At 41.8% G+C, this 72,089-nt stretch overlaps 1 protein-coding gene and 1 long non-coding RNA gene across 3 annotated transcripts; one reads left to right on the forward strand and one right to left on the reverse strand.

The window, feature by feature from the left end:
- Window positions 1-1,259: 1,259 nt before the first annotated feature.
- Window positions 1,260-50,155, reverse strand: Palmd (palmdelphin). Its single transcript, XM_028890154.2, is given in 10 exon segments — window positions 1,260-1,627; window positions 6,152-6,913; window positions 6,916-7,137; window positions 7,140-7,247; window positions 9,565-9,678; window positions 9,796-9,829; window positions 9,963-10,077; window positions 30,554-30,678; window positions 35,072-35,152; window positions 49,582-50,155. Coding segments are annotated over 10 exon segments (1,650 nt in total). The 5' UTR covers window positions 49,627-50,155; the 3' UTR covers window positions 1,260-1,583.
- Window positions 40,375-51,799, forward strand: LOC119088215. 2 transcript variants are annotated; one of them, XR_005091835.1, is made up of 3 exons: window positions 40,375-40,510; window positions 41,246-41,489; window positions 51,386-51,799. It is a non-coding gene; the product is annotated as an uncharacterized LOC119088215 (long non-coding RNA). The 2 variants fall into 2 exon arrangements; XR_005091836.1 differs by lacking the exon at window positions 41,246-41,489.
- The last annotated feature ends 20,290 nt before the right edge of the window (window positions 51,800-72,089 follow it).

A 72,089-nucleotide genomic window follows, 5' to 3' on the forward strand; every position in this document is an offset into this window, starting at 1 on the left:
AGAAATATGTGTTTTCCAATGGTCACGATCCACAGGTTGAGCCTTACCATACAGCATTCCAGCAGGGAAAGTCAGTGTCTGTTCTGGGAGGAAACAGGCTAGTCACTCAACTTGGAGGACCTGGGTAATGTATACCTGTATGACAGTCTAGGGAAAGACATGTAGAAGCAATCTTTATTTTTTAAATGTATTTATTTTTATGTGCATGAGTACTTTTGCCTGCATTTATGTCTGTGTATCACACAAACAGTGCCTACTTTTGACCAGCTTTTGATCCCCTGGAACTGGAGTTACAGACCACTGCTAACCATCATGTGGAAGTGGGGAATTGAACCTGGGTCCTCTGGAAGAGCCAGTGCTCTTAACTGATGAGCTACCTCTCCAGTCCCAAGGGGGAGCAGTCTTGAGGATGTTAGATGGAGGACAGGATAATCACTGGAACAGAAATATTCTCTTTCAAATCAGGGTTGAACACCTTGGAAGAATACCTAGGAACGACATGCTGCTATACATGCTCCTTGTTTTTTTTTTTTTTTTTTTTTGTGTGTGTGTGTGTGTGAATTTGTAGCTACACATGCATGCATACATGGAGTGCCATCTAGAGTGCTGTTTTCAGGAACATTGTCTACCTCCTTTGAGAATGGTCTTTCATTGAACTGAAACTCACCAATTAAGCCAGACTGGCTGACCAATGAGCTCCAGGATTCTTCTGTCTGTGTCTCTCCCATGCTGGGATGGCAAGCACCTGCCACCCTGCTCAACACTCACATGGACTCTGGGGACTGAACTTGTGCTTACAAGTCGAACACTTTTACCAACTGAGTCATCTCCCTTCTTCCCCTCTTTCTAGTTTTAATTTGAAGATTCTAACTTGTGCACCTAGACCAGATTTGTGCCCTTTGAGACTATGGGGAGTTCTTTCCTAGTGCCCTTAAGCTACAATTGTTTATTGCACACTGAACTGAGTTAAAGAGAGGATGGTGATACCTGAAGAAGAATGAATGAGCCAGTTCTCTCCTAAAGGGTCATGTGTATTAGCAAAATGATCTAAGCACCACACTCTCAAAATGTAAGCATAATTGTTATCTATGCCTTTTGGAGGCATGCGATGGTTTGGAGTCTCAACTGAGCCAACTGAATTGATCTTTGGTGTGAGAATTCAGTTACCTGAAAGAGTTATTGACTTTTAGAGAGTCTGGGATGAGGTGCACCTATGTATGATCTTTGCGTTCGCAACATTACAACGCCAGTTAAGATAGTCAAGGTATTTTAAATAACTTTATTCTTAAATTTAACAAGCTCTTATTAGAAATGCTTTGGTATCAATACAATAAAAATATACTGGTTCCCCCGACCCACTGAGTCATGTCAAGTAACTGGAAAAGTTAGCATTTGTTTTCCCCAGCTTTTGGGGGTATTTTTCCACAAATAACAACTACTATTTATTTATGTAGCTTACTATAGGTATAATTATATATATATATATTTGGACTTTAGGAAAAAGAAATAAAAATATTCAGAAAAGAAATTTTCAGGCATTTCTTGGCTGCTTCTCCGAAGGTTTCTCAGGTGGGCACTACAGCTCAGATTACCTTTTTCCCCAGTTTCGCCATTCTTATCCTTAAAGCTGTAAATTAAAGTAAAAAAAAAAGCAAGTTATAAAAGAATCATAATTTTTTCTCTGAATGACCATTTCATAGAAGGCAGGAAAGGTGAGAACATACCTCAGATGGTTTTATCCAACAGCGTGAGCATTGTTTTAGTAGCATAAAAAGATAGTAGAAATAATGAGCTCTGGTTAACTTAGGGAAGGGGTAGGTTGAGAACTAGGAGGAACCTACGTCTACAAAGGTCACGAAAATGAGCAGAGCGAACACAGTACAGGTGGATGTTACATATTTTCACGATCAGCCTAGATACATATTCCTTTACATCAGTTTTGTGCATATCCTTAACTATGTACTATTGAACAAAAAAGATACTAATACTTAAACTATATTTAGTGATTAGATCTTTAAAAAAAATCTCATTAAGCTTGGTTGTCCAAAGGCTCTCCGACCTTTGGATATGCAATGACAAGAATAAGTTTATGTATGAAACAATGTGAACTAATAATTAAGCATTAATGTGTAATTATGTTTTCGAATGGCAGGTGTATCTTTGCATATGTTCTACTGCTGAAGAAGTGTTGACTGTAGAAAACATTTTAAAAAGTGTATGTGTGGAATTTATAATACTCCTTTGGTGTTCTGGTATCACGTCTTAATATTTAGGGCCTTTGAGCAGAGCTGTCTCAATCATGTTCCAAAAGTTGAAAGATGCTTTCAAGGCACTGAGCAAGTGATTATATTAATTATGTAATATTACATTCATGTGTAAAATGGCCCAAGAAGCAGCCATTTAACTAATTGCACAATTTTGTTTTAATGAAACAATAAAAGGGAAGACATGTTTTTTTTTTCTTCCCATCTCTGTGTCACACATTATTACCTAATAACCAAAGAAATGATCCTATCTCTAAGAGGCCTTTTACAAAAACCTAAGAAGAGATGGGGACCTGCTACTGTTTTGAGGTCATTTTCATATGTCTGTGACATAGTTTCATTTCAAGGAAGGTAAAAAGCATTGTTTTTCCCTTGGAAGAGAAGAGGAATGATCACTTCTAACAGCAAGACCAAGAATATTCCTTTGACTTCAGGATGTGTTGAGAGAATTTCCTTTGCTCAGTCAGCAGGATGGGCTCTGTTGCTGGGAGCTGCTGGGTGGTGACCTCTGAGGAGCTGCCCGGAGTCCCACAGCAGACCAGGCAGGAGGCAGGGCTTCAGGAAGGGCTGCTCTTGGGTTTTGTGGCCCCTTGCATTACCAGTGCCGGGAGAGAGCAGGGATAAGGGATTGTTTAAAGGTCTGTTTGAAGGCAGGGACAAAAATCCTCTTCCCTATAGTTACGCCTCATCTCGAGAGCCTGGAAATAGAGCCCACCCTGTGTCCCAGGACCTGCAGTGAAGTCAGCTAGCCTTAGCACTCCTTCTTCCAAGCCTGTGGCAATAGCCCTAATTGCAGCTGGAGGTGTGGGGATGGAGCATGCCCAGACAATGCAAGGAGCGGCTCCCCAAACACTGTACCTCTGGTTCTCTTGCCCCTCTTTTCTGCCCTTCTCTGAATCCCAGTCCTGTTTCCCTACAGCCACACAGACAGACACTTTTAGCTGTTTCATCTTGCTGGAAGAGAGATTTGTGGTTCACCCTCAGTCTTCTTCCTTGACCTCCCTCTACTGGCAGTTTCTGAATCAATGGTGTGTGAGTGCTCCAGAGCTAAGGTTTTTCTACCTCTTCATCTCAAGTGCCATTGACATCTCTAAGACCATAGAATATTGAGCTGGAACAAGACTAGGGCCACTGAAGCAAGATTAGCTGTCTAGTTGTTGTTGTTGGGTTAGTGGGATCTCACGGAAAGCTTTTGGAAGCCACACAATAGTGGGTGTGTCTGGACCATATCAAGCAGATAGGCATGAGATTACCTAAGTTTTTCTGTCATGTTTAACAGTGTTCAAATTTTTACTAAAATATACTGTCTTTACACTATCCACACTGGACGAGTTTTCGTCTTTCTTCCTTCTACATACAGTTTTTCCAGTTAAAAACCACATGTGTGTGGTGTGTGTGTGTGTGTGTGCGTGTGTGTGTGTGTGTGTGTGTGTGTGTGTGAGATGCATGCACTGGCATGCAGAAGAGGCCAAAGCAGGACCTCAGGTGGCTGCCTCTATCACTCCATGCCTTGTTGCCTTGGGACAGGGTCTCGCCCTGAATCAGAAACTCAGTTTTGGCTAGGCTGGGTGGCCGGCAGGGTCCCAGGATCTGCCTGTCTCTGCTGCAACGGTGGAGTTACAGGCATGCGCACCCATGACCGGCTTTTTCTGTGGGTGGATGGAACCAAACTCATGCCCTTATTTTATAGACCAAGGGCTCTTACCCACTGAGCTATCTTCCCCATCCCCACGAACTGCTTTTGAGACAAGATTTTGATAACTATATGTATAACAAGTGAAAAGATAATTCCTTATTATTGTATCTACCATAGCTATTAGCATTTAATAGGATATTTGTACTTTAATAAAGGAATTGACTTAAATTTAAGTACTGTATCATTTCTCTCTGTGTGTATGGGTGTGTGTGTGTAATGTTGAAATCACAATGTAAAATGTACTTGTGAAATTGAAGTACATAGGTAGCTATGTTCTTAATGTGTGTAGATGGTCCCTGAAAGCATAGATGATTTATTTATTTATTTTTTTGGTTTTTCAAGACAGGGTTTCTCTGTGTAGCTTTGCGCCTTTCCTAGGACTCACTTGGTAGCACAGGCTGGCCTCCAACTCACAGAGATCCGCCTGGCTCTGTCCTGAGTGCTGGGATTAATAGCGTGCGCCACCACCGCCCGGCTTTTTTTTTTTCTTTTTCTTTTCTTTCTTTTTTTTTGTGATTGATTTATTTTGTAAAACTCACCCATACTAAATACCTCCACTCTAATCCATGGGATGATTTGGAAGGCTGAGACGTAGAACAACGTCACAATAAAATGTAAGGAATCTGGAGCATTCTCTTTACGAGATATTTAGTTTGATAGTACAAGACTTTGTATTGTTACTTTGTCTGGCATAGGTTTTCCTGTTTTCCTAATTTTAGTTCAGTAGCATGGTTAGTGTTGTCTGGAAATGTTAGTCACTTCCTGTCATTTTTCTAGGGGTAAACGTTAATGTGTTTAGGGGAGAAGGAGTAAGGGTGTTTGGGAGGAGCTGGCTAATATCCAAGATCAAAAAGGGAGTTTTTGCTTTTGTTTTTTACAGTGGTTCAGGTCTATGTAACTGACCATAAAATAGGGTGTTCCTTGTCTCTGTGCCTTGTGCATTGTTTTAAGAATGAATTTCAAAGGAAACATTTGACTGTAAACAAAGCTCATTCTCCAAATGGAAAGGAACGTACTATCTGCAGCTTTCCATTGTGGGGAACATTACTCCAGAGTCTGAGGAAGATATACAAGTGGACATTTCTCAGGAGGGGAGGAATTCTTCAGATGATTAAACTCACAATGGGTTCACCTAATTCAAGGACTTACAAGAATGGAAGAATGTCCCTAATATTGTGTTATTAGCAACACAAGATTGGGCTTATGGTTTGATGAGGAAGAAACATCTTGAATTTCTGCCACACTTCTATAAAACTATCAAGTTATACTAACTGGGCTGTCTGCTACTGAGTAGTTATTGCTTTTTAATGGTCATACTTCAATTAGCAATATTTAAAATTACTTTCCATTTTTAACATTTAGAACCTGTGTATTTGTGCAATTTGACTTAGATTTTTAGCTAGGGTTTGCTCAGTTATTCTAATTGTTTTTTGTCATTTGCTATATTCAAGCTATAACAAGGAATTTAAAATTGAGGAGCTGTTGTTTTGTAGAAAAAGTGTTAGTTACTTTTCATTCAATATTGAGCTAGCTAAAGAGATACAAAGGTATAAAAACTTCATAGAGAATGAGAAATGTAGCTATATAGAAAATAGAAAAAATAAATCTGCTAAGTTGGAGAAAACTATGAAAAGTTGAGTCATAGATAATACAAGATAAAATGTCATTCTATGTTTAAAGTGTAGAAAATTAAAGAACCAAAGCTAATAAAATAAAAGTATAGAGAAAGGAGATATAGCTGAGTAATAAAATGAGAAGAAAATAGTACATGTTTTCTATTTCTTTGCAAAATTAAGGCTACTTGTTAACTTATTAGTAAAGTGTAAGTCACAGGAGGCACAGGCAAGTAGTCATCATTGGATTCTGCTGGGGAAAAGTATGCTTCTGATGATCAGGATGTTAATTAGCGTCCCCAGTTATTCACATACGGTATTGCTCCCTCACAGAAGACACATTTCCAGTAACTAAGGGCGGTCAATGCAATATTAAAACAAAGCAAGACACAGTTTTCACTTTCATTATTTTTTGAAGTGACTTACTTTGCTTTGATGATAATTCAGCGTTATTAAAAGCTGTCAGCGCGTATTAGTTTATGAGGCGGTCATAGAAGCTGAAAGTCAGAACGCTCATTACCACAGAGAAGACTGTCACATGAGTAAACAGCAGTGGCATGCCTTGTCATTTTTATTACCTGTTAAGGATGGATCCTCAGTCCCATCTCCAGCCATTGGAACACCCAGGGGAGAGTGGCGGGCAGGGCTGCCTAAGTGTTCCTCTTGCTCTTTCAGAGATATGGAATTTTTGTGGGGAGATTTATGGTTTGTGTTTTCATGAGGACTAACTTCCGATCTCTTTCTAGGAAGTGGGGTTGGTTTGGTTGGCTGGTAAACCTGACTACAGGGAGCTACGGGATGGTAGGATGGCTTCTCAGCTTGTCCGTCCTCCTCCTCCCCCTCGTCATCAATCACGACCAGCTCAGCATGGATGACCCCGTCATATCCTGTCAAAAGCTTCTTTTCCTCTTCATTATCATCTGCCTGCTGGTACCCCATGAAAATCATCGTTACGGGTTCTGTGTTGTCCACATCAGAAGGCAGAGAATGAACGATGTTATATCTTACATCTTCAGCCTCCTCCTGGCAAGTGGGTGAAGAACCCTGGGGTCCTGACTTCCCAGGGCTTGCTCGGCGGGGGCTCAGTCCCGTCCTCGGAGAAACCTCATGTTCGTTCTGCTCCATGTTCGATTCTTCCCAAGGAGCCACCATCCTCTTTTGCCGGGTGTGGACCATCTCTTCTGCTGGCTGAAGGGATGCTCGCGGCTGAGGTGTTGGCCGAGTCGGGCTGGTGTGAGGGGCGCCATTGCTTCTCCCCTCTGAAAGCGCATCGTTAGTGTTGTGCATGGGTTCATTTGCATGGTTACCCAGTCCGTTAGCTTTCATCATAATCCTTTCTTGAAGTTTGGTCCAGGGCTTACTCTCTCTCTTTGCGGGGTCATAGGCCTGCAAAAGGGATTGGCGTACACGGGTTCATGGTACTCCGTGGGTGACTTTGAGTTCCTCTCTGAGGCTTGTCTGAGGAGATCCTCCACTTCCACAGGTGCGAGGCCGTCAGTGCCATTGTAGCTTGGGTTCTGATTGGAGCTGACTGCGTAGACTGACTTCTGCCCATCATCGTAACCTTTATGCCTGTACTTTTAAAGTCATCTGATGGGAGGGGGATTGAAGATAGAACAACGCTTTCTCCAGTCTTCAAGTCTTTTTCAACTTTAATTTCCATGGCATACAAAGCTGTTAAAAGACGAGTTTAATACAAATGTAACTACTGGCTTTCTCTTATAAACCAGTCTGTTTGCTTTTACACCCTTTGGAGGTCTTTTATGTGACATTTAGAAACTTCTAACCCTGCAGTGGTGGCGCACGCCTTTAATCCCAGCATATCTGGAAAGGCAGAGGCAGGTGAATCTCGGTGAGTTAGAGGCCAGTCTGGCCTACAGAGAGAGTTCCGGGACAGCCAGGGCTACACAGAGAAACCCTGTCTCCAACAAAACAAAGCAAAATAACTCCCCCCAAACCCCTTCTGATTTGGATGCTGGAGAGATGGCTCTACAAGAAGGCCAGAGGTACATTCCCAGTGCCCAGGCTAGGAGGCTCACAACCTCCTATAATTCCATCTCCAAGGGATCTGATGCCCTCTGGCCCCCAGCGGACCTGCAGGCACACATGCATATATGCATAACAATACACACATAATTTCCTCCCTGGTTAGTTCTATAACAACCAACCATGTAGCCACATGGTGTCTTAGGAAGTGTAGAATTTTGGAAAAATGATTTGGAGGAGTGAGGAAGAGAGTAGACCCACATAGCTGGTGTTTTCCCGGAGAACCAAAGTGACCAGCCAGACTTAGACTCTTTGGTTTCCTTATTAATCTGCCTTCTTTGCTTTGGGAGGACAGTCACACTGTGGGCTGCAGCAGGTAAAACACCTAGCAGGGTAATTCGTTGTCACTTCCCTGGGGCAAGCTCAGCTGTCTACTGAAATTAAAGTGCTCTGAGGTCGTCACAGTATAGGGAATGCTTAGATGTGCCACTGTACCCGAAGAATGTGGAAGCCTAGAGTCCCATTTCTCTCTCTCTTTTAAAATTAAAAAAAAAATGTTTTATTTTAGGTGTATGGGTGTTTTGTCTGCACGTATGTCTGTGCACCATGTGTATGTCTGGTGCCCGAGGACACCAGAAAAGGGCACCAGACCACCTGGAACGGGAGTTATAGACGTTTGTGAGCTGCCATGTGGCTGCTGGGAATTGAACCTGGGTCCGCTGCAAGAGCAGCAGGTGCTCTTAATGGCCGGGTCGTCTCTCTAGCCGCCTCCCTTTTATCCTCCTAATTTAAGACCACGTTCAAGCAGATGAAGGGCTTACAGTAGAGCAGTCACAACTGTGCTGAGACAACTGGAGGTGACCAGTGAGTGTGTGTGTGTGGGAGCCAACGTCTGTCTCGTGAGCCAGGCAGGAGCCCTGCGGATGGAATTTTAACAGCGGAAAGGGACAGCATTCTTTGTAGAACTCGGGTGTGTCAGTCTTTGCTCTTGGTATGTCTTCCTATTTTCCTTCAGCTCATCTTACACTTCTTGTGTCCTGACGTGCCGTGGCTCTCCCTGGGTACCCAATTAAACCTGCAAGATCTCCACCCATCTTCTCCCTGCCTCACATCTCTACCTCCTTCTTCAGCATTGTACTCCCTGAACGTTTGATTTAGTGAATACCGACCGTGTGCCTAAGTGAGCTTGGTGTGGAGCAGTTATTCATGAAATATCTGTTGCGTGAATAAGTGACTGCTACCTGCAGACAGAGAGTAGCTTCCCTTTCAATTCTAAAATTCCAAGTTCTCCTCTTTGGCTGAACCTTCATTTCTCAGGGACTTTAAAATATGAAAATCGTTATCCCATGAAGATAAATAAGGCCCAACCTTTCCAAGGGGACATTTTCACTTAAAAATGTTTTTAGTAACTCAACATCTACTGGATGAAAATTTTGAGCAGAGAGGTTTTGAAGCATTTCTTGCCTGTTTTAGACCCTATCTTACTTCTTCCTGCCTATGTTGGTAGGGAATAAATACTTCACCTCCTTTTCCCTAACTGTGCAAGTCCTGGAACTGTCCCGTAGCCCTGGGAACTTTGTAAAATGGACCTTAAATTGCCTAAACTGGAAACACAAGCAAGCTGTGAAGACAATATAAAATCTGAAATTGAGGGGTCAGGGCCAGGGCTCAGTGGGAAGAAATTTGCTACTCAATGACTTTAGTTCAATACCTGGAACCCAACATAAAAAAAAAAAAAAGGCAGGTGTGATGCTATGCACCTGTCCATAGGTGAGGTGGGATGTAGAGACAGGAGAATTGGCTTGAAACTCATGTGTCAGCTAGCCTGCAGTGTGCTGAGCATTGGCAAACACAAGAGAAATCCTGCCTCAGACAAGGGAGGAGGAGAGAACTGACTCCTGAGAATTGTCCTCTGACCTCTATGTGAATGCCGTGGCACGTGCGCATCCACACTCAGCACACACTGAAATTGAGAACGTGGCATTGAATGCAGGTTCACAAATACCTTTTCTATTCTGTTCATCATCATCTTGTCCTTCGTTTCTTTCCTTTCTTAATCTGGAAGGTACGTAGGAACTTGGAAGGTCAGGGATGTTAGCATAGATGTCCTCAATTGACTCTGTAAAGTTGATATGAATTCGAAATACATGTGAGATATCTCTACTAGTGAAACAAGGCCAGTGATCTTATGAAAATTACCTTGCTTTGACATGGAACAGGTTGCTTAAAGACATACCTTCTGGGATTTCTTCCTTTTCCACCTTCACAGACTGTAAGATAAAAGATTTCCATCATGAACTTAGTTTAAAAAAAATAAAATCTAAATCTAGAAATGCTTGGAAGACATGGCTTTTGTGGGTTCTTTTGAGAGGGCATCATTGTTTAAAACTGAGTCTCACTCACTCTTAGTATGTCTTCGGTCGTCCTCTCGATCGATTTTAGCTTCTTTAGAATTGCCTCTTCGTTGGCTGAGATTTGCAGTTCAGCCCTTTCAAGGTCTTGGATCTCTTTCTCAAGCCTGGAAGTAAAAAGGAGACATTTCTTAATGCTTAACGTGGTATACATGCAGGGGTCTCAGATGCATCTTCCTCACGAGCATATTTAGGAGCCAGACATCTTCCAAACATGTAGCAGCATCCTGTGGAACATCATGGCTTTACACCAAGTATCACATCTAACACATTCAAAGTTCCAGACACTTGAACAACTTCCAGTCCAAGGCTGCTTACTTTTATTTTGTTATTTTTAACATAAGGACTTTTCAGGTAGAAAGGTTAGTTTTGGTTGTAAATAGGATTGGAGAGTCCCAGGGCATTAACGGCGTATACCTTTGGGCATGTCTGTGAGGGGTTTTCCAGGGAGACTTAACTGAGATGAGGAGACCCACTGTACGAAAGACTGAGGACCCAGACTGAACAGAGATGGAAAAAGGAAAGCTAACGTGGCATCAACATTCCCCTCTCTCTCTGCAATGTGATCAGCTGCTCCATGTTGCTCCTGGTGCCATGCCCTTCCTGTCATGATGGACTGTATCTCCTCAAACCACGGGTCCCAACGCAGATGGAGTTTTCCTGTCCCAACCACCCAGTCCCAAATAACTGATTCAGAAGCTGAATAGGAATTATAAATGCTCAGCTGATAGCTCAGGCCTGTTACTAGCTAACTCTTACATTTTAAGTTAGCCCATATTACTTATTTATACGCTGCCATGTGGCAGTACCTTTATTAGTACATTCATCTCCTGCTCTTTCTGCATCTGTCTGGTGACTCCTGACCCTGCCCTTCTCCTTCCCAACATCCTTAGTTTGGTCACCCCAACTATACTTCCTGCCTGGCTACTGGCCAATAAGCATTTTATTAAACCAATTTGAGTGACAAATCTTTACAGTGTACAAGAGGACTATTCCACAACATCTGAATATATCTTCCCTGTTTTAAGTTGCTTCTTTGTCCCGGTGATGAGAAAACTAACTAGCACAATAGTGAAGCATTCGGCTTTGGCTTTATTTTCTATGCTGCAATGAGTAATGTTGCTTCCATATAAACCAGAATAATTTATTTTGTAGAGAGACTTTTTTTCCCCTAAAGATTTATTTATTTCTTATGTATATAGTGTTCTGTCTTCAGGCCAGAAGAGGGCACCAGATCTCATTACAGATGGTTGTGAGCCACCATGTGGGTGATGGGAATTAAACTCAGGACCCCTGGAAGAGCAGTCAGTGCTCTTAACCTCTGAGCCACCTCTCCAGCCCCGTAAAGAGACTTTTTAAGCCGAATGTGGCAGCACAGAGGTGGTTATAGCACTCAGGAGGCTGAGGCAGGAAGAATGAGGGTTTGAGGTTAGCCTGAGCTACAAACAACATTGTTTCAAAATGAGAGATAGAGAGATAGAGATAGAGATAGAGAGATAGAGGAGGGAGGGAGGGACGGAGAGAGAGATTAACTCAAAGAAATGGTACATTTGTAGTCGCATAGTCATTAAAATTTTTTTTACTCAAGTTTCCATATATTTAAAAAAATAGCTATTATTATTAAATTTGACTTAATAATCATAGATATTTAATGAATAAACTCCTTGCCTTTTTTTTTTCTTTTTTAAGACAGGGTCTCATTATGTAGCTGTCACTGTACTGCTGTACTGGAATTCACTGTGTAGACCAAGCTGGCCTAGGACTTACAGAGATCCTCCTGTCTCAGCCTCCTGAGTGCTGGGATTAAAGGAGTGTCCCACCACTCCTGACCTTAACATATTCTAACATCAAAAATGACATTGTTTTAAGCTCCTTGAGCACTGTGCTATTTTCCAAGTAGAGTGAAGAGATGGAAAAACGATCCCATTTCTGTTATAGAGACTACATATTCTGTGGTGTGATAGTGGATGGGGGGGACCAGGGGGATGGCAGGGAGTAGATATGGATAGCCCGATGATGCATAAGGGAATTAGAAAGACAAAGAGACATGTAAGTGGAGGCTTTTCTCTGTCCCACACCAACCTGGAGAATTCCTACAACAGAGACACATTTTAAAATGGACTGTTACACATACACTGGATTCATAGCCAGCATTCAGACAAACCCCAGGATGCACCATCATGACCTCTGTGTGGTGCCATGGACCCTGGCAGCTGCAGTTACTAAGGCTGGCCCTTAAGCCATGAGACACGTGTAGTCTTAGCCAGACACTCTGAACTTGAAAGTCAGCTGCCTCAGAGGATGGCTGATTTGATGTAGCAGCTGGTCCAAGAGATGACAGCTGTGGATATTCATGTCAGCTAACATAACTGTCAGTTTTCTTGGTGTTCTTCTTAAAGACGGCCATGGGCCTGGCTGCTCCAGAATCTTGGGCTATTGTCACACCAATAAAAATCCCAGGATGTGATTGTCTTGGCCTTTCTATTCATTGCTTTAACTCTAGGTTCTGATATTGATGCTGCCTCTGGGCATCTGTAGGCCATTTATAGCTGAGAAGGTTTTCCTGCACATCATAGAACTTTAAGTGAATTATAGTACCCCTGGTTTCTTAGGAGTTGCCAGGAGATTCCCGCCATTTAAAAAATTCCTCCAGGTCTCTGATAGCATTTTCCCATCAGCGGAATTATAAAATGTGTGCTGAATTATGAAATGTGTCTTGGTCCAGTCTGGTAGAGTGGAAAACTAAAAGTGATAGCTTTTGCTACACATTGGAGTCAATTTCTTAAACCTTTTCACAGCTCAGTTTTTCAATGTGCGTAATGAGAATAACGATGCTTGCCGTGTTTTGTTCCCATGCTAGGTGGTAGGGGAGAGGATGAGAATGCACGCCAGTTGAACATGGCAGGTGGCAGGCATAAGCTTATTCAGGAGCGAATTCTCAAGGCTTTCCACAACACAGTCTACCTTTGTCTCCTTTCTTCACCCACCAAAGAGTTGTCTTCCTAACATATGTGTTAGACATGGTGTATAAAGGGGAACCTGGGTAGAAATGAAGGAGGTTCAAATGACTGCGGCTCCTGAGTTTCAGGACTCAGCTGTGGAATGAAAGAAATTTAGGCTTGAATTCTGCCGCATCTGCCAACTTCCTGTGTGACCTGAGACTGATGACTGAGACTAATCATTGCTGTCATTCACTTACGCACCCACATAGAAATGTTTATTGAGCATCTTCATTGTACCAGGAACTCTTCTAGGATGGCGATATTCTAGTGATATGATAGCGAAGAATGGAGAAGTTGACATTCTAGCAGGGAACAATACATTAGTACACAGGCTGGCAGGGTTGTTCTGTGAAAGACCTGACGCAAATGTCAACATACAGTTTATGTTAGTCCTTCATTCATTTCCCCGTTGTTTCTGCTGTATAACCCTTTAATTTTATAAGTGTGTGTGTGTGTGTGTGTGTGTGTGTGTGTGTGTGTGTGTGTATGTGTGTGGTATGTACCTATTTTTGTGTTCATAAAAATACATGTCAGAGTTAGATGGATTCTAGGCCATAGTTTGCCAGCCCCTGCGTTAACAAGTGTATGCATGCGTGCATGTATGTGTGTTTGTGTATGGGTACACACACCTACTTTCTTATATACATATATGTATATTTATTATATGTGTATAATAAGTATATGTGCATACAAGCACATATATTTATGTGTGAAGAAAAATATTTCTGTGAAAAAAGAACAGGATAATCGATTACTGGGATTCAAGGCCCACATCGTCCAGGGAAGTCTCTTTAAACAAATATTATTTGTGAAAGTAAGTGGGGGTGGGGCATAAAAATATGTTCCCCAGAGAGCAGGGTTCCTGAAAATCTTGAGGTAAGAGCTGAAAGAGTAAAGAAGAAAGAGCTGATAAATGAGGGGGAGATTACAGGTAGTAATATAGAACCTTGGACATAGGTAGGTTTGTGGATGGAGGGTCAATTGCCATATCACTCTCAAAAGCTGAGCACGTTCAGGCCTGTTTACTACTTGGCTGGACGACCACACTGGAGAGTCAAACATGGAGATCAGTTGGTAATCGTCCGGAGGAAGATGACCTAATCTAAGGTGGTTGCTGCTAGAAGGGCAAGAAATGGAGGGGTTCTGGAAATATTTAAAAGAGAGAGATTCCAGAGTTTGTTGATGATTATAGAGTACAGGTGTGTGTGTGGGGAGATGAGGCGAAGGATGCCGTTGTTAGGACCCGAGTAACTGGGAAACCACAAATGTAACTGGGAGATGAAGGCAGGAGGCAGGTGGCCTTGGTTAAATCTCAGACAGTCAAGTGTGGTGTGGAAGTGATAGAGTCTGGGCTTGAAGACATGAATTTGGAAGGAGTAAGTATGCAGAGCCGTATGCATGGGTCAGATTTCCTGGAAAGTAAAAGTGATAGATAAAATCTCCAAGCTTGAGACCTGCAGTATGGTATAAAGGTGCTTGCTGCCAAGCCCTGTCAACTGAGTTCAATCCTTAGGGCCCCTATGGTGGAAGGAGAGAACTGACTCCTGCAGGCTGTCCTCTGACCTCCACAGGCATACTGTGGCACACGTAGATCCCTATCACTCCCTCACAAGTAAATAAGGATGTATTTTTTTTTGAATGTCAAGATTGATAGAGGCCTGGCCAATGTTAACTACTCCTCAGGGCCTAACTAAGAAACAAAAGACGTGGAGTGCACAGCAGGTCCTGCTTCCTTTCTGTCTCTGCCCCTTTCTGATTTAGCTCTTCGTCTGCCTGGCCAGCATCTTCTTGGTGAATTGTGATGTGCACTGGTATCGGGTATTGTTTCCCTCTGAAGAAGGACACTGGAGAAGGGAACGCTGTATGAGTCACATGAATGGTTTCAGAATAATATGGTAAGAGTATGAGGCTGGAGTCTTGCTAACCCCGTCAAAGTATTTGTTAATAAATGTTTGTGAAGCTTTGCAAGTCTCAGGTGAAAGCCGCATTACTAGGAGGCGTCAGTTTAATGACACGTTATGACGAGTGTGAAAATTAAACAAAAACAAATGCTCCCTCCCAGTCCTCATCCAGGACGGTAAGAAAATGTCTTAGTGGGAATTACTTAGAAGCCTCTGGCAGGAGGAGCTTATTGATGGAGAATTTCTTCTGAAGTTTCCACTGAGTGCAAAGCTCAGCTTTTTATTACTGTATCTTGATTTCTCACTCATTTCTCTTATTTATGGATGTTACCATGAAGAGATAAATGGTTGAGATTTGCTTTTTCTCTGAAAGCTTCCCCAAAATACAGGATGGTTGCTTTGTTGTGGAAGCTAAAGGACAGTGACCGAGAATAAAGCACTAGAAATTCTCAGAGTCGCCGGGCGGTGGTGGCGCACGCCTTTAATCCCAGCACTCGGGAGGCAGAGCCAGGCGGATCTCTGTGAGTTCGAGGCCAGCCTGGGCTACCAAGTGAGCTCCAGGAAAGGCGCAAACCAAAAAAAAAAAAAGAAATTCTCAGAGTCCCTCCACTTGCTTAGGACTCAGCAGTCTCCAAGAACTCAGGCCCCCTATGTAGGAGGGATGGCTGAGAGCAGGCTGAGGGAAGACACTCAGTCCCTGCTCCACCTCTGGCCACCTGGAGGTCAAAGACAGCTTGACTGCTGCGACACACATTACCACGAGCCCCACTCTATACCAAGAAGAGTGTCCCTTGTCATGCAGCCTAAGTCTGGTTCGACCAGCTTCCTTACCTCAGTCCTGGATGCATACATCACATATTAACTAACCCTGCTTCTTCTTGGTGAAAGACCTTCTCTTCCCTTGAAAACCTTTGAGACTAGCCATGTTACTTTGTCTGGTGGGACTGAAACCTCTTGCTTTAGACATCTGTCAAATTGCTTGCTTTGTTGTTAAGATAGCATTCACCTGAAAGACAGCTTGACTCAGCATCTCCTTCTCTTGACCTCCACTCTGTCTCCCTAAAAGCCTAACAAGAGAAGGCCGACAATAGAAAGGAGGCAGACACAAGGGAACCCACAGAGACAACTAACTGGGCTCGAAGGAACTCACAGACACTGGACCGACAGCTAAGGAACTCCCATGGGACTGACTTAGGCCCTCTACATATGTGTGGCAGTTGTGTAGCTTGGTCGACTTGTGGGACTCCTAGCAGTGGGAGCGGGGCCTGTCCCTGATGCTTTGGCTGGCTTTTGGAGACCTATTCCTCATGCTGGGTTGCCTTACCGAGCCTTAATATGAGTGAAGGGGCTTAGTCCTACTTCAACTTGATACGCCATGCTTTGTTGACACCCATGGGAACCTGCCACCTTTCTGAACAGAAACAGAGGGTGGATTCAGGGTGGAGGGGCAGAAGGGAGGTGGGGAGAGGGAATGGGAGTAGAGGGGGGAAAGGGAAACTGCAGTTGGGATGTAAAATAAAAGAATAAATTTAATTAATTAAAAAAAGAATGGGAGGTAGTCTGTTAATTCTTACATTTGATAACACATCAGGAGTTTGATAACCATTAAGGTGTATAATAGTACTACAACCAGAAGGCAAGAACTGTTTTTGAATATCCCCGGTAGAGTGGTTTTCAGGACTCCCAGGGATGTTTGCCAAGTCTGGAGATGCTTTTTGGTTGTCATGGTTGGGTGCTAGAGTGCTGCTGGAATCTAGTAAGCAGAGAGGGTGTTGATAAATTTTCCACAATGCACAGAAACAGTTCTCTCCTAAGACAAGGCCTGGTGGAGTGTAGTCTTCCTGCTACATGTCTTATGAAAGTTGCATTTCTCATCTTGCTTGATGTTTTATAATTTTCATCATTGCCTCTTCCTTCTCTATTTTTTTTCTCTTTCCAATATACATATGTGTGGATCTGTCTCCCCACTTCCCAATTAATGGCCATATATATTTTCCCCCTTCCGATATACATATGAGTGCATCTGTCTGCACCACTCCCCAATTCAATGGCCATAAAAGAACATATTTATTTCTGCTTTAAAGATTAACTATGTAGTACTTACCTCAGGGACTCAGGCCAAACCTCTTCCAAATATGTATTTTGGAAAGAGAAAGAAATTAGTTATTATAAATGAGGTATTGAGGGACCAGAGAGATGGCTTGGTGGTTAAGAGCACTTATTGCTCTTGCAGAGAACTTGGGTTAGCTTCCCTAACCCACATGGTGGTTCACAACCATCTATAATTCTAGTTCTAGAGAATCTGATGACCTTTTCTGACCTCTGTTGAGTACTAGGCATGTACTTGGCACACATCTATGCATGCTAAACACTCATATACATAAAATAATGTAAATAAATCTAAAACAATAACTGAGATACTGAGAAGCTATATACATGTGCATATGCATACATTTACAAGCACATACATGTATATATAGCTATATATTCTATATCTGTACATGTGTATGTACATAACTGATATATATGCACAATACATGTAAGAGTTAATTTTTTTTTTTTTTTTTACAAGAAAATGATATAGGGATGCTGCTGAGGCTAAGTTTAACCTTCCCCTGACTACATTTCAGTGGATGGCTTAGAATTTCCTTAAGTGCTGTCCTCTGGTCTTTAGAGGGTATAACCTTTCAGAATGGGAACTAAGCTTTTTGAATTGCTGATTTGATTTAGAGAGAGGCAGGCAGCCTAGGAAAAACCCTCTCCTTTCAGGTGCTTCTGGACTGTGAGGTGGGGCCTGATGGATGAGTCAGTATCTCTCTTAACTTCTGAGAGACGGTGGGCAGGCATCATGCGCCAATTTAGATAAGTGGAGTCCACGAGAGAGCATTCTCAACGCTATCCATTATTGGGATCTTTCTTCTCCTTGCCCATTTGCTCAGGAGAGAAAGAGGGCTATTTCCAAGAGCTCCCTATGTGAAAACAGGTGGCTTTCATTTTGTGCTCTGTGGTGGTAATAACCTCCCTTAATGATTGGGAGATAATGTCTTCAATCCAATTCCAACAAGAAAACTTTTTTTTTTTCTCTTAGAGAAAAAGACTGCTGCACCTAAATTCTGTATATGTCAAGAAGAGGTAATTTCAGAAGGCAATTTTTCTGCAGCTAAGGGTCCATTTATCTCGTTTAGTTTTTGGTGGCATTAACAAGGACTAACAGTCTGATGAAGTTCACCATTAGGGACCAAACAGACTGGAATTCATGGGGAAAAATAACCACCAATCCAATTCATAGGTTTACAGCTGAGACCTTTCAGTACTGGACTTGTTAGTGATTAGAAAACTGTTCAACAAGGGCTCCATATTGACACTGCACTAACGGTGGCATAATTTGTTCTCACTGCCACCTATGAGTGGCTTCTTAGTTCCATTGGACATATGAGCAAGCAGGTCACCTAAAAAGGCAACGGATCCTGAGCTTCATAGGCAGCCTGAGGCTGGAGGGAATTTCAAAGCAGATCTCCGCTTAGTCTTTCTCAGTTAGCCACTGTGGAGATAAGTCTTAAAATTGAAAATTTATTTCTGTGAGCTCAGATATAACCTTCATGTTGACTGGCAGTATAAAAGGGTTGTGTTATTGTTCATGGTAACAAAGTGAAGGTACCTCCAGCTGCCCACACTGTTTCACTCCCTGGGATTGTCCTAGATGGCCCACCCTGTCTCAGCAGTCAGAGGAAGAGAAAAGGGTAACTCGTACTTATTATGGAACCCCTCCATCCCAAGCTTTGTCCTTAAGAAGCTATAACACTTCTCCAGCATCAGCTTTGCCGTAGTATTTGTTTGTGATGGAGTCTTTTAATACATTTTTGGCAGATAGAAAATCCTACTCTAAGTTTTCCTTTTTATTTTTCTGAGACAGAGTCTTGCTATGTATCTCTGCCTGGCCTGAACTTGCACGTAGACCAAGCTGGACTTCAACTTTCTACAATCCTCCTGTTCCATTTTCCAGTACTGGGATTATAGATTCATACCACTATATCTGATTTGACTCAATTTTGAAAACCTTATTCCCTCTGCTCCCAAATCCATTCCTCTTTTCTTTTTTAGTAATATATTTCACTGAGTTTCATCTGCCTCAATGGATATCTGGAGGTAGACTAGATGTTCCATTCTCTTGTGTATTTAGATGGTGTAGGATACTAGCAGATATCCATAGCTTTCAGATCATATCCTTAAAATAGAGCAGCTTGCCCTTCATCCATCTCTCCTGCTTAATTTGGAATGCCATGGTGAGCTGTTTTGAGCATATAAAAAGGAACAAATGAAAAGGAACAGGCTCTCTCTGAACTCTGAAAACACTGGCATCATCTCCTCTTGAACACTTACCAGTTAAGATTTTTCTGTGTGAAATAAATGAGACTTGTAATCTGATAGGAAAAGGCATTTAGGTAGACTCCTTTAAATCAACAGAACTAATGTACTAACAATTGTATAACTTCACAGGGGAGAAGTCAATATGTGACAGATTTTGAGTTTCTTTCATTGAGCTGAAGAATTCTTCAGTAGTATTTTGCATTTTAGGTAATGAACTAGCAGAAAAAGAAAAACAAGTCTTTCCTCCTAGTGATGAAAAGACTTATTATATAGTGATTATATGATGTGTGATTAATGATATATGAAATCTGACATGGTTTATATTGATAGCTCATATACTTTCACTTAGCTATTTTTTAATTAGAATAAAACAACAGTTCAATATTGAATGGCTAAAACTTCTGATGAAAAACAACAATCTTGGTCGGGCGTTGGTGGCACACGCCTTTAATCCCAGCACTCGGGAGGCAGAGTCAGGTGGATCTCTGTGAGTTCGAGGCCAGCCTGGGCTACCAAGTGAGCTCCAGGAAAGGTGCAAAGCTACACAGAGAAACCATGTCTCGAAAAAAAAAAAAAAAAAAAAAAAAAAAAAAAAAAGAAAAGAAAAGAAAACCAACATTTTTTTAATTTATTTTTCTTAAATCATATGAGTGAATCCCTCTGGAAACTCAGTGGATGTTATTGATTATACAAAATTGATAACCCTAGTCAGATGATCTTCACTGGGAACATTAATTACTACTAGTGGGGCAATAGTTAAAGATATTGTGATGCCAGCCAAACTAGATTTTCCCAATAAAATTGAGAATATGATCTGGTACACTGGCTCATGCTGGTAATCCTAGCACCCAGGAGGAGAGGCAGGAATATTATTATGAATTTAAGGCCAGCTTGGGCTATAATGTGAGACCCCATCCCCAAAAGAAGCAAACAAAAAAAAATTGAAGGTATGTAATCCAACCGAGGAGGAGATTTAAAAATTTATTTTATTTAAAAAATTTAAGCACTAATAACACCTTTACTAAGAATGTGATTACATGTCAAATTTATTTGTTTTGCTCACCTGACATGAAGGCATATCAAAAAGACGATGTACATTGCATAGACATGTAGTTACAGCTATGAACTGCTGTTCATTGTAAAAAGGCATGTGTATAATACAGAATAATAAAGAAGATCCATCCACTAGGAGTCCCCAAGTCAGAAAGAAAGGGCACTCATAATAGCAGACATGCAGTTTGCCCTGAGCTAGATCTATTGACACGTTTAATCCTGAACGTTTAAGAACAGGGCAAAGAACACAATGCAGCTTTCAGATGACTACAAGCTGAGAGTCAACACAATGGTGTGGGAACAAATATCAGTCTGAGGACTGGAAACAGCAGGTGTTTTAGAGAGCTAAATAATTTATGATCATATGCAGACAGCCTGCTCTCCTAATATGCTGAACTCTGTAATGAGTCCTAACTATTGGAGAGGCTAATCAGAACACCATGATTTGTTACAGTTGCACAGACAAGCGACATCGAAACAGAGTGAGTTCATGGAGAAGCCTACTTGGTCAATCAGAGTAAGGTTTTGTATATTAAGAGTGCCAATTATCATAGAATATAAGAAACAAAACTGGCTTTTAGAGAATCACCCACACCAGGTACAAGTTATTAGAAAAGTCATTTTCAAATGGATGCCAATAAACACACACTGGAAGCTGGTATGGCAAAAGGGAATTGGTTAGGTTGGGGCTCCTCAAATGATCTGGTAGGACAGAAGTGGACTGTGTAGATTTTAATTAGGGCATGTGGAGAATCCAGTAGTACTTGCCAAGCACTTAACAAGAGCAAAAATAATTGTAATAATAATTAGATTTGGTCTCTGCCTAGGTGTCTTGAGTTTCTCAAGTGACTTCCAAGTACTGTTGCAGCCAGCACACCATTAGCTAACTCAAGATGGCCCAGCCATGCTTCAGCTGCTGGCCCCTCTAATTGTTGTAAACTCAGGGAAGGGTCAGGCATGCAGGCCTTTCATCTCAGCACTAGGGAAAGAGAGGTGGGTGGCTCTGTGAGATTTCAAGGCCAGCATGGTTTACATAGTGAGTTCCAGCAACACCTGCTTAGTAAGGTCTTGTCTCAAGATCTTTTCTGAGGGGAGATGGAGGGGGAATGGATATGGGAGAAAGAGTAGATGGGGGAGGGGAAGCTTTGGTCAGGATGTAATATATGAGAGAATAATAATAATAGTAAAAATCTGAGGAGAAAGGATGCTGACGGTCGTCTGAGGACAGATCATCTGTGACTCAGTTTCCCTTCCTCCACTTTATCTGCTTTTCCTCTCTGTTTTGTCTCTTCCACAAGTTAAATTTAGCTAATGTTTGTGCCAATACCGAGGGAGGACTTTAGCACTCTGTTAAAGTTTTCTCAAAGGCATTTGTTTCTTTTAAAATTATCAATCATTCATTCATTCATTTCTGAGACAAAGTCTTATGTAGCCCTGGCTGGCTTTAAACTCCTTACGATAGATCAGGTCAGCCTGGAAAATCTCATTCTCCTGCCTCCATCTCCAGAGAATGGTGTTACAGGAGGGTATTACCTTGCTCAGAACTTTGCTCAAATTCTAAGGGCTGTGCTTCATTCTGTAAACCCTAAAAACATTTTTATTGGCAATATAAGTCCGTGTTTTCATATTATATGTCAAAATTATGTATTTTGTATAAGTAATAGCAATTTAACTACTTTTAAACATTTCAAATCAAATCTAGTAAACAAAGCATTTAAAACTATGGTGTGGAAAGGAATAGTCAGGGATCTACATGGCTATTGACTGCCTTCATTCAGAAATGGCCGCTGGCTTTGAGCCATGTAACCCTTAACATCTGTCTCTAATGGTGTCACAGAGTAGCTTCTATATTATCTGTGCACTTCAGTTTTACTTTGTTTCTTAGAGTTATTGTTCTTACTTGATTTTAAGGAGAGGGTTTTATTATTTGGAGACCAACAAGTATAAATTCCAATCCTAATATAACATCTAACAAACAACTTGGGGGCCAGTCCACTGCGGGTGGTCCAAACTGACTCAGCAATGGTTGTCCAATGGCAGACAAAGGATGCTGTTGCAAGGGGTAGCATGATCCATCTTCCAGTTGGTAAATACTCCCCAGAAATAGAAAAGCCTGGTACCATGGCAGCACAGATCCTTCCTCTGATGCAATGTCTCTGCTTTTGAAGATTTTTTTTTCTGTAACCAAGACTTAAGGATGAATCCTAGAAATCAATTCACTTCCTGCTTTTTTCCCCTGTATTTTCTTACATCATCAGAGCCCAAGATCTACACATCCTTGCAAGGCCCTTAAATTTGTGTTTTAAGACATGGAATGCCATTTGGAAAGAGAAAATAAATGTAAAAATACTTTGAAAAGTTATGGGGTCTAAATCTATGTGTTTTCTGGGGGAGTCTATGACTCTGAAGTCACCTTTAGAAGAGTGGAGGGAAAATTCAAGGAAATGACTGAAGAATACGTGGGTCCAAAATCAGCCTTCTCAAGGCCTGGCTGTTACTACATTCATAATGTTCTGTTCTTCCCTGCTTTATGTGTAAAACTCGGTTGGGACTGCCTTTGGAGGATGGCTTAGAACAGTGCTTGGGATGCTGGCATCACTGGGCTGAAGGCATCATGAAAGGACCTTCAGAGGTTGTTCTAATCTACCTCTCTAACTACCACGGTGGTGGGTATGTATCCTGGGTGAGTTATCATTCAAACTCTGTTTCTGATGACATGAGATGAGACTGTTAGGGATGAGCAAGAGAGAAGGCATGGGGATGGGCTGAAAAAGCAAAAGAGCGTGAAGCGAGGGAAAGGGAAAAGTGATGGTGAAATGTTAAAAACATGCCATCAACAACTCAAAACCCCGGGTACTGCTACCATATAACCTTCTCTTGACCCAATGATAATTGTGTGTTTATCATTTTTGTTTTTGAAAGAAGCTTGAGGAGGTTTTTTTTTTCCAGTTCAGTACTATACAAGTTATTTACTATTCTATTTCTAAGTCTAATCATTCCTTCATCTATCGACCCATCTATCCCCTACTTTTCTTCCTATAACCTATATATTCAGAGCTATTCTTAGTACACGGAGGACTGTGTGGGGTATGTGTATGTGTATTTGGTGGAACGGGCAGCCTTTGTTTCCTTCTTTGTTGGAAGTTGGGTTTTTACTTAGCTTATTTGGCTAAGTTAAAACCGAGGCTCCCGACTTAAAAATAATCGGTCTATCTGGGAAATTAAAAACAACAGCAGATGAACTATTACAAATCTGGTAAACCAATTAGTCAAAGATGGAGAGTGAAAAACATGCTTGGAATGATCCTGACTCATGTAATTGCCTCAGAATAACTTCTTAAGTGTTTCTAGGCAACAGAACTTTAATAGGAGACAAGTGGTGGGTTTCTCACCCCCCTTTCCCTTTCTCTTCTCTCTGATGTTGTCACAGAGAACAGCTTGACTATGTCCCTGGGATACAGTGTTAGATATACTTAGTTGGGTCAAAATAGGAAGGCAGAAACACTTAGAATGTGCTATTTTCATCCAACTCTCTCACTGATTTGGTGAGGCCCTAGTTTCATGAAGGTACAAGTGCCCTGCATTAGGTAAATAAGATCATTAAGCAGCAAAGAAGGACTGAACTTTATATTTTGGGTTTCCTTTTGTAATTGAATCTTGCCTACTATCCTCTGAGCTGACCAAGTGGATTCCTGTTCTATGATATTGGGCAGAATGTATTGTCTCATATTCTATCCCCCTTTGTGGAGGAGGGGTGTTTTTAGTGCTGTGGGACGTGGCTTCAGCTGTTGTCCCCACCCACTTCTTGGTCTTTCTTATACTGCAGAGTCACACAGAAACCCAATACTTCACACGTACCTTTGCCCAACTTTACTATATGGATAAAGCAGCTTCTCACTATCTGGGCACCAGTGAAAGCTTTATTAACAGAAGGCAAAAGGTCACAAGGGTCCTTGGGAATGTGAAAAAAAAAAAAAAAAGCTTAGAGAACATTTAATCATAAGTAGCTTAGCTTATCCTTCTCAAAGGGAATGTAGTGTGTTTGCATCATTCTCCTTGGCAGCTAACCTTTTACATTTTATGCTTATGACATTTCTGTCAGGCACTCGGCGTGTGCCAATTAAAGTCAGAGGTCTTTGGACACAGTTCAAGAAGTAGAAAGTGCCTGGAGAGGAGCTTGATTGAAGGCAATTTCGAGCATGGAGAGCCATAGGACAGGTGCAGGAAAGGACCCAGGACGGCAATAACAATTTGCTAGGAAACACAGCTCCTTTGCAGACTTCTTGAGTGTGTGTGTGTGTGTGTGTGTGTGTGTGTGTGTGTGTGTGTGTGTGTGCAGAAGAGCAGTGACGTGCCAGAGAAGGACACCTACACCACCACCTAGGTTGTGTGCAGGGCGGTCTGGACCAAGAGTTCAGAGGAGCTGTACCAGCAACCATAAAGTAAATGTTCAGAGGTCACAAGACAAGCAGGGATCCTTTAAGAGGCAAACCAAAGCTCTGAGTGAAGTAGTTTAGAAGATGTCTAATGTGGTTTTCTCCTGGGAACGTTGCCTCCTCAGGTATTAACCAGAGAACCAGGCAAAATACTTAGTAATATGTTCCTGGGCTATAGTTGTGATTCAGGGGCAGAAACCATGGAAACCCACTTAGTTTGTGAAATGTTTTTCTCTGGAAGGAAAAAAACCACAAGGATGAGTAAAAGACATGCTTTACTTAAAGGTTATATGTGAGTTTGGGGATCCTTGAGCGCCCCCCCCCCCTTCAGCTGTCTTAAATGCTCAGGTGAATGTCTAAATACTGAGACATGTAAGGGTGAAACTGCTGCTTGTAATGGAAATAAAAAAAATGCTGTCAGAGTGTTCAGGACTTAACTTTGGTAGAATATTTCCCCAGGATTGGAGGCACAGTCTGTTTCATGATTAGGAATTGGAATTCAGATTAAAACCTGAGCTGCTAACTTTTTAGCAGTGCAATGAGGGGCGAGTTAACCCTTAGTAATGTTAATTTTTCTATTTGTTAACTACCACACAGGTGAGTGTAAGATTTAATGACATGCATGTGTGGAGGAATTTTCTCCATCAGACTGATCTGTGGGGGATTTTCTTTACTGTTCATTGATGGAAAGGGTATTTGGGCTGTGTAAGAAAGGTGGCTGGGCAAGCTAGGGGAAGCAGGCCAGTAAGCATCTGCTTCAGTTCCTACCACTAGATTTCTGCCTTGGTTTCCCCAAATGACTGTAACTTTAAGCCAAATAGCCATTTTCTTCCTCAGGTTGCTTTTGGTCATGGAATTAACTAGAACACTTGCACAGCAATGGCTTTAGCCAGCTCCCTATCCCTTTGATGTATACTTTCAATGAACAATGGTATTATATATCTCTCAATATATTTATATTAATCACCTACTGAGTGTCAGGGAAATCACTGTATTCCCAAGAGTCCTGTGATGTGGCTCCAACTGTCCCAGCTTACAAGCGAGGAAACTGAGGCTGAGAGTGGTAAAAGCAGACCAGCCGAGCTCACAGACTGTGGGTAGAGGAAGAGATTAAGAAGCTGAAGGCAACTGCCACAAAAACCATGAACATAGAAGGAATGAACACTTCCCAGGCGGGATCTGGCCTTGTTGCGAACTCTGAGGTAATGGCATCATTTCTATTTTGATGTTCCTGTTTAACTCTTATCCTTTTGCTGAGGGGCCTGGCAGAGCGACAAATGTCACTCCTGGGCAGGCACCTAAGTGATAAATCACAGGCAGCACTTGGATTCTTTCTCTGCTCAGGGAAGGAGGCACAGCTTTGCTTCGTTTCACTGTATCAGTTGGCTACGGAGAACTAGCAGGAGCTTACTGATTTCATTGGTAATAAAAGATTCTTAAGCGTTGTGGTAATTATTTAGGCAGGAGATCGAATTGAGAAACATGCACCTGATTATTTAGCAGCTTTAGAAATATCTAAGAAAAAACCCCTGTCCAGCGGCTAGGTTAAGCTGCTTGGCAATGTGATTTAACAGTGCAGAGCACTTGCTGGGCTGCTGAAATACAGACAAGGCACACATATTATTCACATTCATGTTTTGTTTCAGAACATTCTGTTCTTGCACATATTAAAAAAAAAAAAAACCAAGATAAACACGCCTCTAAAAGATGTAGATTCTTTACGAACTTCTTGCAAATACATCTTTTTAGGATAGTTCCTTGAAAAGAGCTGTTTGTTGATTATTCAAGATACTTGCCCACATCAACTGTATCATTGCTTCCAAAACATTTCTACTTAAAGTTTTCTTTTCCTGTTCTAGCTGCAGAATTCTGACTTTAGAGCTTGGCCTGCTTTCTGTGGCCCCCGTGGCTGGGCACAAAGTCCCATACCTTCTTTGAGCCCATTTCCTCATCTATGGCATGGAGTTATTAGTGTTTTCTTTTTAGGATTACTGTGACTGTTAAAAGAGTTCATGTTTGGGCAAATACTTCATAAGTATTTTTTTTTTTTTTTTTTTTTTTTGTTTTTCAAGACAGGTTTACTCTGTGTAGCTTTGCACTTTTCCTGGATCTCACTCTATAGACCAGGCTGGCTTCAAACTCACAGAGATCCACCTGCCTCTGCCCAAGTGCTGGGATTAAAGGCGTGTGCCACCACCGCCCTGCTAGGATGCTCCTTTCAAAGAACTATTATTAATATTATTTCTATCAGTGTACTAAATTCATCTGGTGCTCAATAAGGAGCCGTGATGGCTTAACAGCATCCTGAAAGGCCAAAATTAAGTTACAGCGAGATGCTGGAAACAGGGCATGAGTGGCAATTTGATAAAGAGAATAGACGGAGGTGGGTGGGGGTTTTCTGGTAAGAACAAAGGGACAAATACTGCTAAAGTCTTCCTGTGAGAGAAAAAATACCTTTCTGTGAGAGACCTTTTGAGTCCCTAGAGGTTGTTGTGTGACATTTTGTAGTCACTGAGAGAGTTGGATGAGGGAATACCTGTCTGTCTGCTTTTTCTCAGATCTCTCTGCAAAAGGTGATGGATGTCTTTCTCTAAAGGTTATTAATACCGAATGGGGACAGCACATCCTCTATACCTCATTAAACATCTCCTCCCTCTTTAAAATTCTTGCTGAGAGAGGAGCTCTGTCTAGACAGCCACTATCAGTATGGCTAGAAGCTATGTGCTTCTTGGAGCATTCAGGCAAGGCTGAAAGGCAATCAGAGAATCCTAGTAAATACTCTAGGATTACAAAGAATTGCTACGTAGACCTGCCCCTGAACCCTGATTGTACATAGCCACTTCAATTATCATCAGGTGCAGGGAGAATTGTAGGTGTTCAATATGTGGAAAGACTGGAAAAGGAGGTTCTGAGGTGGTGTCAGCATGGCGGGGAGGTTTATGGGGATTAGCCTGGGAGTCATTAGAGATAAGAAGTCTGTGTTGGGGAATGGAGAAAGACATCACCAGCTTAAGCTGGATGGACTCTGGGTATGAAGCTTGAGCTAAAGGGAGGCTTCCAAGGGAAGGAGTGGTCAGCTGTAGAGGCAGTTGGTTCTTGCTGTTTCTTGGTTTTTAAGACAATGTTTATTATCTATTGTTTGGAAACATACGGAGCAAAGAACTAGTGTTAGGGGGTAATAGAATTAAAAAAATCTCAATTACATTACTGTTTAAGAGTTGTTCATTTAAAGACACCTAAGCAAGGCAGCGCAGCCAAAAGTCTAATCTACTAAACATAAAATGCATGTAAGTGATCAAGTGCAGTGGAAGTCATCAGAAAAAAATGGCTTTTCTCCTGAATTGTTCATTTTAGGACTAATGAGGTCTGTTTGTCTTCTCTGGTGAGCATGGAGAGAATGTGGTCACAGCAGGTCTGCTGAAGACTCTCACACCACACCTCCTGCTCAGCCCTTCCCCACTCTTCTTATTTTAGTGAGGTCCTGGGAGTTCCTTATATTTCAAAGAGCAGTAGACTTCAAATTATCGTCATAATTAAACCACAAGACATTCCATCTTTGGGGGTTGGGGAGAGGGCTTAGTGGATAAAGTGCTTGCTGCACAAGCATGAGGACCTGAGTTCAAGTCCCCCCAGCATCTATTTAAAAGCAGGGCATGATGGTACACACTTGTCATCCCAGCAGCTTAGTGCTCAGTAGCCTAGCTGATGCTGCGAGACATCCTGACTTACAAGTTCTGTGAAACATCCTGTCTCAAAAAATAAGGATGGACCAATGACCTTCTGATTGGATTTAAGACCTGTTCTACAGGGGGAAATTCATGCTTGGTACTGTAAATGTGGCCAAGAATCCATGGTTGGGGAGCTCACAGATCCCAGGGTTGAACTAATTACTATATTCTGTTAAAGTTGACAGTATCAAATTGTCTTCAAAATATGTGTCTCTCTACCCATAGATGAGGGCAGATCTCAGACTATGTCAGAGAAATTTCTTTGGGCAGCACATAGTGGTTAATGAGGACACTTAGAACTGGTCATAGTGCAGAGAATAAAGTGTCTATGGAGTGCTAAGCCACAAATAGCACATCTATACTACATCCTCTTCCCAAGGCTCAGGGGCCATGAAGGAAGAAAGTGTGCTGAATAGGCTTATGTCAACTTGACACAAGCTAAAATCATCTGAGAGAAGGGAACCACAATTAAGAAAATGCTTCCATAAGATTAGGCTGTCGGTAAACCTGTGCAACATTTTCTTAATTAGTGATTGATGCGGAAGGGCTCAGCCCCTGTGGGTGGTGCCATCCCTGGACTAGTGGTTCTAGGTTCTGTAAGAAAGCAGACTGAGCAAGCCATGGGGCAAGTCTGTAAGCAGCGCCCATCCATGGTCTCTGCATCAGCTCCTGCCTCTAAGATCCTGCCGTGTTTGAGTTCTTATCCTGACTTCCTTTGATAATGAATAATGTTGTGGAAGTGTAAGTCAATTAAACCCTTTCCTCTCCAGGTTGTTTTGGTCATGATGTTTTATCACAGCAATAGAAACACTGACCAAGAAGGAGGAGTTGGAAAGATTGCAAGAGCCAGATGTTGGGGAGGGTTGGAGTTAAACAGCATCTCTGGACATGACAGGATCATGTGTTCATGAGCACATGACAGCCTTTGGGGAGCTGAGGAAGCCCAGACTAAATATGTAAAGAGCAGATGAACGACACATCCTTGTCAAGGACCAATGCCTCAGACCCATGGAAAATTGGTAAAGCCTTGTCCATACAGGTCAGGCTTAGAATGGCAAAGCTTTCCTGTGGCACAAGCTGGAGTGTTTGCAAATGATAGACCAGTGTGTTCAAAAACTAGCAACTGTAGCTTCCTGCTGCTGGATGTGTACAGCCAGAGACTGCTCACCTCCAGACACCTCCAATCAAGACCTGCTAACTGCTCCCTCTGTGCAGCACATTATAGACATGCTGAGGTTCCAGGCTATTCTGGCAGTTGATGCAGCTCCTTCAGAACACACACAACCCTCCTGATCCCAGTCTTTCTGCATGTGTGTCGGTTCTTTCTTCATTTCCACACTGTCCCCAGTCAGGTTCCAAGGACCAAGACACGTTGAACACAGCAGTTGAGGCACAAGACTACACAAGGTCAAGCTGGCCAACATTCTAGCATGGAATGGGAAAGCATCTTTAAGCCCACAGCCCTAAGTGAGGAGCTGCGGGCCATTTGTGGTTTTTGTGAGGAGGTTCAGTTTTCCGTAAAGGTGTAGCTTCTGGCCATCTGACTACATTTTAGTGGAGGTCCCCACACCCAGGTTAGCACATGTTGGAGCCCCTGGCTTATTTAAAACAACAACAACAACAACAACAACAACAACAACAACAACAACAAAGAGGACATGAAGTCCTGGGGGTAGGGAGGAAGGGATTTATCTGGGAGGACTTGGGGGTGAGTATGATCAAAATACATTACATAAAACTCTCAAAAATTAATAAAATATTTAAAAATAATGGAAGAAGCAACAGAGAAAGGCATGCCAACATCAACCTTTGGCTTCTGTCACACATAGGATAGCTATGTGTGAGCATACCTGTGCACACACATATATACATGCACACACACACACACACACACATAAAAGGAAAACTTGCCATCTATCTTCTGTGTATAGGTTAGAAAATAACTTCTTCCATCCCCTGCATCTTTCTCCCATGATATCCGCATTTGTGGAATCACTAATAATCTCATCTAATACTTAAACTTTCCAGTTTTCTTCATGACTGCCAGCTCTCTTTTAGGGAGGGAGATTGGAGAAGTACCCGAGAGAGGGCATACCTGAGGATGCTTTGCTCTAGAACCTGGGTCTGGCGCTGGTCTTGCTGATTTTGTTTCTTCATCTCTTCCTGTTCTTTTCCACTGCTGATTCCATCCAGGAGCCATTTCTCCCTCAAGGCTTTTTTCTGATGTCAGGAAATATAAACGTATGTTCTTATATTTGCCAACAATTCCCCAAATCTCTTATTGCCTGCGAGTCTTATGAATGGCAACAGTGGACATATTAAAGAGGGATTATTTTTTTCCCACTGACTTAGCTCAATAAATCTGGCATCTTTCCATATTTGTAAACTCCTTGGCCCCTGTCTTCTTTAAAAAGAAACCAAATCAATATTACAATAACTACAGATAACCAGTATGATCACGTAAAAACCCGTTAGAGTAAGGAGGTCTGAAGACAGATGCCGCAGAACCTGGGTTACAGACCACTAGATGAAATAAGAGCCCTACATCATCACATGTTGTTGACTCTTTCAGAATTTGCAGTCATTTCATCAGGCTAACACACACCACAAGAGCAGTTTGTGTTACTGTTCTGGGGCCAGAGGGTCTCCCCAGTGAATCAAAATCTTCATAATCATAGCTGATTAGTTGTTTACAAAACTGGTCCCTCTCCAGACCCAGTGATCAATAATAATATAGGCCCATGTTTGAGACCTGGGGGTTAAGACACCAAGAAAACTGATCAGCATTGTAAGAATTTACCTGGATTTTAATTAATTTTTTTTAATTGATAGAATTTGAGGATAGTTAATGTGTAGTAAAGAAGACATTTATTTCCTTATATATGTCAACAGTTTCAAAATCTCTTGTTGCCTTCAAATGTCATGAATTGTAATAGTGGGCATGGGAAAGAGCACTCATTTTCTCCCGTTATCCTGCCTCCATGAATTTGGTGTTTTCCTTCTGTGAAACCCGTAGGCTCTTTTCTGAAGCTAGTTTTTAGACATTTAAATCTTGTGTGTGTGTGTGTGTGTGTGTGTGTGTGTGTGTGTGTGTGTGTGGTCTATGAGTGTATACAAGCTTGTGTGTGTATATACTTGTGCATGTGACTATACATGTGCACATTTGTTGGTACATGTGGAGGTCAGCGGTCACTGCTGGTGTCTTCCTCTCTCACTCTCCAACTTGGTATTTTTCAAATTGCATTTTACTTATTTTGTGTACACAGCTGGTGCCCATGCCTTGTGTGCTGATGCCCATGGAGGTTAGGGGACAACCGGCAGGAGCTGGTTTTCTCCTCCAACTATATGGGTCCCAGGATTGAATGTAGGTCACCAGCCTTGGCAGTAAGCAGCTTTCCTCAGTAAGTCATCTTGCTGGCTCTCTACCTTGGTTTTGAGGCAGGATTTGGCTCACTGATCTGACCAGACTGGTTGACAGCAAGCCCCTGCCTCCACCTCCTCAGAGCTAGGGTTAGACGTGTGCACTGGCGTGCTTGGATTCACATGTGTGTGCTGGGGATCCCAAGTTAGGTCTCTGTGCTTCTCTGGCAAGCACTCAACCGAGGGAGTCATCTTCTTTGCCCTTTAAATCTTATTTACTTGCAAATCCATGCTTACACATCAGCGAGTTCTAGTCTTGATGAATCACGCCTAAGGACAGTGCCATTTGCTTGCCTGTTGATCTAAGAAACACTCAGCTGGCGCAGTCCGGTGATGCTAAGCTAGATGAGCCAGGCAGTAATCTGTGATACCACCAGGTTAACCAGTTCATGACAATGAAGTTCAGAATCAAGAGCAGTATGGGCTGCTGATGTTGCTCACTGAAGACTGCTTGCCTAGTGTACACTAGGCCCTGGGTTTAATCACCATCACCACAAAGGCAGATAATAGAACCAAAGGCTCAAGTAACTAAATGAAAATAAAGTAATATAGTGACATACGAGTCTTATTTGTCCGTTTTTATAAAAAGGTCTCCTGAAGTGTTACTACATTATACTCAGCAATTATAGCAGACTTGGAATAATTTTTTTTAAACTGTGAGTTGAATGGACTTATAGAAAAGAAAAAAATCTATATCGACTGTAATTTGTTTTTCCTGATGAATGCTATTACAGGCAAAGAGGTCTGCAGTATACACATTTCAGAATCATTTGATTGTAATATAATGAATGCCCACGGAAATTTGCATGCATATTGTGGGTCCAAGCATCAGAAGATAATGATCACAGTGAGTATTCCAACCATTCTGGTGTGTGTGTGTGTGTGTGTGTGTGTGTGTGTGTGTGTGTGTGTGTGTTACAGGAGGAGAAGATTGCAAATGTCTCCGTGTACCATTGTGGTGTAATAAACTAGCTAGCAATTAGGGAAGCAGCGAAGGGTCATGGGAGCCTGGACAGCTGGATGGAAAAGAAAATAGGTAATAGAACTTTCAAGACTAGGCGAAATAGCATGGAATCGATTTTAAAAATACTTTTACACATTTTTGAGGCTGGTTTTGGAATTGGGCCTGGTTTCTGTTGGAATAGCCAGTAATTTCTGCAAACTTGGAAGAATGTTGAAATATCCACTCTTTGCCCTGTATTTCCTGTGCAGTCATTGCTTCCAGTATAGCGTTCATCACAGGACAAATGCCACTAGGAGTGGCATTTATCTTAAAAGGCACAGGGCAAGCGTTGTTATATTTTTAGGGTCTTGTATAGCACCTCAAAAGCAATAGGTGCTATGTTCACTGAAAGGCCCTATGTGTACCTCGGTAAATTCTACTTACCATCTAAGGCTTTCTACTTTAAACCCACATCTTTATAAAAATTTTCTTTGACCTCCTCATATTGCGCAGTTAATGTCTATTGTCTAAATAGGAACACCACCATTTAACATGTCTTCTTAAATTTAATCTTTAATTTCTCAAATTAGGACATGTTATTTCCCCCTCCCCCTCATCTCCTCCCTTTTGGGTCCTTGAAGGAGAGCAGAGAACATCTTGGAACAGAAAAAAGATGAAAATCTCTTGCTTCAGGTAGAGGCAGGCCCTGGGTAGAGGGCACAGCTGGCAAGGGGGCATGGGTGGGTCTTCAACGGCTCATTTGCAGGGTGCACTACACAATTTGCACAACGCTGGGCAGCCATCAAAGCTGGCACACACATTGACTGGGTTAGAAGATGCTCCTTGGTTTCAGAAAACATATGAATAGGAGAGGTTATGTATTCTTGTGGGACTGTTTTTGACACAGACTGCCACCAAGGCCACCTCAGAAATGAATCGTTGAGGGAGTCAGCCTTTTCCTGTGTGGAACTTCCTCAAAAGAGCTGAGGGAATGGTCAAACCCCTTTGGCTATTGTGAACTCGGCAGTTACATGACCTTCCATACTGCCCAAGTAGCAGTCCCCGAAAGCCAGAGATGTATTGTTTTCCTCTGGAGTAGCAAACTCTTCATAGCAGGACTCAAATTCGGCATGTGTGTCTGAGAGGGAAGGGGAGGGGAGCCAATAATTCTGAATCTATCTGGAACAGTTGAGAACTGACTGACTTCATTTGAATTGCTAAGCTTTGTTTTAAATCTCACCGATTTTTCTGGGCATACACGTTGTATCTCTTGAGGGTGTTTACTATTCAACGTGATATTTTGTAAGAATAGCAGGTTAACTATGACTTTCAGTCATCCTTCCAACAGAGGAAATACCACCTTCGATAGGAACACAGTAGTCAACAGAATCTTGAGGACAGAGGCTAACCAGAGTCCTGAATGATGCGCCTTTTCAGAGTTCAATAGTTTTTTCCATTAGAGAAGTGGATGTAGCTGAATCTGGCAAGTTTAAGTTGGGAGAGTTTTGACTGCGTGGCATTGTTCATTGAGAGAATTCATTCGATCTATTGATAGCAGCCCTGCCAGATAAGAACAGTTTCCTGCTTGGGTCTATTCACAAGGAGCTCCTGTTTGTCCTTTACTGGGATCCCCTGACCAAACTACGTAATACAATGTTGAAATCCTATGTGCTTTAATTACAGAATGACCACACCCTGTGGAAGATGTAAAGTCTGAGTTTTCAAATGGAGACTTATTTATAGTTATGATCTCATGTTTTGTCAAAACAAAATAAAATAGAAACCCAACCATATGCAAACAACATTGGACTCATTGCAGGGAGCTTTGGAACACAGGCATCCTTGACCAGGCGAGACAGTGTCTGCTCTGTAGCCCCTGGGGAAGGGCTGGCCTTTCATTGATTTTCAAAAGGCACTTCCTAGCTGGATCCACTCCCCAGGGATGTTAAGCAAGGCTGTACCAGGGCCAAATTCTCAAGGCTGACTTCTCAAGGTTGCTGAGGAAGATTTGGAAACTCTGCACCCCATCATAGACGCAATAAAACTGTGTTCCCAACTTTCCTGTGGTTTGCCAAAAGGTATTAATCTCAGATGCAATTATCGGTAGCTTACTGGCCTCTTCTCGGGTGATTGGAATGGTGATTGAGCTAACCTGGGAAGCCTTTCTCTCCTAAAGCATCTTTATGGTGGTGGGCTTGTCAGGCTGTTTGAACGCAAGACCGTCGAAAGGAGACGGAAGTCAGATGTTACCTTTAGATGTTGGTGTTTCGATTTTTCCTCCTCTATTTTCAGACGCTTCTGTGAGATTTCTTCCTGGATTTTTCTTTTATCCTGAAATTAAAGAAAAGTTCAAGCAGAGTTAATTTTAAAAGCTTACACAGGGGTGAGATCTGGAGGCTGTCATTGTCTGAAGGGATAGGCAGCGATACACTGTTGGCCGTGGGAAGAGGCCACCCTGGAAACTTGTGTGTTTCTCTCACCACCGAGAGAAAAGTCGGTGGTGTGTGTGTTAGGGGGAGGGGCAGTGACAAAAAATGTGTTTTAGTGGAGAGGAAAAGTTTCACTATCTTCTTTCTTTTCGCCCTGTTTCTCCCTTCACCATCAGGCTGGTGATATAGACTTAGGAGTCAAGTATGGAAAAAAGGTGAGTTTTAAGGAGGGAGTTTTGAGACAGGCGGGAGGAGACTGCTCCTGGCACAGGCTGAAGACCCTGCTGGGTGAAAGGCCCACACGTGTGGAAAACAGGAAAGATAGCCAGGGGCCGGATCCGCAGAGAGGGAGGAAGCTGGAAAGTGGGGCAGCTTCCTCCTGGTGTCACCCGCAAGACAAAGAAGAAAGGGAGCTTAGATGTTACTCTGTCACTCTCCGTCAGCTGAGGTGAACAAGAATAATGCGCGGCAAGATGTATTTTCCACCAAATTTGAACCCAGTACCTCAGTGAATGAGTCAATGAACCAAGCGATCAAACAACCTTACAATCGATCCCAGAACAGAAGAGCAGCGTCGTTACTGCTGATAGGTTCTGTTTTCTAGCGAACAGTAAACATGCTCAACAGGCAGCCTGGGTTTGGCTTCTGACTCTTCCATTTCTCTGCTCCATGTCATTAGAAAAAATTCATGGCACCTCAATGACCTAAACTGTGAAATGGGGAAACTGAAAGTCCCTACCTTGTAAGACGTGGACACAAGATAAACTAGTACCCGTGAAAGTTCTTAGGGCTCTAGAGGTGTCTGTTCAGTAAAATTCAATAAATAACTACGTAACATTAGTATTCATATAGAAAGCAACTGGCTCATGCTGACAGTGTTTCTATTTATTCAAAATGCCCTAGAGATACACTGGCTGGGATCGACATTTTGGCTATCCAAGTTAAAAGAAAAAAAAAGTCTTATTTTCTCATTAAAAACCAAAAAAAAAAAAAACCCAAAAAACAAAAAAACCAAACAAAAAACCACAAAAGCAGAAAACAAACACAACCAACCAACCAACCAACAACCAAACAAAATCCGAGGTGATATTATTCTCCATCTTATTCATGAGTTTGTCTTAAATCCACTTTCAAAACTGAAAATTCTCAGTGCATAAAATTTTGTTGCCAACAAAGGCACCTGGAAGAATCCGAGGCCAAGCCAGGAGCTGATGCAGAAGGGAGATTATGAAAGTATTTGGCCGCGCTATTGGAAGTACACAGCTTCCTGAGGTGATCCCTTTGAAGATTAAAAGTCTTCTTTTTTGATGTGTGAGTTCAGGTACATTGGTTGAAGAAAAACACGTTGTCCCAGCTGCTGTGCTGGGCTTTCCCTTTGTGCGTAGGAAGAACACATGACTTCACCAGCATTGCTATTGTAATTTTTATAAATAGTTCTTTTGGGAAAAAACAACCAGGCACCAAACAAGCTTGGGTCTTTAGAATCACTTTTTAAAATTTTAGGTTCTTTTTTTTTTTTTTTTTTTTTTTTTGCGGGAGTGTGTGTGTGTGTGTGTGTGTGTGTGTGTGTGTGTGTGTGTGTGTGATGCAATCTAGACATTGGTCACAAAATTCTGTAAACCTCTGTGAGCCAATTCTCTATTGCTTGTGCAAGTATTTTGTTCAGTGCCTCAGAGACACTATTTCACTTAATAAGATGCAATAACAAAGAACGTCTAGGGAGATGAACTATTCAAATTCTCCTAACTACTAAGTGATAGACAGGGCCAAGATTTGAACCCAGACAACTTGAGATTGACTTCTGCACTCTTAACCAAATCACTGTAGCCTCTTCTTAAGTAGGAAATTCCTTAAGCAAGCTTTGTTCTCTGCATTCTGAAGCCCTGAGGTTTGGAGGCAGCCTCAGGACAGCCAGCCAGAAGTGAGACCCATCATTAGTGTAGTTCCCCCAAGGGGTGATGCTCCCTACCCTTCTTCAGGAGTAGCTCACAGAGAGGTGCACAGGATGTGTGACTCAGTGTCGACCAAACCCAGCAATACCTCCCAGTTTGTGTTGATTTTCCCTTGGGGTTAGTAATCAAACAGTGGAAGCTATGGGTTGAGGCTGGACTTCTAAAGTGTGTTGACAACACAGGGATTATGCAAGTGTTGCCTAGGAATACCAGTGTTTTGTCACTTGGAGGCAATGTGATGCCTCGCTCCCATCAGTCAAGGCAGGTGGGAAGGCAATTTTATAATGTTATAGGCATGATCCTATTTTAAGATAGGAGTGGCTTTTTTTTCTTATAAGGCATCAATCAGCATTAGATTGTTATTCCTTTACTAATTTGATAGTAATATATAAGCATTACTGAAAAATACTCTGGGAATAATTTAATTTCCACATTGCCAAGCTTAAGTTTTACAGAGCTCTACGCTACTGTTCCAGAGGCTACCAGCCAGCTACCCTCTGCAACCTCGTGTGAAACAAACGGATGGGAAATGTTACCTGCTTCCCCCAGTTTCCCAAGCAGGAGACGTGGCACTCAGAGCATTTGTTATTGTGACTATTCTGAGTGATTTTTATTGCTGATGACTTCATCAATGTACAATTAGACTTCTTGATCTATTAGACTTTTGCTCAGTGATCAACTGCCTGGGTTTTTGACTGCTTTACTGAGCTTATTTCACCCGGTGAAAGCCACAAATTTCAACTCTATAAAAGACTACCTTTTATTTTGAAAATTAATCTGTTCACTTTGTGCAATTGAAAGTCATGATGACCATGTAGTATACAATGATATTGCCCCATCTCATACTTCACAAAAGTAAGCACTATACTTAAGAGTGTATTGTGGAGATGTTGATTAATTATTGATCAGCAATATTTATATATGATTGATTCTTCCAAGCAGGATTTATATTAAGTTATTTATTATTAATTTATCCAGTACTTAGATACTTAGGTACAAATGTGATATTCACATCAATAGTAGTTTTACAGTGTTTCAAAAATACTGAGGTTCTGGCAAGATGTTTCAGTGGATGAAAGTGTTTGGTGTATAACCTGATGACCTGAGTTTGATCTCCAGAACTCACATTTAAAAGAAACCTAGGCAGGATGCATGACTTTAATACCAGCACTCAGGATGCAGAGGCAGGCAGATCTCTGTGAGGCCAGCCTGTTCTACATAGTGAGTTCCAGGACAGCCAGGGCTACATAGAGAAACCATGTCTAAAAAAAAAAAAAGAAAGAAAAAGAAAAACAAAACAAAACAACAAACAAAAAACCTACAAAACCCCCCCTACCAGGCCAGATATAATGGCACATGTCATTAATCCTCATATTTGGGAGGCAGAGGCAGGCAGATCTCTGTGAGTTTAAGCACAGCTTGGTCAGCACAGGGCATTACTTGGTAGCCAGGGCTATAGAGTGAGACTCTGTCTTAAAAAATCAAAGCAAAACAAACCAAACAAACAAACAAAAAGCAAAAACAAAAAAGCAGGTGTGGTTGCACTCATTTGTAATTCCACCACTCCTCTGGTGAGATGGGGGACAGAGACAGGCAGAGACAGGGGAGACCCTCACCTTAACAAACTGGAAGGAGATAACTGACTTCTGAAAATAGTCCTCTGACCTCCACAAGTGCACGGTGGCACACATATTCACACATACACATCACACCCATATTATAATAAATAAATATATACTTCTGAAGTAGATACTATTTCTAAGATGCTTACATTCTCATGAAGAAGAAAAATAATTTCTTCGAGAAAGGACAGTCTGGGAAACATAGTGCCAGTCATTGCTTAGGCAAAAGAAAGTCCTGTGAGGTTGAGAAGAGACAGGCAGAGGTTGCTTCTAGCTGACATTATTAGGAGAGCTTCAGGACAGCATCTGAGTGGTGAGGTGGGTGATGGTTGGAGACTAGAGACCTGGGAGAAAGGGCACTCAAGTCAAAGGTTCAGTGTGACTCAGAGACTGAAACAGGAGCCCTGGACATTATTTGGAACAGCAAATATGGAATCTAAATTGTAAGATAGAGTAGCATGCAATAAACTAGGAATAACAGGAAAAGGACAGATTGCTAATGGAGACTCTGGAATTACCACGAGGAGGGACTTGGAATTTATTTACCTTTGAGATAGTAAACAATGAGAAGTTTTCAGAGAGAAAAGAACAGTTAAAATCCTGTTTTTAGAAGTTGAACATGGCCTCATTGTGTAATGAGAGAGAAGCTGAAGGAGAACCCTGGTTAGACTATTGCAGCAATACACAAGGCCGTGAGTGTTTGGTCTGAAGAAGCAGAATGAATGGGTTCTGAGAAGCATGGAGGAGGGGGAGGCAAAGATCACGTGGGATACAGTGCTAAGTAGCAGAGAAGAACATATCATTCACAGAAACAGGACATTCAGGAGAGGGCTAGAAGACTCGGGAACTCATACTGAGTTGGAGATGCCTTTGGGCCACTTGGTGGAGCCAGGTGTTAGATGCTTGGAATAAGGATGAAGGGAGATGAAAAGAAGATTCTGAGCTGGAGATAAAGATTGGGACATTTGGAAGGGATGGATGAGGCATGCTGGAGAACTTTTTTCTTGTTTTTTGTTTGTTTTTTAAATGAAAAGAGAAAAAAGGCTGAGGAAGATCCTTCACGAAGCTCTTAGGCCTCAGGAGTAGAAACTTTCACGTGGACGTTTATTTTAGATTCAGTCAGATATTATTTATAACGAGACTTGATGAATTGGGCCACATGACTAAAAGAAGCAACTGGAAGATAAACAGATTGCGAGAAGCAAGAGATCACAACAATAACTGTGCTATGGTATTATAAGATTGAAGAGATTTATTGCTCCCATGGTCCAAATGCTTCACATGTAAGAGTTTACCTTAAGGAGTAAAGCAACTTCCTTAGTAAGCTTTTCTTAGTAAGGAAGAAGATCTCAGGAATTCTCCATCCTGGGGTCCATTCACTTCTCCCCGAAAGAGGGGAGCACGCATGGGAGCACTGATAGTGAAAGTAAAGGAAATCGATCGCACTAGATCCTGCCTGGGCAGAAGGAGAGCATTGGTGGGGTTTTCCTAAAACCAACTGGAAGAGGCAGGCTGGAGCGAGGGGCGGGCTTGATGAGTCAAAAGGTTTCGGATCCATTGTGCGAGAAGCCGCGTAGCTTGTGACGTCATGACCGGTTCGCTGTTCCTTCCGGCCTTAGGATCTGAAGAGCAGCAGTAGAAGTCGCTCATTTAATAAACACTACCAACATGCAGAGCGGGCAGAAGGTATGTAAGGAGGGATAGCCCCGAGAGGGAGGCATGGGCGAACACACGGTTCTTAAAGACAAATTCTGACGCCGTGAAGAAGTTTGCTGGATTTTAGTGAAAGCAGACTTCAAGAATTCTTGGGAAAAGTTATTTAAGAAATTCTCGGGGCGGGTGGAGAAATTGGCACAGTGGCAGAGCCCTTGTCCGGCCCGCAGGAGGCCTTGATCTTGGCGTTGGAGGCCAATTCTTGAAAAAAGGAACAACTGTGTCAATGGGGGAGACAGATCACGAGACAAGGGTAGTTTGTGAATGGGAATGTCTAAACTCGATGAAAAACCCTCTCAGAAAGGAAGACAAGAAAGCCATGACACACATAAAACAAGGCAGATGAAGTAGTTTACTATCTGACTGGGACCTTCCCAATGACCTCACACAATCAAAGATAAAGATAAGATGGTGACAGCCATTTTTAATAGTATAAATACTGCAAAAATTCAGGATGACATGAGGATAGAAAACACAGAGCAAGTGTGTGTGTGTGTGTGCGCGCGCGTGCGCTGTGCGTGTGCGTGATTGTGTGTGTGTGTGTGTGTGTGTGAATGATGCATTAAGCTGATAACAAAATAATAGAGGTAGTGAGACGACTGAATATATGTGTGTGTGTGTGTGTGTGTGTGTGTATTAACATGTATTACAATGACAGATAAAATGAGACTGTTCTACTCATATTTTGTTTTCATCTTTTTAATGTAGGAGAAAAATCTTGATCCCAGAAAGGGCAGGACATGAGTACCTAAGGAGAAGTTGATGCTTGAGAGGAAGTGAAACCTGTAACAGCTGCACTAGGTTTCAGTCTCTGGTGGTTTTTCATTTAGGAGGAAAGAAAAATTTATAAACACGACTGTAAAAATTGTATGATGCAAACTCCTTGGAATCTTGGCCGAAGTGAAAGATATCAAAAGACATAAAATGGCAAATGTCCCAATTTTTGGAAGAGGTATAACTATGTATTATGAGTATTTGAAGACTGATAAATTTATTGACTGTTCCCTGGCAACATTGAAGAACCAGTTGTATTTAGACAAGGGATGTTGTATTTAGATAGGAATGTCTGGGAGCCAGGGCTTGGTTCTGAAGATTAAAGACAGGGTGAGGATGTAGCTTAATGTTACTATTTGCCTAGTATGTGTGTGGCCTCGGTTCATCCTCAGCACTCCAAAACAAAACAACGAACCCAAATATTTGGAGCTCACACCTCCCAGACCCTGTGTGGTTTAGTTATTTAGAGATCTAGAGATGAGGATTATGACAGTCCAAATAATGGCTAATACTGACGAAGACGAAGTGTTAGTGTCAGGAAGCACTTAATGCACACAAACACGCTAATTTATTTAGTCTTCCTCAGATCTCTGTGAGGTTGGGCCCATTTTATTTCTATCATGTGAAAGAACCCAGGAACCAAGACACCTGGATCACAGGGATGCAGTATTTTGTGGTTTCCCCATGGCCTTACACAAAGCCTCATTATTTAGTGTGAATATGAAATGTTCTTCACGGGTTCCTGTGGTGATTGCTTAGCTTTCAGCTGGTGGTGCTAATGTGGGAGGTGGCAGGAGCTTAAGGAGATGGGGACTAGCTAGAGGAAGCAGGCTGCTGGGGTAGGGCCTGGGAAGACTCTGTCTCCTCCTCAGTCCTTTCCTCTTTTTCTTCCACCACATACCTCTGCCGTCATGATGCTCTGCCCAAGGGCATAAGGCCAAGCAATAGAGGACTGCACCCCTGAAACTCTGAGCTGTCTTAAATCTTTCTTCCCTTCGTTGTCCTCTCAGGTATCACAACAATGAAAAGAAATCAAACATACTTGTGCTGGTTTGAAAGAAAATGGTCCCCTTAGGCTCATAGGGAGTGGCACTATTAGGAGGTGTAGCCTTGTTGGAGTAGATGTGGCTTTGTTGGAGGAAGTGTGTCACTAGGGGGCAGGCCTTGAGGTCTCAAATGTTCAAGCCAGTTCACTTCCTGCTGCCTGCCTATCGGGTGGCAGATAGATAGAACTCTCAGCTCCTCCTCCAGCACCGTGTCTGCCTGCAGGCTGCTATGCTTCCCGCCATGATGATAATGGATTAAATCTCCAAAATTGTATGTCACCCCAGTTAAATGTTTTTACAAGAGTTGCCATGGTCATGGTGTCTCCTTACAGCAATAAAACCTTAACTAAGACAATGCTGTGTCGTAAGTTCCTGCAAATGTCAATTGAAAGGTATATTCATTTGAAATTGACTGTTGTGCTCGTGTGCATGTACACGTGTGCGTGTGCCTGTGAAGGTCAGTGGCCAGCCTTGAGAATCATTCTCACATTTCACGCACCTTGCTTTTTGAGACATGATCTCTCATTGGCTTAGAGCTGACTGGTCATGAGACCCCAGGATCTGCCTGTTTCTACCTTCCCAAGCATACCCTGCCACAACAGAGCTATTATAATGTGGGTTCTGGGGGTTAAAATCAATAACGTCTACTCAGCAAGCACCAACTAACCTGAAATCAACTCCCTTGGTATTTTTAAAAGCAGTGCTCTGTAAGAAGACAGATAGAAATCCAAGACTAAATGCAATAGACACATAAAAGAAACCATCCAGATAACTTTCTGTATCAAGTTTTCAAGGATAAAGTAAGCGTGGACTGGGGTTTTATTACTGAAAATGTTTTCAGGAAACTTGAAAGCTCATTATGTGAAACTGTGTGGCCTCATTGGCTAGAGCCAAGATGGATGAATAGAAGAAACAAACCCAGAGAACCGTTCTCACATGGAAGAGCATCCAGAGCCACCACATACAAGAAGTTCTGGATATGCACCAACTGGAATGAATAAAGAGGATGAGAACATGGAGAAAGAAACCATTGATTTCTGGATCCTGTGATGATCTCTACATGTAATTAAGGACACCTTAATTTCTTTTTCTTTCTTTCTTTCTTTCTTTTTCTTTTTCTTTCTTTTTCTTTCTTTCTTTTTTTTTTTTTTTTTTTTTTGAGACAGGGTTTCTCTGTGTAGCTTTATGCCTTTCCTAGAACTCACTCTGTAGCCCAGGCTGGCCTTGAACTCACAGAAATCCACTTGCCTCTGTCTCCCAAGTGCTGGGATTAAAGGTGTGCGCCACCACCGCCCCGCAATTTCTTTTATTTTAAAAATAACATAGGTTGATTTTTATTTCATTTGTATTTATGTTTATTTTTGTATCTTTAAAAAATGTGTGTGGGTGTTTTGCTTCCATGTATGTCTGTGTATCATGTGTGTAGAGCCTGTAGGAGCTAGAAGAGGGCATTGGGTCCCCTGGAAAGGGGGTTAAAGATGGTTGTGAGTCACCATGTGGATGCTGGGAATCTAACCCAGCTCCTGTGGAAGATCAGCCAGTGCTCCTAACTGCTGAGCCTTCTCAGTACCCTGATTTTTAGGTCAGCCATGGCAGTAGGGCTTTGGATTGTCACTACTCTTTACAGATAAGTTCAAAAGCTCCACTTCAACATCATTTCACTCTGCAAATCTCTCCTCCTTTTCTAACCTTACAGGACACTAATAGTTCAGGCTCTGTTCTTTCACTTCTGTCTAACCTTGTTTATTCTAATGAAGAGTGACAACACAAATATGGACAATTAACAAGCACAAACAAGTCTCTGAATTATTAAGAGGCTATGGTAAAATTGGCTGGGTTTTCAGTTGAAAAAAAAAATCTATTAGTGGGCCACATGATCATCAGCTCGCTCCTTCTGCTTCACAGCCTGATTGTATTTGCTCACTCATTAACTTATTATTATTATTATTATTATTATTATTATTATTATTATTATTATTATTATTGTGTATCAGCTACTGCTGAGCTCATTGCCGGGGTAGCTGAAAGATGCAAAGATATCCTGGCTTTCAAAAGTCCCGGCAGGAGGGAGATGAGTGATGGCTGTGAGATGGGAGGAGGTAAAGGAGGCTGGAACTATGTGCACTCTGAGAGTTGACTTGGAGTCCTTCAAACCTGCGTAAAACAGTGCCAAGCGCTTCTGAAATGGCAGCAGAGTCTCTTGGCCCTCTTCTGGTCATAGCAGACTGAGGAAGGTGGGCGGAGACTACAGGGGTAGAGGAATAATCTGTGTTGGAAAATCGGGTCAGTAGAATCCACCAAGGATACTTCTTGCCCCATGGGGATGCACATGATGAGTATGCTTTGAGACTTAGAGATGGGAAAGTGGAAATTCTGTCTCAATATTAGCATTGAAGTAGGCAACATTTGTTTAGACTGTGGTTAAACATTGAGACTAGAGTTTGTTTGGATCATAGTTTTCTAAAGAAGCCTATTTTATTTTAGATCATCCAGTGAGGTCCAGAAAATTCTGTCAGTAGAGGATCTAGCAGAGCAGCTTTATCACTCGGCAGCACATTGGAAAAACCTTCCCACTATCAAAAAGAAGTTTCCTTAATGAGCTATCAAAATTATTGTACCTCATCACATGACCTCTTTTATGGGTGGGCTGTTATGTTTGGCAAAGAACGGTGGCCTGGCACATTTGTTTGGAGAAACCTCTCCTTCTCTGGAAGAAACATGTAATCTTGGTACAGCACGGTGGAAAACGGCAGAGCTTCATTGTTTGAACATTCTGGCACCCGGGCTCTTTAGGCCAGGTGACCTGTGAAGTCACAAGAGCCAGTGTGCCGAGAAAGGGCCAGCTCTGATTCTAATATTTTGGTGTTATTACCTTGACATCTCAAATATTGGGTCCTTCTTGCATTTTGGTTGTGTGCTGGGACCCTCGCATTTCAACAGGACGTCCTGCTTCTGGGTGATCAGTGACTTTACTGACTGTTAGATGATCTCAAATATTGACAGAGGCAGAGCACACGGCGAGTGGGAGTGCCCAGGGACAGGGACTGTGAACTGAAGAGCTATCGAGAATTAGTATTATGTTATGATTTTAATATGCTTTCTTAAAACGGGGAGATTTCCTCTGCTCTATCCAAGAACTTCTTGCCTCCTAAATTCCTTTAAGTCAAGAAAATATTCACGGGGAGTGGAAAGAAATAGGGAGTGGACCCAGGAAAATGTGAGAGAGCCATAGTATTTTGCGTCATGGGCAGCTTTGGCCTGCAAATCTGGCTCTGTTGCTCAGATTGCAATGTCAGGACTTTCTGTGGGCCCTTGCCAAACAGAGGGAGGCCTAGGCAGGTGCTGTGGCTTCGGATTCCTACTGTGGCTTAACTTTTGAGGCTCTCTCCTTCACGTCTGTGCCCAGCTGTTAACTCTTTTGGGAGGCCCGCCCTCCCAAATCACTCCACTCCATCACTCCACTCACCACTGCAGCCCTTTCCCATCTTCACACCTGATGCCCCCAATTTCTCCTCAGAAAACTTCAAATTAAATGCAAAGGACTCAATGGATGATCAGCCTTTGACTAAAGGTGTGAATGAGTTGATAGGCACATCCTTAACCATCAAAGTTAAGCCTTTTAGTGAGAATAAATGTACCAGCTAACTCATTACCTCCCCTCTCCTAATTGGGTCTGTTCTCTGCAAATTGACATTAGTTCTCAGAATTCATCATTCTGATGATGAATTCTGGATATTGTCCAGAAATACCCTGTGTTCCCAAGTCTATAATCTCCAGATGTGTAAGATCCAGTATTTCCATTTGAGTAGGGCAATGTTAGGTGCTGTGTTTTCTAACATTCCCAGAGGAAATAAGGTACGGCAGTATATTCCCGTGGAAGTGCATGTGGACTGACTGGATTTTACTCATCTGAGGGGGATCTCTCTGTTCTCTAGGATCCTGTCCGGGATATTTTTTCTGTTCTTCATTTTGAACTGTGTTTACTTCCGGGGAGTAGCTGTGTAGACATCTTGTTGTCATCAGTGTGACATGCCATCCTGCACATCCCTCAAAGTACTAGAGAAACTGGTATCACCATTTCCAGTAACACTAAATATCAATCTCAAGTTGAGTGCATTGGCTCACACCTTTAATCACAGCACTTTGGAGGCCGAAGCAGGCAGATCTCCGTGAGTTCAAGGCCAGCCTAGTCCACATGGTGAATTCCAAGCTACCTGGGGCTACACAGTGGGACCTCATTCAGAAAAAAAGGGAATTAAAAGTCTATGTCAACAGCTCTTTGTCTGTATAAAAAAATTAGTTATTTGTTAAATGTGTACTAACTTGAAAATAGTCAAGAAACTTTTGGGGTTCAAAGTATAATATTTAGTCAGTGTAAAGTTGCCCTGTTTTCAAATTACAGTTGGAAATGGAACTCGTTAACTAACGAGTATTTTGTTCGTCAATTTAGCAAATGAAGAATTGCTACAGGGTAGAGCAGTGAAGGCAGAATGTGAGGGTGACTAAATAAGAGATTCTGTTTCGAGCATCCAGACCGAAAGGCCTGCCTTCCAACAGCTCTTCCCGAGTACTTCCATAACTCGACCTTCACTGTTTTTAAATCTTTGAGAAAATTCACGAGTAATCTTAAAATTAAATTTACTGGTGTGAGAAATGAATGGCATCGTCACAGGGTTAAAGTATTTTTAAAACAATATTGTCACTTGCTTCAGCCAAATTATATGAGCTCTTGTTCAATTATTCACAGTAAGAAGAATGTCTTTTTAGTCACTTGAAACCCTGTGGAGTAAGGATAATAGTGAAGCTTATTTTATTTATTGCTAGGAGTTAGAGGATCATAATTTAATAAAAAAAAAAAAAATCAAACTGCTTTGCGGCGTCCAAAGTTCGATTTTGTTTTCTCTTCTCACAAAATGAAGTCTGTGTGTTGCTGTGTCTTGCTGCCTAGGGAAGTGCTTCCGGTGCAGTCATTGGAGTATCTAAAAAGGTATTTCAGTCTGGGAGAGTGGCTGAATGGTGATCTCTGAGTTTCAGTCTGGATCAGGGCCCCATCATTTTAGTGCCTTTCAGAAATGAGATAATTCTTGAAAGTTCCCTGTGTGTTTTCTTTTCCTAGGTAGGAAGAATAGCTGGGGCGGCTTCCTGGGCAAGGCCAGGGTGGAGAGAGCTGGCATTTCCCAGGGTGCCCAGGAGGAGGGCAGTTGTGCTGTCTCCATGGACACGGCAGTGCTTCCTTTGCCCTCTAGGTGGTGACAAATGGGACCGAGCCCTGTGCGGTGGAGGCTAATGGAAAGTCGCTCCTATAAACTTTGGCCGGTTTTTGCCCTACAGGCTTTAAGCAAGAATTTTACTTTCAAGCTGAATTTTGTGACCTTACTTCAAAGACTTAATTAACTCTAATGGGATGGGTTTAGGCTCACAGGACCATTAAAAAAGTTTATTATTTTTAATAATAAAAATAGCTCTATATTCAGGAATTAACCCTCTCAATTCCTTTTTAAGGCATTTTGACCTGCCTTCTATCACTGTTTGCATGTGAACCCTCAGTGAAAATTCCTAGGCCCTCTGAATAACTGTTTGCGGCCATCTGTTTGGACCATGGACTACTTCACCAAATGGTCTAAGCTATAAACCATATGTAACAAGACTAAAACGAGACCTTCCCCACCTCAATAGCAGAAGCACAGAAGAAGAAGAAGTGTGCTTCATTGAGTCTTGGTTTCATCTGGTTATTTAGGAGTTGGAATTTTGGGGGTGGGTGGGGGCGGGAGAGCAGCCTAGTTCTGAACAACCCGGTTCAGTGAAGTAACCTTCAGACAACAGCTGTAACGTCAAAGGGCCATGCCAAGAACAACAGAGTGCAGTGGAGTTCCTGTCCCTTCAAGGGGGACAGCTGAGACTCGGGCTGGATTTTACAACACAACCAACCAAACAAAAAGCCAGGCCAAGGCTTTTTGGTGAAAGGAAAAATACAGTGATTAGAACTCAGAAATTAAAAAGTACTCTCTATAAAAAAGTGCCCATCTTATCTGTGAACTCTTGGCTTCATTTCACTGGTGAAGAAAATATTTTTATCTATTGAATACTTTCTGGGTAGAAAAAAACAAAACAAAAAAAAAACCCACTACCTTCACTTAGTTAAAAAAAAAAAATCCTAAATTAGAGTTAGCTTAATTAAGATGAGAATTTGAAGAGCAAGGAGGAATGACCTCATGCCTTTCATGATTCAGTATCAGTTTTGAAAAAGTATTTACTTCTTTTTGACAGTCACTTTTCAGGGGCAGAAAATGTGACACACAGGGGTGTGGATTTGCAAAGCTGCTTTTCCTCCAAAATGCCACCCCAAGTTACAGCTAATGATGACAGATGACTGGGCCGGGATTTCCAGGTTACTGCCAGATACAACACTCGGGAAGCAAAAGCAAAAGAATGGTATCATTTAAGACAAGTAATCCTTTTCTTGCTTTGACTCTTTCCCAGAATAAACATAAAATGTGCTACTTTTCTTCCTGGCATTAGGGAAATATTTTCCAATCCATCTCATGCATGGCATTCCTTTATCGGGATCCTATCTGGGCTATGTCTACTCTGGAAACTGATCTTTGAGAATTATTCTCGTGCGTGGCTTCCCGAGTTTTCTCCTGTTTAACACTTCGCTTGAGTATATGCCAAGCTTTGCTTTAATTTGGTTAGGTTTTCTGGAATATGCTCTGACACTAAGAATAAAAAAGTTTCAAATTTTCTTCCTTTTGGGATCCTCCTTTTAAAAAAAATTAACTTTTGGGGGCTATATTCACTGCTTTAAAATGTTTCATGATTGGGTGGCTATTAAAAATTTTTGTCAGCGAGAAGGAACTTGAAGGGAAAAAAACACATTTCTAATATTACACAGAAAGTGAGTGAGACTTTACAAAGTACTTAAAAACAAAACCAAAAAACAAACAAACAAACAAACAAACAAAAAAAAAAACCCAAAAACTCTCGACGGCTGTTTAAAACGCAAACACCATTTATAAAATCCAGAAACATTTCCCTTGATCTCAGGTTCTGAAGCCCCCGTGTTACAGAGGGTCCCAAGGGTTAAGAGAAACAGACTGGAGTCCATGAAGGCTGACAGTTCTGTTTTTCCACTTGTGACGACTGACTGGGAGACAAGGACAGCTAGCCACGGTGCCGCTCATCTAAGCGGCCACCTTAATGACTTAAAACTCTGCGCAGACTTACTGTGATGGCCTGGAGTCTTCCCTTCACCAGCTCAGCTTCTTCCATTCTAGGAGTCAAGGACAGGCAGCCGCTGAAGGAAGTCCCAAGCTACCATAAATCAAGGTGCCTCCTTGCGGGAGAGGAGCTAGAGGTGACAGGAGAGACACGGAGAGAAATCTGCTCTTTGCACCCGGGAGAGAGGACGAGAATCCCGGCTTGTCAGGAGCGCCTCTGAGCCGAGGCACAGATGAGGCCAGACAGACACATGTAATGAGGGTGTGCTGGGGAGGCAGACGCTGAGGCTGCTGGCACCAGTTGACTGACAAGTTTGAACGGCAGCCGCACAAGCCCTTTTCCTTCAGGGGCTGCCAGCTCTTTGTTGTTCTGTGCACGGTTAGCGAGGAGGCACATTTTCCTATTAACTGTTCCTTATCCAAGTCATTATTTTCCAGGAGCGGCACAGGGAACTGCCGTGCGTGCGTGCCTGCGAGCGTGCGTGCAGAGTGTCAGGGCAGCCAGGGTTCCCGCAGCAGCAGCACACCCTGTGTGTTGTGAGCCTGTGTGCTTAAGGTAACCTCACTTAGTGGACCTCACTCTGGCAGCAGAGCTGAGAGAGAGAGAGAGAGAGAGAGAGAGAGAGAGAGAGAGAGAGAGAGAGAGAGAGAGAGAGAGAGAGAGAGAGAGAGAGAGAGAGAGAGAACACGACAGAGAGACAGAGACAGAGACGGAGACTGGGGCATAAGTGCTAAGTCATTTGTCTGTGATCCTCCCCCTGCTTGGCTTTAGATAATAATGATGGCTCCTATAGTTACCTAAGAACTCCTACAGTAGAATATCGACATTAATCTCCCCTCCCCTCCCAAAGTCCCACCTCCGACCTTCTGTCACAGACCTTGGAATCTTAGGTCTGGGGAAAAATCAAAGGTGTTAAGGCGCTGATATTAAAAAGCTGGCTCCCTGGGAGTTCTTGGTGCCATCCTGGGATGTCTGGGGGAACGCAGCTCCTGTGTTTGGATCCCATTCAGAAATGACACTCTTCAATTTCGGGAGGGTGCCCGTTTTTGACCTCAGCAGTTACGCAAGGAAAAGGAGTGAGCCTGGGAGTGTGACCAGGCATTCTCTAGCCCTCAGCGGACAGTCCCTACCCTTGAGAGGAAGGCAGCGAGGCCCGGTGAAACTCAGGTCAAAGCAGAGACCAGGAAGCCCTGCAATCGACTTTTGTTTTCTTTTCCCTCCCTATTCTTCAGGTGCATTTGAAGTCGTGAACCCCAATTACCGTCCACCACGTTATTATGTGTTTGGATGCTATCAGTCCCTTAATATCACCATTCAGCCGGAGAGGTTAAACAGACTAGCCTGGCCCTTGAATGAACGCACGGCTTACATTTCTTTGTCTTTCTGATATTTGTCATAGTAGTAGCAAATATTTGTCCGTACACAAAAGCATTTCATCTTATTTATCTGCGAGGTGTTGAGTGATAGGTGCTATTATTCCTATTTTAAAATGAGGCAACAGGTTCAGGGGGATCATTTGCCGCATGGCTAATGAGTAGCAAAGCCGGGATGGGAATGTCAGCTGTCTGACTTTGTAACAGACGTCCATTAAGCAATGCCCAAGGACACAGGGCAAGGAGAGACACAGGCTGAAGGGTAAGTCAATCTTTATGAGGGAGCTGGACCCCAGCATCCTCCTCCACCAAGCTCCCAGGATACTTAACAGCTAGATGGAAAACTTTAGGCAGAACCCTATGTTATTCTGTTCTGGGGAAATTTACAGAACTTAGTGAAATAAGATTGCTTCATACTTTTACTCTGATCTTCCCAGCCACAGAGACCACACCCTGAGTCAGTCACCTGCACAGGAAGCTCATCACTTTCAAGAATCTGAAATCACAAGGTGTTTAATATTTATAATATATAAAGAACAGCAAAAATTAGACACCAAAGAAATAAAGTTGACAGTCGATAAATGGGCTGATGATGGAAACAGAAGAAATACAATTAAAAAATATATAAATGAACAACAAGTATTTGAAAAAGCATTCTACATCTCTTGCCACCAGAAATACAAACTGAAGCAGTGAGGATGGCCACCATCAAGAAAGCAAGTGACAACCAATCCGGTAAAGATGTACAGAAGAGGAACACGTATGTGGTTGTTGGTGGTGTAAACGAGTGCAGCCACTGTAGAAATCAGTGTGGAGGGTTGTTAAAAAAAATAAAAATAGAATTACTATAATATCCAGTTATTCCACTCCTGGGGATATGCCCAAAGGATGCCGTATCCTACTATTAAGACACTTATATATCCATACTTAGTGCAATTCCTTTCATAGTATCAAAGACATAGAACAAGTCTACATGTCTATCAACAGATGAATGGATAAAGAAAATGTGGCATTTTATTCAGCCATAAAGAAAACCAAAGTAATGAAATTTGTAGGAAAATGGATGGGACTGGAAAACATTATTTTACGTAAAGTAACCCAGCTCAGAAAGACAAATACTGTATATTCTTTCTCTCACTTGGGAATTGTGGCCTCTGACTGCTAACTGTGTGTATACGGATGAAAGGTGATATGGGTAAGCATGAGGAAACTAAAGGGTCCTGTCCTAGTGACTGGTCAATTGCTGAGAAGAGACACCAAAGCCAAGGCAACTTATAAACGACTTAATTGGGGGCTGGCTTACAGTTTCAGAGGGCGAGTTCATGACCATCATGGTGGGGAGCATGGCAGCAGGCAGGCATGGTGCTGGAGTAGTAGCTGAGAGCTTACATCTTATTCCCAGACTGTAGGCAGATAGAAACCTCAAAGCCCATCCCCAGTGACACACCTCCTCCAGCAAGGCTACACCTCCTAGTCCTTCCTAAAACAGTTCCACTAACTTCAGATCAAGCATTTAAATGTTGTGAGCCTGTGGAGGTCATTTTTACTGAAACCACCACAGGTCCCATGTGACTAGAAAAAAAAAAAAAAGAAAGGGGGATGAGGAAGAAAATAAGGCTAAGTGGAACAGGAGAGGACGACAGAAGAAAGGTTCTGCAAGGAAGGATAGGCAGAGAACTGGGGGCAGGGAGTGGAGGAGGTGAGGAACAGGTCAAAATGAACTGTATCTGAAGATCCTGTCTGGAAATACACTGCTTTGTAAGCTAACTTAAAAAAAAAATCAAATCAAAACGAAAGAGTCTGGAGCCTGAAAAGATTGCTCAGTGGTTAAGAACATGTCTTCCTCTTCTGGAGGACCTGAGTTTGATTCCCAGCATTCATGTCAGGGGTTCATACTCACCTGTAACCTCAGATCCAGGAGATCTGACTCAGGGCCTCTGCAGGCACCTACTCCTGTGCACCCCCTCCCATACACGTGATTAAAAGTATATTTCAAAGAGAATCTGAGACCGTACTGGAAAAAAATTGGTCTTTTTTCTTCTATTCTTGAGAGACATTTAGGAGTAGAGAATAAGAGGCTGAATTAGGCAGGGATCAAATTTGATTACTATTGGATGGATGTTTAAACCAACAAAAAAGATTAAATCTTCAAAGCTTTTGATTTTGTTTATTTAACTGTAGATCCTGACTGATGTTAAGGACAAGAAAGCAGCCATGATGAATATCTCAAGTCAGAATTCTGCATTTGCTTGCCAAAACTAATGGGCAGCCACCCAATTAATAATGTGGATCATTTCCTAAAATCAATTTATCACCCAAATCTCATTTCTGCTGTAGGAAAACACAAAGATTTTTCTTCTTGGGTGAGGGAGGCAAGCAAGAGGAATTGAGGACAGAGCAGAATTTTGAGAGCTGATAGGTATTGTGTGTGTATTCATTCACACAATTAATATTGTTAAAACTGATAATTTTTTCAAGCACTTTTCAGTCATTTACCCTGCATTCATTTACTGAATGCCCTCAGGTACTACTGTGCTAGGTGTTTGGGATTCTTAAACAAAATTTTTGTTCTCTAGAAATTTATCTTCTAGTAAGCAACAGAAGACAAATGTAATATGCAATATGATTGTATTTTTCTGGGTCCTCTGAGAAACAAATGCCAAGAAAGGCTATGTGGACAAAACTTTATTATGAGAAACGAATATATGAGAGAAAATTGAGAGAGAAGCAGAAAAGGCTGAAACTGAATCAGTTTGGGAATCTGAGTGGAAGGGAGAGGGAAAGTTGTGTGGGAGCAGCTGGTTCTGCAGTGCTGTTCAAGGGACATTGACCATGACACTTGGGAGTCCTGGAGCCAAGGGCAACCCTCAGAGTGCTCCTGTGTCCTATACGAATGAGCTCATGTAAGTATTCCTGTCATATTCAGTGACTGGCTGGGAGTAGCCCCTGGGATACATGGCTTAGATACAAACCCAGAGGTGGAGTTCAGAGAACAGCAAACCAGACTCTTGCTCAGTCATGCTTCTGTCCAAGAGAGATGCTTTCTCAGGACATAGTGATATTGCCATAGAGAAAAAAACATGGAGGAGAATGAAGATTTCAGTTTAGAACTGGGTAGTTACGATAACGTAGATAAGAGGGGCACATTTGAATAAGGCCTTAAAGGGAAGTGGGAGCTATCCATGAAGGTACTAAGGGCAAGAACATAACAGGAAATGCCCATGGAGAGACCCTGCAGCTAGCATTCTGTAGGATCAGTCTAGTGTCATTAGAGGTGGGCACTAAGGGAACATTAGTGACAGGAGATGTGTCTGGGAACATGATGGGTCTCAGTCCACGTAGCACCCTGTGAACCATGGTTAGGACTGTAGATTTCACTCTGTGTGGGATAAGGAGCCACCAATCATTTTCAGTACAGGAGTCTTCCAAAGATGGAAGAAGAGACAATAGGTGGGATGGAACTGTACGATCGACGATGGCGGCTTGGTCAAAGGTGGTAACAGTAATTGTGGTGGGAATTGTTAGAACTGTGTATATGTTTTAGTCTTTTTGGTAGAATCAAAACGATTCTAGGGGACTAGGATATGAGATAAAGGAAGTTCTGGATAGCTGGGTGTTTTGATCTGAGGAAACATATCATCCATTGATTGAAGCATAGAAATTTGTGAAAAAAAATTTTGGGAGAAGATGGGGTCAGGTTGGGGGATGAATATGACTATCAAGAACTTATGTTTTCACCAAGTCAATTAGTTATCCATTATCTAATAAACAGTTGGCTATGGACTTTGGAATCAAGGAATGATGTCTCAGACAGATTTATAAAATCTACAGTACCTTTAGAAGTGTAAGTTGGCTCACAAAATATCTAGAGTTATAAACATAACTCATAGAACAGTGTAGCCTATTGAACCAGCATTTATTAAATGCTAAGTATGTAGTTATGATCAGAGATTTTTGCAGAATAGTAGTAGATATCTACCTGCTCTCATTGATTTTATTAAAACAGTTTAACTAGATCTCCTGTTTTTTTAATATCTTTTTTTATTTTACAACACCATTCAGTTCCACATAATAGCCACAGATTCCCCTTTTCTCCCCCTCTTGCTCCCCTCCCCCTCCCCCAGCCCACCCCCCATTCCCACCTCCTCCAGATCAAGGTCTCCCCCGAGGACCGGGATCGACCTGATAGACTCAGTCCAGGCAGGTCCAATCCCCCCCTCCCAGACCGAGCCAAGCGTCCCTGCATAAGTCCCAGGATTCAAACAGCCGACTCATGCAACTAGCCCAGGACCCGGCACCACCGCACAGCTGCCTCCCAAACAGATCAAGCCAAATGACTGTCTCACCCATTCAGGGGGCCTGATCCAGTTGGGGGCCCCTCAGCCTTTGGTTCATAGGTCATGTGCTTCCATTCATTTGATCTCCTGTGTTTGTTAACCGATATCAATGATGATGATGAGTTAAAAGTTATACTTTATTACCAGCATTACTTACCTTCCTCATCACCATGACCAATTCCTGGCAGAAGCATCTTAAAGCAAGAGAGGTTTACCTAGGCTCACAGTTCAAGGGATATGGACCGTGGGAAGGAAGGCATGGAGGCTGAGGTGGCTTGGACTGGGGTGGCAGTAACTTGTGGTCAGGCTTGCTGCATCTTGAAGATCAAGAAAAAATGAGTCTGAGAGGCAGGGATGAGGTATAACCTTTAAAAGCCAGTCCCCACAGGCCCACCTCTGTTAACCCTGCCACTTGTTTCAAAGGGTCCCCAACCTCCCCAAACAAGACTATCAACCAGTGACCAATCGCTCAAACACATGAGTCTATGGGGACATTGCACATTCAAACTATAGCATTTCCTGACTTTTACTGCACATCAGTGGGGTATAAGAAATTTGAAACAGTTCCTCTTTTTTGCAAAGAATTTTACTGTCTGGTTGGAGAGGTAAGACATGTGTTTGAAAAAAAAATAGTGAACAAACAAAACAAAACAAAACAAAACAAAACAAAACATACCAATAAGCCAACTACCATTGTATCTTGCTGTAAGGAAGTATTAACTATCACAGTGTTTGAGACCTTATTACCTTGCCCTGGCAACATCGTGTGGTGTTTGGGGATTACCACTGGGCCCCTTTCATAGAGCATGTGAGTAACAGCCATGGTGGCACCCACAGTAAGCACAAAGTGAGCAGAAGAAGACAGAGACTGATGGGAGGGGACAGGAGAAAGCTGGACTTCCAAGCAGAAAAGACATCTTCTAACGTTAGAGGATTGAAAGATCACCATCTTTCTTTGAGCAAATAGAAGTATTAAAAAGACTGACAGAAATATATATCTGTACACAGAGCTCGATGTTCATGGAGAGTGAATGAAATGCGTAGGAGAAGAAAGATCAGATTTATGTTTTAGGAGATTAAAGATGTCACCTTTTTCTAGGACACACAGGAAGAAGGAAAAATAAGGCAAGAAGAGCTACTAGAAGGTAGGAAATAGATTCCCGGAGGACCCTGCCTTTTGGTGTGGACCCCAGTCCCCTGCCCTTCTCAGTTTTTCCTTCTAGCTTATCTGCATCACTTTGTGTCATCTCTGATCTGAAGAAGCACTCTCTACTAGGAACACTGTAACCACCACACTTTCCTAGGATCCAGAATGGGCAACTGAAGCCAAAGAATGGAATACCTACCCATCAAAGACACAACCTCTCCCCCGAAATGTCATAACTTCAGATATGCAGATCCTGTCCCCCAAACACAAACATGAACAGCTAAGACCATATGCTTCCTGAAGAACTCAGTGACCCTATGGCAACAGGCCCTGAGGACAGCAAGTTAGCTGAAATATAAGACAAATATATCCAAACAGCAATCGTGAATATGTTCAAGGACCTTAAAAAAGGATACTAATAAATGTCTTAATGATGCTCATGAGAACACAAACAGTTGAATGAAATAATGAAAGCATTTCAAGACATGAAAGTAGAATTTAACAGAGAAATAGAATCATGACAGAAAATTCAAACTGAAATAAAACTGGAAATGAAAAATTTAGGAAGTTAGTAAAAACCTGGGATGTAAGCCTTACCAACAGATTAGAAGATGGAAGTGAGAATTTCAGATCTTGAAGACAAGTTGAAAGGAATGGATAGCTTATTAGAAGCATACATCTACACAATATCCCACCTAACACAAAAGAATATACTTTCTCCTCAGCAGCTCATAGGAAGTTCTCCAAAATTGACCTCATAGTTGGAAACATAGCAAATCTTAAAAGATAGAAGAAAATTGAAATAATACCCTGCATCCTATATGACTCCTATGGATAAAAGCTAGATTTCAACAACAATAGAAACAACAGAAAGTTTATAAACTCATGGAAACTGACTACTCACTACTGAGTGAAGAATGAGTTAATACAAGAAGGAAATTAAAATCTTTTTAAAATTGAATGAAAATATATCATTTAGCTGTTAATGACATTTGAAATTATGAATCTGAAGGTAAACAAATGGAGCTAGAAATAAATCACCCCGAGTGAGACAACCCAGACCCCAAAGGACTGATCTTGTATGTTTTCTCTTAGATATGAATGTTAGCCTTTAAGCTTTCAATATATGTGCTCTAATCTGAATAAATACAGAGTTTATGTACCTAGTAAGGGACTAGATGGGAGGAGAGGATCTTCCAGGGAAGGGGACATAGGATATAGTGTTATGGAGAGACAAATGGGGAACTAGACTAGGAGGCTTAGATAGGAAGGGGGATGGGAGTGAAGGGTGAGGGGGAGAATATGGGAGGAACAACGAACACTAAAGCCCATTTGAAAACCATATGGACACCTCCTACTTTAGAAGCTTCCTAAAATATATACATATTTACATATTTGAAAATAATATAAATGGAGTCACTAAATAGTACTAAAGACAATGGCCCGACTAGATATCTTCTAGCACCAAGTAAAACCACTAGTCCCAGGAATAGGTTCCATTTTGGTGAGTTGTTAAAGGGGCCCCATGGAAATCCTCAAACCTCACAGGCTATTGTCTGGCTATTGATTACTCTCCACAACCTGATGGTAAGGCCCAATTGCTGAAGATAACCTGTATATATGCCATAGAACAGAGAACTAGAAGCTTCATACCTACTACCTCACATTCAAGGTATTGGAAGGTACTCTGCATGCTGCCAGAGGAGAAAAGTAATCATTAATATCACCCAGCTATGAACCCTATGACCTACAACAGTGACCTTCCTGCACGATATACTGATGTAAATGTAACAGAGGTACAGGTGTTATGGGAGTAACCAACTACTTTCTGATTGGATTTTTGGTCCACTCCAAAGGTGAAGCCCATGCCTTACACTGCTAAAGTGGCCTAGAACCTGACACTACATAGATCGTGGGTCTAGGGGAAAACCTAATACTGGTATTTCGCTAAAGGAATAGAACATTAAAATGATTCCCAATGACAAACTGCTATACTTACAGAAGTGCCTTGCTCAACCCACATTAGAGAAGCTTCTTCTTGCAGTAGATGGGAATTAAGACAGAGATCCATGACTGGACCATGTGCAGAGAGCAGAGGCTTTGGAACACTCAGTCAACAAAAGGATTTTTTTTTTCATCAGACCTCACTTTTTAAGGCTCAGGGATCTACTAAGCGGAAGGGGAAGTGGAAAGACTATAAGAGCCAGAGGTGATGAGTGACTCCAAGGAAACAGTGTTTTCCCAGACACAACAGCACTGATGTGCATATGAACTCACAGACTGTGGCAGCACACGCAAGACCTGCTCAGGATCAAGGAAGATGGGGTTCCCAGCACTGACAGGGGAATGGAACAAGGGGTCCCATTCCTCACCGAGAAGCTACCTGCAATTGATACCGGCTGGCAAAGGCAAAACTGGTTTTCTCCAATGGAGCCTCACTGGGTTTATCAACCACAATTCAGGGCAGTGCCCATGCCCAGGAGTAGGTGGCCAACACAAAACAAACCCAGTAATATTTTTGTGGAGTTTTGGTTTCATATTGCCTTGTTTTGGCTTTTTCCCCCTGTATTGTTCTTTTGCATGTTTTAATTTTAATTTTTTTGTGTTAATTTTTTGTTTGTTTTTTAAAAGAGAGAGCGGAAGAAAGAACGTAATATTGGGTGGGTAGGGAGATGGGGAGGATTTGGGAGGAATTGGGTAAGGGGAAAATGTGATCAAAATACATTGTATGAAACCTTTTTTTTTTTTTTAGTAATAATACTATAATACTAATACTACAGGTAAAAAATAGGCTGTGGGTAGTTGGTGGTAGTTGCTATAGTAGCACAAAACGTGGATGAATAGAAGGGATAAAGCAGGTGGGATCTTGGTGCTTAGGTATACATATAGATATAAATATGAATAGTAGTTAATCACACACATCCTAGACTGGTTACTTCTAGGATGAATACTTGAAACATCTTTTCTGAATCTTTTGAAATAAGGTCTTGTATGAGGAAATGGACTCCTAACCTCTTCAGACTTCTGGAGGCCTCAATTGGTATAAGCCTAAGGAGAAGAGTTTAAAAAACTATTTTTTTCCCCAGAAAGGTTCTCTGTCATAGTTAGGGTTTTTGTTTGCTGTGAAAAGACACCATGACTACCATAACTCTCATAAGGAAAAAAAACCATTTAATTGAGGTAGCGGTTTGCAGTTTCAGAGGTTCAGTCCATTATCATCATGGCTGGGAGCATGACAGAGGGCAGGCAGACATGGTGCTGGCTACATCTTGATCAGAAGGCAACAGGAAGTCAACGGTGAAACTGGGAGTAGCTTGAGCATAGGAGACCTCAAAGCCCACCCCCACAGTAACACACTTCCTCCAACAAGGCTACACCCTACTCCAATAAAGCCATACCTCCTAATAGTGCCCCTCCCTGTGAGCTTGTAGGGGCCAATTACATTCAAACTATCACTGTCTCAGTGTCTCAAAACTGTTCAAGGCCTAGGCTCACCTTGAAGTTGTGGCAATCTTCTTGTGTCAGCCTCCTGAGTGTTGGGATTGCAGTCCTGGGCCACCATACTCACTTGGTTTCCTTTGTAAATATTTTGTCATTTTGAAATTTTTCCTTTATAGATTTTGTTTGGGGTGGAGTCTCCTTATATAGCCCAGGCTGGCTTTGAACTTGTTATGGATCCCAGGCTAGTGTCCACCTCCTGATCCTCTGTCCCATCTGCCTACTCCTGGCATCATAGGCGTGTATTACCACAGGGGGCTGAGGAGCTTCCTCCTTATGTTACCTCTGGAAGAGCTCATCCAGACTCTCCTGGAATCACAGGTTTCCACATTAACCCTTCCTAAGAGCCAGCTCTTCCTGACTCTCTCTGACAGACTCTGTCTGACAGTCCTCTGACTGTGTCCTTCTCTAGTGGACCCCTCAAGGAGACTGAATTGCTGTGGACAAGAAATACACTGGTCTGTGACTAGGGAAACCACACACACCACAAGAGATCTCTGATACTGGTGTATTCTCTTTTTCTTTTCTTTTTCTCTTTTTGGTGTATTTCTACTGGTATTTCCACTCCATGGCATTCTGTATTGTCAGAACTACAGCACTATTTATTTCTTTGCTAGGTAATTTGATCTTTAAGGTTGCTAGGATAAACACACTTTAGTATGGTCCACAGTGTTGGTGCTTATCTTACTTGAACGGTACGTAGTTTTGTGCAGAGTCCATCCTTCTTCTCTTCCTTTTCTCTCTTGGCCACCTAACATCTCACTCTCTACTTTGATCTCTCTTCACTGGTGTCCCTTCAGCCTTCTTTTCTGGTTCCTTCTTTTATTTCTCTTAAAATTGCAATAGCTGGTGCCTAGTTGATGGTGATCTTTTTTTTTTTTTTTTTTTTTTTTTTTAAAAATCTGTTCGCTGTGTGTCTTAACAGCGTTCATTGCAGTTAGATGCTAAGATGCCCAAGTGTATTTATAGCTTCAACTTAGACTTCTGCCCTAGGCTTCAGATATCATCTCTGTATGGAGTTCATGTGCCCACATGGCTCTGTGATTCAATCCCTTACTTTTAACTACACATTTTCCTGGACGATCTCTTCTCAAAGAGCCCTACCTTGACCACACCATGCAATACCCAAGATCTTTCTGCTAATACAAGCACCAGCAGCCCACTTTATTTCTTGTTTTCACCACAGCCTTTATTGTTTTCTACAATATCATAAAATGTGTTTCTCTTGTTGTCTGTCTTCTTTATCTATAATGCAACTTCTACATAACAAGAATTTTTGTTTGACTTCTAAATGCTTAGGTAGATTTGATAGTTAATGGACACCAATTAATTGTCAAATGGTGGTCTTCTGATTCATTGGACTTTTCAATACGTATCAAGGGCTTTATAGACCTACCTAGTAGACTGGGAATTATAAACTTTATTTATTTATTTATTTATTTATTTATTTATTTATTTATTTATTTATTTATTTGAGACAGGGTTTCTCTGTGTAGTTTTGGTGCCTGTCCTGGATCTTCCTCTGTAAACCAGGCTGGCTTTGAACTCACAGAGAGCCGCCTGGCTCTGTTTCCCGAGTGCTGGGATTAAAGGCATGTGCCACTGCCCCCCAACTTTATTTTGTTTTTTGAGATAGGGTTTCTCTGCATACCCTTGGCTGTGCTGGAACTCACTCTGTAGACCAGGCTGGCCTTGAACTCAGAGATGCACCTGCCTCTGCTTCCCGAGTGCTGAAATGAAAGACATATGCCACACCTGCCCAGTCATAAAGTTTTATCTTTAACAGACATATTCTAGTTGTGTTCGTGTAGGGCACAGTATATTTGTTTCCATACATGAATATATTCCACAAGAATCAAATCAGGGTCATTAGCCCATTTATTACTTCAATCATTTACCATTTCTTTGAGATGAAAAGATGAAAAGTATTTTCTTCTGGTTATTTTGCAATATGCATTGTTAGTTGCTGTGTACTAGAACTTCTATGGTTTGGGAAATTAACACTCAAGAAGATTAAAGTATGAACAGGTCATAAATATGGTGAGTTATGAATTGAGGATTTAAATCTAGGAGCATTTAGCCCAAAGCTTCATCTTAGTGCTATAATCCATCTCACCTCTAAGTTCACATAATCATAATGAGATGCCTCACTACCAGGTTAAACAATATATAATTGTGTACCTTGAATAATGCATTATGCATGGCATGTAAATTTCATTATTTTGATGATTTATGAAATCAAACTTTTTAAGGTTGGACACGTCCATAATCATCTTTCCCAGACACTTACTGGAAGATGCAACTATTCAGTAAAGGAAGTAGTTTGAAAGCACACTGATGTACTAAAAATGACTACAATATTAGACTACTGTGTGTGGCTTAGCATCCTGCTTTCTCTTTGAGCATTATTAATTACCTCAGACTGGGTTTCCTAGAGGTAAAAAAAAAATAAGGGAAAAAATAAGCTGGGAAAAGATATTTAATGAAACCATTTTTTTGACTGTATAGAAATAAAAGGTGCAGCTGTTTTCACCCTATTACAAATAACCACAGATAAAAACACAACACATTAACAAACAAAACTTACACAGTAATTTCCCCATAAGCCTACTAAGCCAAGTGAAATGGTTCCTTATTTATTTCTCTTCCCTTGTCCACATAAACGAGATACTACTATTTAGCATATCTGAGACCCCTATGAATTTACTGCTCATCCATCAGCCCCTAGTACAGTGTGCACTGAGGAGGAAGATGGGAAGGACCACGTTGGTCCAAATCTGATTGTATTTGCTGTGAGCGGGAGCATTCACTGAGGACTGTTGGCCTGACTCACTCTCCTTCCTCTGTTGGCAGGGAAGGAAGCCGCCCTTTCCTCAGCGCTGTTCTCAGTGTTGGAGGCTTTCCAAAACGCTGTCCCACTGTTATACCTTCACTGGACACTTTCAGTTTGAGAGAACCGATCCAATGTGATGTTTCAAATGTTTGTTTCCGAAATAAAATGTAGTTTGAATGGTGTCCATCATATGTGAGGGATCATATCAAACTGTCCTTAGTAAGTGCATCTCTGTCCCTCCTACATTTTAGCATCAAGTGAGACCCACACAGAACACCATTGTTAGGTAACCCGCATCCTGTTCAAGAAATTATTTTTTACTGTGCCTCTCCAGGAAAAAGTTTCTGTTTTGTTTTTGGCTGAGTAATTACAAACACTATCAAGTTAATGAAAATGTTGGATTTAATAATTGAGTTAAACTAAAATTTAAAACTTAAATACCTGGATTGCTTCTGATAGCTTTTGCACTAAAAATATTGACCTTTTATTACTTTTTAAAAAAGCTTTTAAAAACTTTATATGTGTGTGAATGTTTGCCTGCATGCATGCATGTGTATCACACGTGTGCCTAGTACAGGCAGATTCCAGAAGAGGGCATTGGAGTTACAGGGGTTGTGAGTTACCAGATGGGTTCTGAGAACTGAACCTGGGTGCTCTGCAGAGCAGACAGTACTCTTAACTGCTGAACCACCTCTTCAGTCTTCTTGCTTTGGGTTTTGAAAAATTATTTCTCTTTTATCTCCAGAAGTCCGTGATTTAGTTTGATGAATAACTGATAATACTTTATAACATTTGAATAGCTGGAAGTTTTGGCCACAGATTTGCAAAAATAATTTCTTCTTCTTCTTCTTCTTCTTCTTCTTCTTCTTCTTCTTCTTCTTCTTCTCCTTCTTCTCTTCTCTTCTCCTTCTCTTGTTCTTCTCCTTCTCCTTCTTCTTTTTCCTCCTCCTCTTCTTCTTTTGTTTTACCCCAAACAGTTTTTTTGTGTGTGTTTCTGTGTGTGTGTGTGTGTGTGTGTGTGTGTGTGTGTGTGTGTGTGTGTAGCCTTGACAGTCCTGGAACTCACTCTAAAGACCAGTCTGGTCTCCAACTCTCAGAGATCTGCCTATCTGTGCCTCCTGAATGTTGGGATTAAAGGGATTCAAGGCGTGCACCACCACTGCCCTGCTAAGTTCTTTCTATCTGGTTAAATATTACATTCCCCTTTCATTTTTTTTTTCTGTAACTTGAATTACTTTTGCTGATGGTATGGCAAAAACCATCACCCAGCATTTATACAGAGCCAATAAAAACCAACAGAGAACCTGGAACATATCTTTTAAGGGCTGTTTCCCCACGATCAAGTTGTTGATTCCATGACTCTATTAGCTTCTCAAAACTGGACTTGGGGATTCTTCAAATAACTGTATTTCCTAAGAAGTTTCATAGAACGTTTTTTTTTCCACCCTACATGTGAGCAATTTGGAAATTGGATACAGAAATGTGAAGAGAGAGCACTGCTGAGCAGAATCTCACAATTCTGAATTCCTATTGCTTCCTGCTTCCATCCATACACCACACACTTCATAAACCGTCTACTGACTATGTAACAGCACGCAGTGTGCTACAGACAAAGATAAACAAAACACTGAACTCACCTTAGTGAAGAAGACAGAGGGAATGGAAGACAGTAAACACGGAAGAAAGTGAAAACATCATTACAATCAGAGTTAGGGCAGAGGAATGGCCAGGTTCAGCCTAGCACAGAGGACAGAGGGACTGTTTGAAAGTTTTAGATTTGTACACATGAGAGTTAATGACGAGAATGAGTCAGGAGTGTTCAATGGGGGGAAGCAAGGGGAACATTCCATAGTCACAGCCCTTGCTTTCTGAAATCTTCATAGAATCTTTCCATGTTCCTTAGGGCACGATGGATGACACACTACCCATCTGTCACATACAGGCATATAAATGCCAGTTTGTTACGTAAGGCATGTGGTTTTCAAAGTATGTCTCTCTGTATACTATATTTGCACATATATCACACACACATACACACACACATGCATCCATACACATACATGATCTCTATGTATTTATTAATGACACTCAAATCCCATATCAAAATCATGGTTCTCTTTGCCTGTGAACTCTTCAGTAGGAGGGAATGCTGTGTGGAATGGGAGGGACTGTTTCCTTCACGTTCCTGCCTTGATGTCTCTCAATGAGAGATTGTGACCTGGAGACATAAGCTAAAGTAAACTGTTTCATCCTCTAAACTACGTCTAATCAGAGTATGCTGTCACCGCCACGGAGAGGAAACTAGAATGGACGTTATTTTTCATTCAGTGCCTTCACACTTGCCGAGCGCATCTCTCTCCACGTACATGTCAGTACCAAACCGGACTGGCTCAAGGAAAAGAGCACCCTCATCCTTCTCCAGGATCAAGAGCCATCCAACGGTTTTATTCCGAACATGGGAAAACTGAAGCCAACTTGGGCAGGGTGCCAGTTCATTAAATGGTAACATTCCCTGTCCAGCAGATTTTCCATTAGACTGCCTGGAGATCTTGGAAGGCTGGGTTTGATTCTTTGTCATTATGGAAATATTCTATAAGCTTATCCAATTAGTTCAGCTTCTAGGCAGAACCATCCCTCTAAAAGCCAGGGTGTGAGCCAGTTATGTTAAAGTGGATTTACACGGCAAAGCAGACATGAGCCGGCTGTCAATGTGTCTGCCCTTCAGCCCATTCCACTGGTGAGAATGAGGCCTGGGGCCGTGCTTACTGACAGATTGGGTTCCAGACCATTGGAATTCTTCTAGCTTCAAGATTTTTGGAAATAAGTGCTTTGAAAGATGCCAACTGAAAGCTTACTTCCAAAATATTTAATGGGTCTCTTTTTAGAGAGATGGATGCGTTGCCAGCGTTTATTATATATGCCTTACGCAGACCTTTTTAAAGGACCCTAAAAATGCCCTCCCCCCCAAATCCTCATCATTTTCCACTTGGAAGTTATACTCTAAAATAGGAAATTTCTTTGTTGTTCCATCATTGAATCTATCATACAAAGTGCAATTCTTTTGGGTCCATACCCGTTATTTTCCTTCCTTCCCTTCCCTTTTCTCTTTCTCCCTCCCCCTCTTCTCCTTCTGTTCCCTTTTCTTTTCTGGTGAGATTCTAAGTGTAGGAGTTAGATTGCTTAATGTGTGCTCAGGGCAAAGACTGAAAGGATTGCATTATACAGCCATGCTGTAGTGTGGGTGGGGTGAGATTCTAAACAGTACCAAGCTCCAAGAAATAGAATCACCACAAACAGATCTGTAGGGACTTCCTTAGGGTTTAACCAGAGTCCACATTTCCTGTGGAATTTGAAGACTTAGAATGTCACCCAAGCAGTGACAGGGACAGCTGCCTGTTTATACTCTTATCACTTGTGTGTCACCCAATTCTTAAAACCCCAGCAATAAAAATATCTTCTTAATATATTTAATTGAAATGTTATACAAATACATTTTGAAGGGAATTTTCAAAACAAAATATAAATTTCTCGCTTTGCGAAATTCCTAAGGTCAGTCTTCCCCCATCCCTACCCCCCAGGAAACTTGGAATTCTTTAAGATGAAATCTGAGGCTGTTAGTGTGCCCACATCATAAGCAGCCGCAGAGGTCAGTTCCTGAGTAGAATAAACAATAGCAGCTCAACTTGGAAACCAAGGTCCACCCAGATAGCTATCTTCTGTTAATTTTGTTTAAGGCTTCATTGCTAAATGTTCTCCATTTGACAGTTTTATTCTTATCGAAGTATATCCTTAGCTCCTTCTTTTGTTTAAATCTCCTCTTTGAAGGTGGGTAAGGGTGGAAACAAAGAAAACAACAGCACCTCAGCCTTTTCAGGAGTTCCTTCTTTGAACTTAGCTGGTCCCTCTGTGTGAAGGGGAGAGGAGGTGCATCTCACCATGACAGAATGGAATGGAGTAGTTTCCTGGAGCTGGTGGAGTGAGTGAGCTTGTCAGGCCATGTGAATAATTTCAGTTTTCATGAGCTTTGCGTGACTGTAGGGTCTTCCCCCTTCCCTACAAATCCACAAGTGCGGATGCACATGGGGACAAATGGAAGGCAAGCAGAGGGCGCCCAGTGGGTATACAGCAGTGGACATACACATAGGGATCCTTATACACTATTACAAATGGCAGCTGCCGAATGCCAAGCTATTTATAAAGAAGAGGCAGTGGCTTCTTAGCACAGGGCACCAAATAAAGACAGGCTTGTGCACATAAAAGAACGTGACAACTCAGTTCTGGGCATTCGTTTATTGATGATCTCCTTTTCCCCTCCTTAAGTCTTGCCATTCCACAAAAAGCAGACTGCATGATCTCCCCATGGGGAACAACTCAGGATTTAGCTTTATTTATAAGATTCTTTATTCCAAAGAGCTAATGCTCTAGCTGACAGAGTACATGTTGCATGGCAGCCTACTGCCCTCTCTACATGGGAGAAATATTTACTCCTACAAAGAAGTCCTAAATGCTAGCCAATTTGTAGTCAGCATTTCTTTTTGTATTGACCTGAACCATTGATTTTAGTTTACTCTTTTTTTTTTTTAATCAATCAAGTCTTTTCTCTGTTTTATGTAAGGTTCTTCAAATAAAAGAGCTCTGAACTAGTTGAGCTTTTACATTTCCTCTATTTGCTTTGAAGACCAAGTTCAGGCTACCTCAGAGTTTCTCCTTAACAAGAGAAGGATGAAGTAGAGCAGAGGAAAATATAATTTGAATCATTTGGGGCATGTGGTATTACCAGGGCACTTGCAGGTGGCATTCTAGGAGAAGTGGGTAGACAGCCATGTTGTGTATTCTTTGACTCATGGGCTCTAGGAACTCCTAGCACCTTGAGTGTAACATTCACCTTGATGTGGGTGACTGTTGAAAAGACATGTATTTGAGCTGGGGATACCGATTAGTTATTTTTGGGAAGGATATTTTTATGTGTGTGACAGAATCATCCCAGATTTCGACATGAAGGAATCTGACTTCATATAAAGCTTAAATACAGGGTCTGGAGACATGGTTCAGTGTTAAGAGCACTGACTATTTTTTCCCAGAGGACTGGTCTGCATGGGCACTGTACGTACATGTGCAGATATACATGTAGGCAAAATATCCATATACATAAAATAAAAATAAGTCTCGAACGATCAGTTCAAGGTGCTGCCTTTAAAGACAAAGAAGGATAAGAGACCTTTCTCCCAACCTTGGTAAGCTCTGAGTGTGGTTAAGTAGATAACAGAGAAAAGTCCAGCAGGAGGGACCAGCATCACTGAGTGAGCAGCTGATACAGATCACTAGAGGACAGATAGGCAGAGAATTCCAACAGAGGAAGAGGAGACTATGGGAACCTCCTGGGGTCAAAAGAAAGGACTTGAGCTTTTAGGAGTGTTCTGCTCTCCCTGGCTAGGAACAAGAGAGTCAAAGGCAATTGCAATTTCAGTTTTATCCTTCACGCTTTCCCTGGCTGTCTTGCTTGGACTGTGGCCTGAGGAAAGTTCTTTTGAGTGGGCAATGGCCTTTGTAATATCAAGATACAAAATGAAGCACTGCATCTTTTATTCCCATTTATGTCAATAGCTCTTGGTTCTTTCTGCCAAACCAAGAAGCGCTAACACATTTAGAGCTTGTAGCCAATGTACTGACTCAAGCAGCATGCATAATTAATCTCACATCATGGCTGGTTTCATTTACTCTCTTTCCTCCAAACGTGCATAGATTTCTTGGTCATTACTTCATGTATCCCTACTACTTAACAAAGACCCTCCCTCCACTTAATCATAGCCTTATTATTTTTAGGGAAAACCAGAAACAAGTCTAGGTATATTTATTAGTCTACCACTTCTCCAAGCATTTAGGTTAACTTGAATTATACATTTAGTGGTGAAAATACTTCCAATAATCTCAACGAGATGTGCACCAAATCAAACACTCAGACACTGCTCTGTTGAATGGTCAATCCTTGCACTAAAAAGCAATCTTCTCCCTAAGGAAGTAGCTTGATGATCAGGCCTATAATAGAACATCCATTCTACCTACTATCTGTGTGTCAGTAGGTCGTGTGTTAGTGTCTGTGTGGTTAGTTGGAAAGGAAAAATTCAATGGAGTGTCAAATTAATTTGGTTTCAAATTGTTGCTGTGGGACTGGAGAAATGGTTCAGTAGTTAAGAGCAATTGTTTTTTGCAGAGGACCTGCGTTCAATTCCCAGCACCCACATGACCATTTATAGCCACTCATAACACCAGTTCCAGGGGAATCTGACTCTTCTGACTTCCATGGGTACCAGGAACAAATGTGGTACAAAGACACTTATGCAGGCAGCACACTCACACACACATAAAATAAAATAAATAATTCAAAAAAATTAATAAGAGGTTGTAAGGACCAAATAATGAAGGAAGGTTCTGAGAGCACAAAGTGAATGACTCCACTGTCGTACATCTTAAAGTTGTGATTGCTGTGGAGCAGTTGATTTTGTTCATGCAACAAATATTTATAAACTGTCTACCATGAACAGGTACTAGAAAAAGAGCAGTGGTAGAATAATAAGAAAAGGAGCCGTTGTCTGCTCTTTTGGACCTCATGTTCTGTGGTGAAAGACTTTAGGCACAAATGAAGTATTGGACTGAGTTAAATGCTACAGAGGAAACCAAGAAGGAACTTATACAGAATTAGTAGACAGGACAGTGACTTTGGTAGGATGTATCTAATTTAGATGGAGACACCAAAGAAAGATTTTCTTTTTCTTTTTTCTTTTTTTCTTTTTTTGGTTTTTCGAGACAGGGTCTCTGTGTAGCTTTGCACCTTTCCTGGAGCTCGCTCTGTAGACCAGGCTGGCCTGGAACTCACAAAGATCCGCCTGCCTCTGCCTCCGAGTGCTGGGATTAAAGGTGTGTGCCACCACCGCCCAGCAGATTTATTTATTTATTTATTTATTTATTTATTTATTTATTTTTTAAATTACACTCATGATATTAATCACATTTGTGGTATTTATAGATTACATTAGCAGTATTCATATATATTATAATTTTAAATGTCGAATGTCTTTTCTTGAAGGGGGTAAGAGGTCTTAAATACAGGCTTACAGCACAAAGGGAGGACCCCGGAGGGCAGAAGTTCGCTACTGATGTTTTACAATCTTGCATCTAAGCTGTTAACGCCCATTATTCAGGATGCACAGACAAGGAACTTCACTTAAGCATTCAGGAGGGTGGAACTTGGCAGAGAATTAGCATTGGGAGGATATCAAGGTCAAGGTCTGCAAGCAAGGCAACAGTTACCCAAAACGGGGGCCAGGGCCCTGCAGGTCCCCCTTTTATTAAAAAATGAGCTTCTGACTTGGGTTGCGTGGGCCCAGCAGATTTTCTGAAGAGATATATTTGAGTTTTCTCAAGGTGAAAATTTGGGTTCTTTCTGAGTCACATTCTTCTTTTCACACTCATGGACCCATGAAGTTTAGAGAAATATTTTATTTTACATATGAGTGTTGTTCAAGCAATTATGTATACGCACTGTGTGTGTGTGTGTGTGTGTGTGTGTGTGTGTGTGTGTGTGTGTGGTGCCCAGGGAGACTGGAAGAGAGTGTTGGATTCCCTGAAACTGGAGTTATAGGTAATGATTATGAGCCACCATATGGGTGCTAGGAGCTGAAACTACGTCCTCTGCAAGAGCAGCAAGTGCTCTTAACTGTGGAGCCATCTTTTCAGCTCCATTTATTTTATTTTTATTTACAGTTTTTAAATTAGGCCAACCTTTCCCCACCCTGAGCCTCAGAGGAGTGTATATGAACATTCCACAATCATGTATTCTCTGCACTGTGACCAGTTATGAGTCTGTAGTAATTGCTACTCACTGCAGAAAGAAACTCCTCTAACACTGTTAAGTACACTAATCTATAGGTATGAACACAACTATTTAGAAGGCAATCTGACAGGTACATTTTATCTACTTAACAGAACAATAGCAGTAGCTTCCTCATTATGACTTCCCCAGCCACAGGCCTTTGGCCAGGTATACAGTACCAGATATGAATTTTGTGCCTATGGAGCAGGCATAAAATCAGACTAGAAAGCTAGTGGTCACCTCATAACAGTCAGACCTTTATTGCACAAGTATTGCAAGTTGCATGAAGGAACCACAGCTAAGTGGAATTGTTAGGTACAGTTCTTTCCCAGTACCCGGCACAGCATCTTGGAGCATGATAAACACGACCATCAAGAAAGGAGTTTCCAACTCAATACCTCCTCGACTTCTTTATGTCCTGAAGCCAAAGTGTATGGTGTCTCCCCCCCCACCTCTCCACCCCCCCACCCCCGAGACAGAGTTTCTCTTTGTAGCTTTGTGCCTTTCCTGGATCTCGTTCTATAGACCAGGCTGGCCTCAAACTCACAGAGATCTGCCTGCCTCTGCCTCTCGAGTGCTGGGATCAAAGGCATTTGCCACTGCCCGGCCTGTGTATGGTGTTTTTTTTTTTTTTTTTTTTTTTTTTTTTTTTTTTTTTTTTTTTATCTGTGGGTAATTTTTTCCTGTTTCCAAGTTTGTTTTCCTTTTAATAAGTATCTTCTAAGTGGGAAAAATTGCCTCCAGGTAATTGGTGGTACTTAAAAAATTGACTCAAGACTATAATAGCCATGGCCTACCTGTGAACATAGCTATTTTCAGACATAATAGATATTTTCTCCCAGTGAGAAGCTACTTTGGTTTTTGTAATTCCATATACTTTTATGAGTATGATGGCTTTCCAAATAATGTATGTCAGCTCTTTGCAGAAATTAGTTGTGTGAAAAGGAGTATTAATTTAGGTGATGCCTACCTATAAAGTTGCCACCCGCCTCTTAAGGAAACACTCTCTTCCCATTGTTTCTCCTACCACATCTACTGACATCTGTTCTTTATTTATTTTGATAACTATGTAGGGAATGGAATTCTGTATGAGCCTTTTAAGGGTGTCAGCGTCTTCTCCCTCTTTAATCCATTCCATAATTTCTGATTGACACACGTTGATAAGGTAGTTAATTGGCGCTCTTAGACCCATTTGCTCACTTCTCACCCTTGTAAGCCTCTCTGAGATTAGACCTCTCTGAAGCCCACCTTGAGGGACAGAATTAATCATTGTCTCATGTGTCTCCACACAGTTTAGGCCTAATTTTGTTATTAGTAAGTACTCTATGACTGTAAGAAATAATAATTATTAATAATATGCACTTGTAAGTAGCTATTATTTTTTATTACTTTGTAAATTATAATTTCAGACACACTAGAGTATCTGTCTGCCTGCTAGAACATAGGTCTGCAAATT

This window comes from Peromyscus leucopus, chromosome 6 (assembly GCF_004664715.2).
Source record: "Peromyscus leucopus breed LL Stock chromosome 6, UCI_PerLeu_2.1, whole genome shotgun sequence".
Lineage (NCBI taxonomy): Eukaryota > Metazoa > Chordata > Mammalia > Rodentia > Cricetidae > Peromyscus > Peromyscus leucopus.